General features: G+C 32.6%; 2 protein-coding genes across 2 annotated transcripts in view; both read left to right on the top strand.

Annotated features, from left to right (window-relative positions):
• LOC143074143 (VWFA and cache domain-containing protein 1-like) overlaps nucleotides 1-6,091 on the top strand; it is an 11,570-nt gene extending 5,479 nt beyond the window's left edge. Inside the window, exons 5-11 of the mRNA XM_076249690.1 lie at nucleotides 552-718; nucleotides 1,668-1,769; nucleotides 2,364-2,466; nucleotides 4,120-4,254; nucleotides 4,931-5,031; nucleotides 5,480-5,599; nucleotides 6,067-6,091. Coding sequence (XP_076105805.1) covers nucleotides 552-718; nucleotides 1,668-1,769; nucleotides 2,364-2,466; nucleotides 4,120-4,254; nucleotides 4,931-5,031; nucleotides 5,480-5,599; nucleotides 6,067-6,091 — 753 coding nt within the window. The remainder of the gene's footprint in view (nucleotides 1-551; nucleotides 719-1,667; nucleotides 1,770-2,363; nucleotides 2,467-4,119; nucleotides 4,255-4,930; nucleotides 5,032-5,479; nucleotides 5,600-6,066) is intronic.
• A 23,736-nt stretch (nucleotides 6,092-29,827) lies between these two features.
• Nucleotides 29,828-71,576, top strand: LOC143076403 (uncharacterized). Its single transcript, XM_076252153.1, has 5 exons — nucleotides 29,828-30,154; nucleotides 60,058-60,369; nucleotides 63,435-63,470; nucleotides 66,604-66,648; nucleotides 68,700-71,576. Exons 1-5 carry the CDS (start codon nucleotides 29,896-29,898, stop codon nucleotides 70,826-70,828), a joined length of 2,781 nt encoding a protein of 926 aa, XP_076108268.1. The 5' UTR covers nucleotides 29,828-29,895; the 3' UTR covers nucleotides 70,829-71,576.
• The last annotated feature ends 513 nt before the right edge of the window (nucleotides 71,577-72,089 follow it).

Genomic DNA, 72,089 nt, shown 5'->3' with positions numbered 1-72,089 from the left:
TTTAAGGTTGAATTAGAGCGTTTATAATTACCAAGTCAGTCAAAATATTTTACACTACCAATTGAATCGAATGAAGTAGATACTTCAGTGTTTAAAAAATGTAAAAATGATCTTACATCAAACTACCCCTGATGTTGGTAATGTTTGTATTTTCTATGTTGTAAAAGCATCGAAGCGCCTTTATTGATTTAAATTCACGGTGTTGTATACTGTTGGTTTAAAGATAATTATTTTGAAAATTGAAAAAAAAAAACGATTAAGAATATAGATTGAAAATTACAACTTTTCATAACAATCATTTTATGAGGTTTAATCCACCATTTTCTGCTTAAGAAAAATGTCTGTATCAAGTCAGGAATATGACAGTTGTTATCCATTCGTTTGATATTTATGAACTTTTGATTTTGCCAATTGATTATGGACCTTCCGTTTTGAATTTGCCTCAAAGTTTAGTATTTTTGTGATTTTACTTTTTACTTTTGCCTTCAACATGTTCAACGTGAAGGAAATTTTAAACATCAATATAACTAGTTTACATCTAATTTTGGTAGTCGACATTACGATCAGCTGTATGGGCTACATATGAAGCTGAGCAGTATTGGAAATCTCATCCTGCGAGATTTGTGTCATGGAGATACATCGGAACAAAAGCAGGAATGATAAGAATTTATCCTGGAGTTTCATTGCAGAAACCTTATGATCACGAAAAGAGAGCATGGTAAGAGATGGATTAGTTTTCCATTCATTAGTGACTTTACATGTAATTCATATAATAACATTTTGTAATGAAAAAGTTTCAGGCAATGAACATGATGTAATGGGCCTATCATCCTTTTTTTTTCTTATAACTTGGTTTTTACTGATATTTAAAAAATGAAAACTACTCGTTTTCAATTTAATACGTCCGAAGCGCTCATCTGGATTACCTTCATCAGGGACGGCCATAGTCGTATTGTCATATGCCAGGGTATAAATAACCTGCATTTAAACAGCTAAAGGTCACTATATGGCCTTCAACAATAAGCAAATCCTATTCATCATAGTAAGCTTTACACGTGGCAATTGTTTTCAAAGTAACTTATGGAAAAAAAAAATGTAAGTTTATTTTGTAGTTCCACACTTACATCAAGGGGAATACGTCAGGTATAAGAGGAAAACAACTGAACAACAGAAACACTGACGTGCAACAAAAAGAAACGCCAACATCCATATGAGTATCATCATATACCGCTGGTCTGTCGTTTTACGAAACACTGCATTTTTATCTCAATTTTCAATATAATTGGTAAAAGTTTCAGTACCAAAAAGGGAATATTTCCAATCGTGTATTTGACTAGGTTTTACTCTTGTCGGACCAAAAAAAAATATCTTCAACCGGACAATGAATTTTCGTAATCTTGTCTTATTGAATTTGGCTGATCTTCATTATTTTGCTATTCTTAAACTGGTTCGTTTTATGACCAGAAAAGACATTGCTTTTAATATGAATTACATGCATATCTCCGGGTACATTTTATTCATATGATTTCAAGGTTGTTTCTGATTGACAACTTTTATTGATTTTACACTGCAATCATATAAGTTAATTCAATTTATAAACACACATATTCAGTACTGCTGTAACATGCACCTTTTTTGCGCTATTAAATTTTGATATTTTATTGCAGTTCGACCACAGTAACTGCTGCTGTTGGTGCTGATTTCCCACTGGAATACTTTAACTGGTTGTTTAGTAGTGTTTATCCTACTTGTAATGACGTATCTTACTGGTATGTTTTTTGTTTCATCTATTTTCAGGCTAGCATCATAAGTGTAGCTAGTGCATTGCAATTATTAGTCAATCAGATAGAGTTAGATTATTTGATTTTTGATATTAAGTTTTTTTTATTGTTTCGATTCGGATTTTTTTTTATCAATTTTCATTATACAGTTTTGTGCCTTTCTGGATTGAGTTGCTTTCCATTGATCGAAAAATATTTTAAATAGATTAATGGCCAATACAAACAAAAGGATGATTATAAATCATTTTAGTTACCTCTGAACAGAAATGTGATATAGGTTTTTAAATACTTTCTTTTCAAAGAGGTTAAAACTAAATTTCACAAATGTTTAGATGGTTTTGAATGTCACAAATTAATTTTAAAAACATGAACTCAGAAAAAACGAATCTTTTACTTCTTGTGAGAATTTAAAAGCGAAGCCATCATCGCAAGCTTTATGTTCATAAGTAGTCTTGGAACATCGAAGGTACAGTTGTCCTCTGAATGTCTGCTTCAACTGATACTTATTTTTACCAATCTGCGTAAAAATAACACACTCTGTTTCTGGGCTTATATTTATCTTATACATTTTCTTTTTTCCAGGTGCATTATTGTTGACGACAGTGGGTTCATTGTAATGCATCCACGACTTAAAGAAACAACAATTGAATCTGGCTTCAAAGAACCAAAACATATTACTATTGAGGTTTGTCACAAAAGAGGGACGAAAGATACCAAAGGGACAGTCAAACTCATAAATCTAAAACAAACTGACAACGCCATGGCTAAAAATGAAAAGGACAAACAAACAACAGCACACACGACACAACATAAAAAACTAAAGAATAAACAACTCGAACCCCACAAAAAAACTAGGGGGGATCTCAGGTGCTCCGGAAGGGTAAGCAGATCCTGCTCCATATGTGGCACCCGTCGTGTTGCTTATGTGATATAATAACGTGTCGGTGCCTTAAACAAATCATATTTAAAAACTTTATTTTCACTATCAAAATTTTATATTTTCCTTTTTGTGCGTCTAACTCTTCTTAACAGACGTTTTTTTAACATGTTCTTCTAAAACAATTACCGAGTAAAAAAGAAGAAGTTACTTTCCCTCCCTTACTTCAAATATATCCAAACTTTAATTTGTTATTCCTAAAATGTGTATATTCTTGCTATCAATTAACGCCAAGAAAAACAGCATAATTCCTGTGTCATTTGATCGCACGTGGAAAATTGTCTCATTGACAGTCATCTTCTTTTATATATATACCTGACCCCTATGGAGTGCAAATATTTGTATATACCAGATGAAAGATGGGCTGCTTCTGAACAGAACATAACACTTGTTTAAATTTCTGGGTCTCTTTTCTGGGTTCATTATCATTAGAACAAGCATGTAAAATTTGAAATCCTGGATGGTAAAAACATCTGCAGTTATTTCATCACGAGCCTGGTGACAATAAAGGGCACATCAACATAGGCTCAAATTCGACTGGGGTAGCTTATCATAATTAAAACATGAATTTAATCTCATATTCAATTTGTCAATTTTTTAACAAATTCATTTATTGATATGTTAAAAGCACTTTTGATATTAAAAGGAATTCTGACTTCAGATATTTATAGTATAATTTTTTGACAGCTATGTACTCTGAATGATATCTAAGTAAAAACAAGACAAAAAAAAGAGTCAAATGCATAAATGCGAGTTATGTCATCGCTTTCATAAAGTTCATGTTACTTCTTCTGTCTATCTTTGTTTGTGCATATAATTGAAGTATTTTTCTTTGTGTTATGCTGTTTTGATCCATCATTGAAAGTATTTATCTGCATGCTCTGCAATTTCAATATCATTGTGAAATATATTGTTTTATACTTGTTCTCCTAATGCTGTTATTTTTTTAGGAACCAGGTATTGCAAAAATTCTTAAAAGGGAAGGTGTACTTAACTCGAAAGAGTGCCAAGATTTTTCCAAAAATACAAATTTAAGGTCCTTTCGGGTGAGTTTTAAGTATGTAAAAGATGATATAACTTCACCATAAAGTAATTATAAAAGATGATTATCAATGGGTAACATCTGTTTGTTTTACTTCTAGGTATAAAAATGTTTCATTTAATTTTTTATTAGCTTTACATATTCGAACATGGATTGTATGGTATTTTTATCGATATTTAGTTGAAACTTCGTCGAAAAAAATAAAAGTCACTTAAATAGATTGTGTGTAATGAGTTTAAAGATGCTTTTATTAGTTATGACGAGTGTACAATTATCTAATTATCTACTTCATTGGACAAATCCGGCCTTAACATATTCAATATCTTAATTTAAAACACGTTCTTTAACTTTTTTATTAGATGACAATGCCAGTTAACAAATTAGGAGGACTCGATTTCAAAGACACTGATGAAGCATTTGAAATACGACCTATTGCAGAAACTAATGTGTTTATCATAAGGAGACAGACAATACCATCTACCGACTGTAAATGTGTGAGTACAACTTATCTTCATTACAATATACGTATTTTATTCTTAACGCTTCAATAGATGTAAATAATTTTGATTCAGTTCTCTTGAGAGGTACTTCTATGAGAAATATCAAAGAGCTTGTAAATAATTGATAGTCTTCTACTGCTTAATAAGATAAGAATAATAATCACACATATGTTTCATATTGCATTTTAAACATGCTTTGTATTATTTCAAATCTTGAAAGGACGAACAGCCACAAAACACTCACTCGTGTGTTGACTGCTGATAGAAAATATGATGGTAAATTACATAGAGCTCTTTTAGAATTGTCTTAACTGAATTTGAAGTGTCAATAAAACGTATTGAGGGCGTAGTATGTGACGTTAATACTTGATGAGTGTTTTGTTATTTTTGTGAGTGTCTATAATGATTTGATATAAAGCAATGTTTAATTGTAAAGAAACACTATTCAATTACTAGTAATATAAATATCAATTCTATCTTTTTACGATAGTGCATTATCGATGAAAGTAATATAATAACAAATAACTGCTTTTTTACACTGACTTGCAGACACTAGTGAATTCTATTTTTTCAAATGACACATCGGGACTCATTTCCTTTGCTGTAATATTCTTATATGATACATTTAAACTTCTAATTCATCTATGAATTCTTTTGTGTTATCTTGCAGGACTCTACATCACCTGATATCGTAGAATGCAGTAACCAGTGTGAATGTTTATGCCACAGTCCAATAATTTATGATGTATGTTCTAACAAATATCATACAGGGTAAGTATGTGAACAACTAAAGTCTTTGCTAATTGTAGAAGGACTTACGGTGACCTTAAGTTGTTGTTCTATGCCATTTGGTCTCCTATTGAGAGCTGTCTCATTGTCAATCATACTACATCTTCTTTTAATATGATACGGACTTTCAATTTGAAATTAATGCCTCAATTATAATTTTATATTTGTTTTGAATGGCTGCTTCTCATTTAGGTACTGCTTTGGTTTCATTCTACCTTGAAATGGCAAATGTAAAGTTGAAAGTGTAAAGTCAGGAATATGTGACAGACGTTTTCTATTCATTTGATGTGTTTAAGCTTTTGATATTGCTATTTTTGAAAATGGGCTTAATAAACTCAGAATACGAAAATAATTAAATGTATAATTTGGATACTCAATGTATACAACCAAGTAAAACAATAGTTAAACAGATGTTATTTTGTTTCAATAGGTCTGCTAGTCCACCATGTAGTGCCCGATTACCAGATACATCGGGTGTAAGTCAACCAGATGATACACAAGGTCTTACCACATGCTATGTTCCGAAATGTCATCAAAAAGCAACAAAAACGTATGTGTTAAAAAATAAGATCGAAAAACTTTATGTCATGGATTGTTCGCCTTAGCTTTAAAAAAGTCAACAAATGACGGCTACAGTGTAGAAATTAATTTTCAATTCACATATAAAATTAACTATATTCATTTCATAGTGTTTAGCCTTAAGATATATAGATATCAAAAAAGTCCATTGGAATAGAATACAAATAAATAGTAAACGGAATAGCAAGATGGATTTTTTTTTTGTCCATACGGAGGAGTTAAAAAAAATTATAATAACTTGGTAACTTACTGGGTTCGTCAGAAAATATCGGAAATGAAGAAAACAAAAATTGAACGGCTTGGGATTGATCCACTTGCGTGTTGCGGGCACTTGCAGAAGGCTACCATCAACCATCAAAGGGACCAGTAAAGAAACGAAAAAAAAGATTTCCAAAGTTGTCAATTATGTCATTTTATATTGATTGTTTTTATTTATAGTTTGATGAGTGCTTTAAAATTATAATATAAACAATCTCGACAACATAATATCAATTTTGACGATTCATTGTGTTTTGCTTATATCAGTGTGTAATTTTGTACTTCAAGCCGAAATTTTTAACATCGTTAATTTACTTCCTCAATTATAATACGAAAGCTGATTCCAGAAGTGGTTCAATATTGGCAAAAATAATGGGAAGAAACTTTCATACAAATATACATAAGATTTTGTTCAAAATATTTCTTTACAGTATGAAAAGTATGACACAATATATATAATGTATAAAACTGTTTTTTTATCTAAACTTGTCGTTGTATTGAGACTAGGCAAATCTTACATCTTTGTGGCATTGAAAGTCATTTTCGCAAATAATTTATTTTTTTTTAATTGCAGACTCGTTATTATTCTTTCTATAACTATTTCCGTGAATCTCGAATTAAGGGTTCAACGAAAAAAAAAGTTTTCTATTGTCTAAAAGTCTAACACCACGAAATCAGGTATACGAAAAGTCTCATCTCAATTCTCGAAAACTAGTAAAAAAGGTCATAAATGAATCTACTTTTTTTTTGTTAAAGGAAGATATATTTGGGTTTTTTTTCAGGATAGTATTAAAAACGTCACACACCTTATTCATTTGACCTTATTTCGGAGACTGTTTCAGCGAACTAGAATGTAGTTGGTGTGAATATACCGACATCTTACAACAAATAGCTACGCCATGTTGTAGGCTTAAAGAGGAATGTACATTTGGTAAAACAAAATCTCAATACAGAAATACGTGTGGTATGTATAAAACCAATATGTACTTGAAATGAGTAACATGAGTGCAAGTTATGGGGAGCAATGTATGCATCTTATAACGGGTTTCCAGCGTGTTGGTTTGCATTCGTTTTTCCTTGTTTCTAGTTTTGTATGTAGTGTTTTGCTTAATAATTTTCGTCCGTTGCTTTTGGTTTTTGGTTTGCCCTGACGATGTCAGTTTCTTAACGATATATAAATTTCAACGCGCTCTAGAATGATTAGATATCGGAAGATGTTGCATGAGTGCCAATGACACAACTCTCCATCTGAATGATATTTATAAAAGTAAACCATTATGTTGTTTCTATTTTATCATGAACTGTTTCTCTATAATCCTTAGTAATCGGTTCATTTTCATATTTGTTTGTGCATTTGACACTTTGGAACAGTAAATAGGGAGATGTCGTATACTTACCAATGACAACTATTCACCGGAAATAAAATGATGTGTTTTTCATTTTTATAGTTGAACAGAACCACGAAATCAGTTATCCACGAAAATGCAAGTTTTCTACAATCCATGAAAATGTATATAATCAACAGTATATGTGCAATGAACAAACCGTGTACCACATATAAAATTAAACAATTTAAACAAATGATGAATATATAAAAAAAAAAATATGATAATCAACACAAAACGACCTTACCCTGAATTACAGATCTCTGACTTTAGAAAATCATATACAGTATAAACGAGCATCCGACCCTTATAACTGTAAAGATCACCTGCGACTCATCACATTGAAAATTTCAGCTTGCTTCGTAGCGATTTGTTATTTGATTTGTTAACTCTAATTCGTTTATTTATAAGGGACAAAATGTAGTTATATTATTTCACAACTTATTATATTCGTGCTATCTTTTCAATTTTCAAAAGTCGCGAAAACAAATCGAGCATGAATATCAATTAGGTAACAGAGCATAACAATCATTCTTTTTTAGTGGCGGCATCACCAACCACAACTGACAAGACGTAAGATGAAATTAATGCAGGTCAAATTGGCGGATTAATAGGTGGATCAATCGCATTTAGTATCCTTCTCACTCTCATAATGATTTGTGGAATTAAGTTTTTCAGGACTAGAAATCGGAAAATGCTAATCCGTATATAGAGGCTATTCCAGATTGTGAACTTAGACAATCCAGAGAAAAGGAGGAATGTAGTAGTACGGATTCACCACCACCGCCATACCAGATTCAACCGGCAATTAATCATAATTTTTATGTTGACTCATCTCCTGGACAAAAAGTTTGATATCCAAATAATCATAAAATATTTTTTAATAACATCCGTCTCCCGCTAGTTTCCACGTTATACAAACCCATATATTGAACACTATGTATATCCTTTGTTTCTGAATTAATTTTGTATAGTTTAAATCTCCTCATTATATATTTATATACATACACATATTATCATGTTTCCCTTTTTTAACCTATCTGAATAAATATACTAAAAAATAGGATAAGTATTGCATGCTTTTTACATTGAAGTTTTTAAAATAATTTGGTACACGTCACATCTAGAACAGATAATACATAGACCATCTTTTTATCTATAAAGAATTTACATAATGTGTTTTCTGCTTATTTTTTTATAGTAAATATATCCTAATTTAATATTTTAATGTATATGTTTGTATCATGTTTACATTCCTCTAATGAATGCACGTTTGTAAATTAAAAAAATCCGGAAAATGTTTATTAATATTAATTGCTTTTAACATTCGGTTTTGTATACACAATTTCAGTTTGGTGTTTGCCGAATGTTAGCTGACATGTAATAGTCCATTTTCATATTATACACTCCACAATTATTCAACAGGTTATCTACTCTGTGTTTCTGTGTTATATCAATTACCAGCAGTCAAAAACAGTAAAAATCAAAGATGTGTTCGGTGCAAGTTTGGGGCAAAAACTTTTTAGATGATAAAGTCATGTATAGAAAGCATTTGAATAGTTAGCTTTCCCTCAAAATGGTACCGATTTAAATCTTTAATGTATTCATTCACGATGATCTTGCTTGATCGAGTACCATAATGTTCTACAACAGTGAAGGTAATCTGTCGAAAAAAAAGTAATCTTGAGTCGAAAGTTGGTAATGTGAATCATGGCCTATTAAATTGCCGTTACATTCAGAACAGTATCAATACTTAAAATTTCATAGTAGATCACGCTCTTGATGAGTATGCATGTAACAGTGATGATGTAAAATCCCTTAAATAACAAACGATTTTGAAAAAAAAAGCTTCACTGATTATGTTTATCCTTTAAATTAGAAATTTGTATACACTCACTACACACATTATATGAGGTTTTGTCAAATCCCTTATTCCTTGTTCTCAAAATTCCAATAGGGAACATACTTTATATAATTGTATCAATAAACCATTTTTTAAGACGTTTCTGCCATTGGCCTTCTTCAGTTCCTTATTTCTCCGCTTTACTACATGGCTGACATTACATTGTTCAATCATTTAAAAGATGTTATAAAATCCCTTATTATTAAACCCTTAATAGCATAACTACGAAGACGGTTTTACCCATTTAAAAAAATCATTGGGAGGTTGATAATAACATTTTTCATATTACGTTTATAATACCACGAACAAAATGAATATGTACAGAAAGACGTCTCAATTTCCTTGATTAATTTGGAAAATATCTGTTTTTCATAATTGCTGCATTTCTTTTTTCTTACAATGTGCTCTTGGATGACACAGTTTAAATAACCTATCAAATGAAAAATGGAAAGCAGCATGTCTTATGGAATTGGTACTATATTTTCGAACGATACAAACGATGCAAACTGGCAGTATGGGCATGATCCTTATAACTTATATTATGTTAAGTAACAAGACGATAACCTATGTTTTTCCTATTAACACGTGCCATCATATTTCCTTTTCAGATCAGCAACATGAATAGGAATAAAAACGACAATGTATCCAATGAACACTAGCTCTCAAAAATATAAGTCTGACTGCGTATACAATATGCTTGGTTTTCGAATAATTATGAATCATTGATCGTTTTTGTATTATTGTAAGAACAACTTGTTTTTGCTGTTGACTTGTTAAGGGCTAACAAAACCATTCGTTCATCTTCAGTGGTAAACGTCATAATCAGTAATGATAGTGGGATCCATTTTTAGCTCTATACAAAGTGTTCTCTGCACTGTTCAACGAGCAATAAATCAAGGTTTTATCCACCATTGTCTACATTTATAAGAACATACCTGTACCGAGTCAGGAAAGAGGGGCGAAAGATACTAGAGGTAGATTAATGATGTATAAGATAGAAACAGCTGAAGAGGTATTTGACTTCAACATAAGCCCAAAATTATAAGTAAATAAGTATAAGGTTAACTTTGCTTCAGGGAGATGAAATCTTGGTTTCCTCAAAAACATAATTGAAATTTCGGAAGGTGTGTTGTAAATCATACCAGTAACAAAACTGAACATATGATACCTTTTTGGACTAATAGGTCACTTGCAGATGTATCGACCGAATGCTTAAAAAAATAAAAGATAATTTTTCCGACTTTTTTTATTGGAACGTAATAATGTAACATACATAATAAATTTTCATTATCAAATTACATTACATAAGTATCTATTGAAATTACAAGTCCCCCTATTTCAACCGCCCGACTTAAATATAAAAGACTTATAAGACCCCAGAACCAAGGGCTTTTTATTCATGAATGACACAGCATTATATATATTTTAGAGAACTAACATTATTTTCTATTTTGCGGTGCTTGTTAAATGATACAATTAAGAAAAGACACCATAGGTTTTCCTTGCAATCTTTGTGTTCATCAGTATATGTTAAAATGGGCCCCCAAGGAATTCCCTGGTTTTATAATCTCAATAACAGTTACATTTGTTATAAAAAAGAAACACTAATGGTTCAAAGACTTAACTACACGTTTTCTTATTACTTTTTCAAATAAATGATTTAAATAAAACCCATGTATTGTTTGTTTAAAATGAGAATGAATCAATCAAGAACACAGTTAAAAAGTGTGTAAAAAAGACAGTACCATAAAAAAATATATATATACCGTACACATGCCGTATAGCGGGTTATTTTTTGCAACGTGTAAGTTTTCGCTTATTTTCGTAAATAGAACAAATTCGGCAAACTATTTTCCGCCAATTTAAAGGTATACATTTTTTTTAATAGTTCTTTAATTTGAATAAGTTGTCCTATAGCCGTAGTGCAAAGTTAATTGTGTCTTAAACATGTTGTTAAAAGTGGTTTATTAATGGAAGAGGAACGAAAGATACAAGTGGGACAGTCAAACTCATAAACTCATAAATCGAAAATAAAATGACAACGCCTGGCAAAAAATGAAACAGACAAACAGGCAAACAAAAAAAACATGACACAACAAGGAAAAATAATAAATAAGCAGCATGCACCCACCATAAAATAGGGTGGATGTCAGGTCCTCCGGAAATGAAAGCAGATCCTGCTTCACATGTATCTCCCGTCGTGTTGCTTATGTGATAACAAATCTGGTAATTAGTCTTATTCGGTAGGTCACATTAATGAAATTTTGTATTTACGCCAGACGTCCATTTCGTATTAAAAAGACTCAACAGTTATGCTCGAATCGTAGAGAATTAAACAAGGCAAACAACATGTATTATTATGTATGTGTAAGTATAGCAGTCTTGGGGAACGATTAAGGGTAGTGTGTACAATTTTTTTTTTTTAAATTCTGTGAATTTCTATTTTTAGTTTGGAGGAAACAACAATACATGGATATTTGTATGTAAAACCATGTGTTTATAGTTAAATGAACAGAAAAGTTGTATTGTTAAACTATTTGTTTGAAAAAAGAAGATACATACTATTTGTATAATTAACTATTAAATGTATTTAAATGTCAACAACCAACCTTTGTGTAACATTTTTGACAAGTCAATCAAATTTACTTGACCAATCGTAATACGTTTAATCAAAATAAGCGCAGATGACTTTAAATGATATCAGTTAGTTTGATTTTGATGCTTTCATTTAACGTGTGTTCATTAGATTGATATAACCTGTTCGACTGTAAATGGAATTATGTAGACAGAAGTAATGTGCAGTTAATTGTTAAGAAGTGGTGAGTAAACCCGTTTTTTATGATGCTTTATGTAGAATAAATCGGTAAGTGATATGTTTTCAGGTGATATTAATTACGTAAACTGTCTTTTTTCACAATATCGTGTATTTACCACACATACTGCAAGTAAACTGATATGTGTTGATAGAATATATCATTTGGTAAACTATGGAAAACAATGAAATGTTAATGTGATTTTGTTCTTTTATGTAACAATGTGGTTTTAAATATATTGATTAAATATTCCAATTAAGCGATTTCACAGTCATAAGAGGTCATTAATATAAAGCAACTGTTAGTTAATTTCATTTTCAACTTATTTCATATACATTTTGTGTAATTTCAAAACAGTTTTAAGAGCAACAGCAATAAAAACATTTATTCTTAAACCAGTTGTTGGCCTAATACGAATTATGTTCTCCACGAATATTTTATGATGGTATGATATGATACTAAACTCGCTACCGGATGGATTGTACTTTATCTTTATATGACGAGGACACAATTTTCCAATCAGTTTAATTGAGGTTCTGGGGCTGGTATGTCAGAATCTGTTAAAGGTTCTTTGTTTATTTATATATCATTGTCCCTTTGCTGAGTTTCTTTTGGTACTTAGTCTAATATTGGACTCAGACTTCTATTGAAATGGGTTTACTGTGAGTATTGCTATGTGTTTCTGTATTCTGAATTTAATAAAGGTATACATGGTATAGGGGGTTGAAATTTCACAAAGCATGATGAATCCCTGGCCTTTGTCAGTCTTGTGTTTTATTTTTTTTATCTAAATTCATTGAAATGTTTAGTGTGATGTCCTATTTATGAACTAGTACACAATTTATTTTAGAAGCCAGCTGATGATCACCTCTGGGTAATGGATTTTCTCGCTGCGTTGACAACCAATTGGTGGCCTTCTGTTGTTTCATGCTTGGGTTGACATGTCTTTGAAATATTCCCCATTCCTTTTCTTAATTTTAGAAATAATGACAAACGTGAGGATGTCAATTTTCTAATTTGCAACTTCATTTTTCTCAGCGGTAGCATACCTCCATAATTTGCCCAATCGTATGGCATTTACATATCTCAGTTAGCATGACACGCTCATGTTGATTTACAATATGGCAACTTCACACACAAGGGTGTGAAACGTACTAGAAACTGCTCTGAAAGAGGTAAGATGAAGAATTACTGAAATCTTTACTACGTGTGACGGTCATTTACATTCCCTTGATTACTTGTGGAGCGAATGAATTTACCTAATGAAAACAACTATAACAATTTGGGTACTAAGTAATATCACATCACATAATATTTCGGTAAGAATAAAAAGGTTAAGATCGAATTATGTTCTGTAACTGAATATTTCCCAACCAATATACTAAAGATAGCACATGTTTTAAGTTATAACTATATAACTATAACCTATACCTCCAGCCGATGTAGAAAAGTAAACGCATAACAATACGCACATTAAAATAAAGTTCAAAAGAAGTCCGAGTCCGATGTCTAAAGATGTAACAAAATAACATAAAAAAAATGACAATAATACATAAATAACAACAGACTACTAGGGGTTTACTGACATGCCAGCTCCAGACCTCATTAAACTGATTGAAAGATTATGTCTTCATCATATGAATATCAGGAATAATCCCTCCCGTTAGGGGTTTAATATCATACTTTCATAAAATATATGAGAAGTACATAACACGTGTCATGCCAACTGTTTTTTAAATATATGAATTTCATATCATACGTAGCATTGCAACAATCTAAATGCAAATAATTTTTACTCTTTCCAACTGCTTTGATTGTTCTGTCATGCACCCATATCTCTTTTGCAATGGCATGTGTTTTTCCCCTATTTAGATTTTCGTTACTTGTCTTTGGTTGTAAGGGATGTGCCTATGGTTCATCTCTCCGTGAAAGTCACACATTGTCATTTTCATAGCGTCAATTTTAACCGTAAATTTTTGTGTTATAAAATTACTAAAATTAAGTTCTAAGAAATGCACCAAATATGATAGTTACACATGTACTTCACAATCCCTGGAAGAGAAAAATAGGTTAATATTTAAATGTATGATTCTTTTCTTTTAAATCATAACCAAATATATATATATTATTTTTTAATAGGTATTTCGAGAGAAAAATAATATACCCAAGAAAATATTATTTTTTCGATTTGCCTGGTTTTCTTATAGTTTAAGTTTGTAATCCGGATTTGATTTCTCTCAATCGATGTATGGCGTTTGAACAGCGGTTTACTTCTGTGTGTTTTTTTTTGATACACAATAGGTAAATTTATGTTAGGATTTGTCATCTAAAATACCTATTTAAACATTGTTCTGTACCTTACACTTTAATATCACGGTATCAATTATAAAACAAACCGTAGTTAATTAAAGAGATATATAACTATAGATTTGAAGATACGATTTAAATTATTCATTTACCTGACCATAGTTTTTCTTATTCACATGTATAAGTCATTGATTATTACACTAAGATAATCATATCATATATTATGCTTTTTAAAACTAATTGTATTAATTAGTTCGATAATTGTCATTCCTTTTGATTTAAATACGTCCTAGATAATCTAAGCTTGAACGTACATGGCGAAAAGATGTATTACACTTTATTCGCCTCTACAGAATTTTAGAAACATTGCTTAACACTCATCTTATGGACACCGTGTAATATTTATGCCACAGTCAGTTCGCATGTTTATTGTTAATACATATTTTGTAATAAAGTACCATTCATTTATTGTTTCTGTGCAAATTCAGTGTTGGTCATGATGACGTTTTCAGAATAATCATTTTGTATGAAAACATAATTATAAATTATAGGTGTTTCGTGTTAAACCTTTTGGTAGTTAAACTGACATTATCGTTGTTTTAATATCATCTACAGTTTTGATTAATATTTTTGTTAAAATTGTGAGACCTTCACCAGGAGTGTTGGCAAATATAATGTATAAAAAGGACCAGGATTAAAACTGTATACGCCAGACATGTGTTTTGTCTACATAAAATCATGATCAGTAATGATCGAAGCAAACAAGTTAAAACAGTCAAATAAAGAAAGATGCTGCAAAATTACAGACCCTTTCAGACCCAAGACATGGACCAATAAATACCGTACAGGCAATATAAATGACTTTGGAAACGTTATTTTCTTTCAACTTAGAGGAATAATTCTGTATCGCACGCAACCCTTTGAGACCATTCACAAGTTATGATATACTTTTTTGTTATAGCGTGTGACCGAATAAACATAAACCATAATATATTGAACACGATGCTATCGGGGCAACCTTTACTACGGGCTTTAAGTAAATAATTATTGATATCTATCGTGCATATCAAAGCGATCTAGTTAACAAAAGATGTAACAGACCGATACTTTTTTTTCATTGTTTTGATTTAATGTGATTTTAAAGTTCTTATGTTTCTCATACATCTGTTAAAGGTTAATTAAACTCATAAATTAGTATAAGGTGGAAGATTATTTTTGGCTATTAAAGAACTATGGTCTTTTGTCAAAAAGTATGACTACATATTAAACAATTTTATATTAAAGTACAATGGTCCTTTTGTAAAAATTGATAACTGGATATGCAATTATTCTATATTAAAGAACTATGGTCTTAATTCAAAATGATGACTGGATATTTAATAATGTAATATCATTCGTATTTAAAATCTTTATGTTTTATCATTGCGTTCAACACATGATTTTCTGAATTAGCTGGTTTACTTTTTATATAGACGGATTTGAAAATGACATACATAGCAGTGCTTAAAAGGGTATTAAATTTAATAGATATAGTATTTAATTTTTCTTATAATTAAAAAAAAACGGTTTATATCCCTATACAAAAGAGAAATATGCTTGTTTTCGAAATTAATATCATTCATAAAAGAGATCTCCGCTTTTTGACAATCGATGAGTATCCATACAAATTATATGTGTTAAAACGAAAAAGGGAAACAATAACAAAATTCATCTGAACAAAATCAGCAAACATCTTTCTATTAAATTCACATCAAATTATTAGCTACTTATTTAATGTTGTCTTTTTCTGAGGTTCGGGACAGATATACTAAAAACTATACATGTGTCGGCTCGACACGAAAGGCCCCCTCGAAAAAAATAGTCGGCCATTTGTAAGCATTTTTGTTTCGGAAAAAATCGAAAAAGCAGAAACAAATAAACTAATGTATAAACTCGATCAGTGACACAGTAACACGTCATAGCAGACTAGCAGACATACAATCAGCTAAATCTGTAGAGAAGTTTTGAAAAAATGTCGACTTAACTGCTATTTTAATAAAAAAAAAATTACGTAAGTTTGGCAAAACAGTGGAATGGAATCAAGCGTTAACCGCATCTGTAACACATTATAGAAGACTCAGATACTTACTTTCAATATGGAAATAGTCGATTAGAAATAAATGAAATTACAGAATGACAGAATAACGGAATGAATAAATAGTGCGATGAAGGAATGGCGGGATAACACATGATGTAATGACGTTCTGACGAAAGGATAGCCAATAGTAACATTTTTTGTAATGGCAAATTTTTGGCGGGGTCATAACAAACGGTTTAGTTGATAAAGGTAACAGTAGGATACTGCTGTTCGAAAGTCATAAAGCTATTGAGAAAAAAAATCTGTGTTACAATCTAAAAAAGATAATCGTTGTATCACACATTCTTCACTTGTTTGTTTAATGTAGACTCATGTTTAATATGTGAAATGGAAAACAAGTTCAGTATAATGTAGGTATACATAGATCACGTACCAGCTTTCGTGATTCTTAACGCACGTGGATCTAGTAAACATATGCCAAGTAAAAATTACCAAATGAATCACTAACGTTGTCATCATTTTGATCTTTATCGATAACAAAAGTAAATATAAAAATGATAGATAATTCTAATTATAGACGCGGAATGACCATTGTATTTTACAAGATGGTACTCCTGTTAAGGCCAGAAAGCCCATTTAAATTTTAGCCAACACAATACAAAAATTACTAATACCATTAACCATAATATTATACAATTTTACAATAAATATTTTATAAAAAGAAATGCTAGTTAAACTGGGAAATGTTGCGGAATCCAAACGTAATATGAGTATGTCCAATGAACTATTGCAGGTTCATTTGATGTACAAACTGTAAAAAAAAATAGTGATAATACTGCTTTAGAAGTGCACTTTTTAGAGATAAAGATGTTTTTATTTTTAAAATAATAACCGGTTTATACACCGATAAGGTATGTTTATTTATGTAGAGCACCAACTTTAGCAATCAATTATGTGCCTTCATAAAACAAATGAAATTTACAGTTAAGTACCAGATGATAAAACACAAAACAAAAAATAAAAGGGACAATCTTAAACAAGACAATCGATCCAGGGGTATATACATTTAATATTTAATATATATATATTCCTTTGCACTAGATCTTTAGAATGCATATCTCTTTAATGATTTCCGATGTTGGAGGTATGGTACGTGCAATTATAACAACGAAGAAACATACATTTATTGATACTAATTGATTCTTTTTAGGCAAACCAGCGCCAAACAATAGTTATAGATCATTAGCAAGACAATAGTACTTAATTTTGAGTTCCTTCCCACGGAAAGATTATAGTCAAGGTTTATAAATTCTATACAATTTGTTTAATTTTTAAATGCATACATATCATTATAAACATCGAAAAATGTCTTCTGTTCAATGATTTGTAAGGTTATAACCATGTCATTGAACTAACCACAAACGAATGATATCGTATAGTACCTTTAAACCGATTACATCTCGGCTTTTGTTAATCTTGTCATGGAAATAAATACAGACGGTTGTATTCGGTTATGTATAACAAAATACTCAGCTGTGGATTGTTTTTGTACTTCACAAATTATATGATATACTCATGTTAGATATATAAGATAAAAATAACATTCAAATGAAGCAAACAACAGACTAATAGAAATAAAAGGTGTAAATATCGACTGTCACGTCCTGATATGTTGTTTCTGTCAAGTTTCCTAATAACCAATAGTTTACCAAAGACTTGAAAATTTCAGAAGATTGCTACTAACAGTAGAAGGTATAATTCACATCTAGATGTTTTAAGACAAAGACGAGGAATTTAGCATTTATATTGAATACCTCATTTTTTTCTGTAAACCAAACCATGAATAAAGGCAGCAATAGTTTGCTTCTGTTCATAAATTATATATATAGCTGGAGAGAAAACAAATCCGGATTACGAACTAACACGTAACTCATCGACTTAAAGAGGAAAAAAACGGGACAACAAAATACTGAGCAACAAAAGCAAACGCCAACATACATAGATATGAACTTCTTCATACCAACTGCCATTGCGTCTCCAAATAAGCAATTGCTTGCTAAATTAATGGATTTTTAGACCAACACTAGAAAATCAGGACATCATACGAAAACCGGTGAAATTTGGTTATAAGCTTAGAATTTAAACAAAACAACTATGCTTTATACGCCACGCAAGATATAAGCGAATGATAATAATCACAAAAATGTAGGCTTGCATGCAGACTTCGACAAAACCACGACATTACATATTCGCAAGCGTTCAAGTGTTCCACCATCCACGAAAATTGTTACCCACGAAAAAAAAATCCAATACTCAATATGTGTGGTTCATTCATTTCAGTGCAATTAAAAGTAAAAATACTTGATAAACAAACTTACCTATGTTTAACATTTGAATGACTGTAATTGTATAAATTTAATTTGCTGTTGATGCATCAATTAATATCAAAACATTCTTGAATTTTTTTTTAAATATAATTTTTCAATGTTATAGTATTTATCTTCTAAAAAGTACTCATGCACATGCAATCCAAAAGTTGGCGACATTTGTTATATTTTTTTTATATAAAATCAAAATACGTGAATAATATTGGTTTGAGAATATTTGTTACTGTGTTCTTCAGAGTATGGCTTCAAACGAACCCCAAAACTTGTTAGAATGGCAGCTGCAATGTGTTTTAAAAAGAGCAAGTCTTCTTCAGTATTACGAGAGCTTCATCAAGCATGGTGAGTATATTAAATATAACTAGAACACACCCGCGAAATCGCGGGCATTCAGAGCGTAGTTTAAAGTATGTAAAGTGTTGTTGGAAGAATTTTGTAAAATATTGAATGACTGGAGAATTTCAGCAAAAGTATCATAAGTCATATAGGTTATTTGGGACAGGAAAATGCTTTTTTTTTTTTTATCCCTCCTCCTTTATTTCCAAAATTGCCAATTTTTGGTTTTCTATCAATTTCAATATGAACATAGTTTTCATTTAGTATGTTATGAACATTTAAGTAAGGAGCCTGTAATTCAGTGGTTGTCGTTTGTTTATGTGTTACATATTTGTTTTTCGTTCACTTTTTGAACATAAATAAGGCCGCTAGTTTTCTGGTTTGAATTGTTTTACATTGTCAGTTCGGGGCCTTTTGAAGCTGAGTATGCGGTATGGGCTTTGCTCGTTGTTGAAGGTCGTACGGTGACCTGTAGTTGTTAATTTCTGTGTCATATTGGTCTCTTGTGGAGAGTTGTTCACTTTTTGTACATAAATAAGGCCGCTAGTTTTCTGGTTTGAATTGTCAGTTCGGGGCTTTTTGAAGCTGAGTATGCGGTATGGGCTTTGCTCGTTGTTGAAGGTCGTACGGTGACCTGTAGTTGTTAATTTCTGTGTCATATTGGTCTCTTGTGGAGAGTTGTCTCAACATGGCAATCATATCACATCTTCTTTTTTTTGTAATCAATGAATTTTGTAAAAGATTTAATGACTGGAGAATTTCAGAAAAGGTATCAAAAGTTCACATGAATATTTTTAGCGCTTATCTGTATTTTATGAACATTCATTACTATATAAATATAGTGTATTTACTTTAAATTCTAAGTTTACTAATCGATCCATGGTGGTCATTGATATCACTGAGTATACAGACCCTCGGTATTTAATAAACTGTGTGACCGCCGTGGATAGTAAACTTGAAAACGATAGCAGATAGAATTCTGAAAATACACTTTATTCTTTGTATATGTATGTTCAAAGTATACAGAAAAACGCAAACCGGAAGTCTAATCCGACTTCAAATTTTGTCCAATGACGGGACAATATCCGGATGCCTTTTTTCTCGTTTTTCTCCCAAAATAACTCAATCTGAATAATCATATGAATGGATGACAAATGCGACTATGCACTGTACCTATAGGACACAGAGGCGTGTTGATTAATTTATTGTGGAAAGGAGAGAAGCGACACCAAAAATGAGGTCTTCTCGTTTAATAGTATAGATAGATTTTTTTGTAATATTTTACTTTCAGTATGACATTAACATGATGTAATCATACAATTTCAATTCGTGAAAAGGAGGGGGCAATTGATAAAATTATAATGCTGTCCACAGTTGAAGACGCGTAACTAAGAAGGGACCCGCCATTTTGAAGTGACTGCATCAACCAATGTTAAATACCTACCATATTATCGAAAAAAAGTGACACCTACCTCGAAATCTCCGTTTTAATGTGAGTTTAACCGAATTTAAATCGTAGAGGTAACGTTATAACCTACAGTTTGTAAGTTTTAATGCGTATGACGTCACATTAAGCTACAATCCAAAATCATTTATGAACTTTGTTTATGCTCTATCATATTATCTTAATGTCATGCATTAGAATCGGAATAACAGTACTGTTCTTGAAGAGTTGCTACCGTAAAACTGTATTTGCGACTGCCAAATCGACAATAAGAACATATGTCATGTATGTTGGACGGTTTTGATAATCATGTTTTACTGAAAGAACAGTTTTCAATAAAAAAAAAAACTAGAAACGACAAAATGCAATTAAACAAATATCAACACAAACTCACATAACATGGTGGAGTAACCCATTGATGTATGAGGATTTGCCGGTCGATTCGAGCCACTAGACACGAGGCCATTGGTAACATCTGAGAAGGTGTTATTGTATCATTCATTAGTGGATTTGTAAAAGTACCTTATGTTACCGGCATTATCAAACTTTTCGAATTGTGTTCCCAAGAGCATTACCATATAAAGGTTATTTACCAAAATAAGGAGCTAGTGCAGTACAAGTTGTACCGTTTTGTTATTATAAAAATGTCACCATTTAAAGACTTATAAGAAATACGTGTATTTAACTTGCAGAATTACCGCATGCTAAATAGACCAAGGTCTATTAAACTTTGTTTTAGGTGAGTGTGATGTACTGCAGTTGTCTAAAGCGGAAGATGTGAAATTTTATGACGTAATGGAGAAGGTTGGAATGGCAAAGAAAACGATACATGTTCGTCACTTCAAAAGCACGCTTCTTCAATGGGCGAAAGATCCAGGTAAGCCATGTTTTTCCTCTCAATATTATGCATAAGTTATTTTTCTTGAAAATAAAAGCGGTGGGGCTTAATTGGTGAATAAAAATTGAGCAATTGGAAAGAAACAAAATATTCTGTTTTTTTTTACCTTTTATACTGATTTGTGTTTAAATTATCGTAATTGTTCGTTTGTTTTTTCCAATGTTTTATAAGGTATACATAATAAAACATACTTGGACTGGAATTAAGAGCAAACATATTTAAAACAATCCCCCTACTGCCAATAAATTGACTTGTCAAATATCTCATAGTATGATATACAACTGATTAAGAATAGAGGCACAATTGCTGCCAATAAGAGGCAGACTTCCACTTGCAGGCTACATCTCAGGATTTGAATTAAAAACCACAGTGTCAACTGTGACAAAGTGCTTTTTTTCTAATAAAAGTATATTCCTAAAACCTACAACTAGAACTCATTGTATTTTAAAACTTTGAAAAGTAACATGAAGATAACACTTTGAATTATAAAAAAAGACTCGTGTCTTTCATCTGTATATTGTTTTCAGTTGTGTTTGTTCATAAATGTTCAGAACTTACATCAATTAAAACTTTTTTTGTAGTAAAATTAATTTAGAAGGTTATCTAAGCGTCCAATAAATATCCCAATATCATACTATATCAATATTGTCAACATTTAAACTTAAAGATTCAATTGCTTATCAAAGGGAGATAAATTAAAATATATTTTAATAGAACCCTACTATGTTGGGAAGTTAAAGAAGTTAAAGAACATAATACCATATATATTAAATGACGATATCATTATATATTTTTTATAAATACTGCTGATTCTGTTAAGCTTATAATATAGCGCATAGAATAAACTCAAAATAGAAACCAAGATTTTAATTGTGTACGCCAGACGAGCGATTCGTCTACAACAGACTTATATATATTTTTTTCTGTTATCATAATCTTTATTGAAGTTATTGATGATACTGAAATTTTTGTTTCCACTCCCATAAGCGCGGTTTACATCTACGAATGAATTGTTTTATCAGTTGGTGGTAAAAATGTTAGTTAAACTAGATAGTATGATTAAAGTATTAAAACTATTTAAACGTTAAAGGAGAAATGCCAAGTTTTTGAAAGTGGTGATTGGTGTAATATCCCAAACAGAATGTAACCAAATTCATAATAAAAGAATATAAAAAAAACTTTACTTATTGGGACACCTGATAATGTTTAGCCGGAAAGACACATATGTATTACCTTTTTCGTCTTGTGTCGGTCTCGGTCGCGTCATCTTGATCGTTCAGTCACACTTTGTTAATCCACAACTACTAAAACAAATCCCGTTACTGGATTGAAACACATCCTTAACTAGTTTGATTTTTCATCTAGAATTTAGTAAGGAATACCCGTGTAGAAAATGGTAGATTTAACCTGGTTTAATGGCTAGCTAAACCTCTCACTTGTACGACAATCGCAAAACGTCAGCACCTTCAAACTAAAGACCACTAAACTGAGGTTTACATTGAATATTCATATATATGTGTTGTACTCTACGATGACCTTTTTGAGAAAAAGGATGAGTAGTTAATTGGCAAAGCCCTGGCAGTCATTATTTTTTGGCTCAGATACAGATGACGTTGAACAAATATAAGTAGCAGCTACAACTTTTGAATACCGAATAAGTAGACATTATTTCCTCAAAACGCGGGAGAAAATTGGAAAATGCTGCTAAGGAGAGGAAATCTATAATTCCAAAATTGAAATCATCGTCTCGATTGACATAGATTCTGGTGCTGAGATGATCGTTGCAGTAAAACTCGAAATGTATATCTATTATTGAGGCGTACGTAGCTGTATCTGTGGTATTTTCATCTCTATTTTAATTGGATATATTTATAGGACCCAATAAGTGAATTGATATTATGCTGTAAAGTTCTATGGGTTATTTCATAATGTATAATGTGCTGTTAAAAATACTGCACAGTAACCAGAAAATTAAGATTTGTTAATGGAACGAAACTCATGAATATAACTGTATCGTGTGTATGTAAATCAAATGATCGAATTTCTCTGAAAAAAGTATCTGTAGTAACTCTTGACTCATATGAAAATATGAAAACATCCGGCAAGGAGAGGTGCACAGTTGTTCCCAGAGGAATGCTGACAATCGGTTTGCAATTCTACCATCAAATTCTGCAAATATGTTGTAAATGAAAACTCTACCATACTGATTACTTGTTCCATGGTGTAACATGGTTCACTCTCTGGTTGATTTTTTTAAATACATTTATAGCGTATGTACTTTAACCTATAATGGTTTAATTTTTGAATTGTTGTTTGGATGGAGAGTTGTCTCATTGGCACTCACACCACATCTTCCTATATCTATGGTACCTTTCTGTATGGAATCCTTGGAGGAAAGCATTGTACATTATTACTTTAAGACATACGCTCATATTTTGTATGTGGCATCTGTTATAAAGGATATAGAAAGTTTTGATAAAAAATGATTATATTAAAGTTCTTTTAAGTTAGTATGGTTGATGCCACTACGCGAGTAAATAGAAACACAGTATTTCTTTTATTCCTATTTAACTGTGGATCAATCTGATAGAACATTCAGTGGTAGATATACCCCTGAGCCGTCAATGTACCGTCGTAAACATAGATTTCTGGTATCTAATACAAACAAGGTCAGTCATCAGAATTGTTGTTCAACAGAATTTCAATTAGACCACGAAGGATTTATAATTTGTCAAGATCACATCTTTATAAAATATTGTTTTCGTAAATTGGATTACCCTAGGGTTCATTTATTTCTAATTGGAACAATATCGTTTGAAAATTTTTCGTGTTGGATTTAGTTATACAATGTGAAAAGAAAACTGTGAATAGAAGGTATTTAAATTGAAAACATAAAGTCATTGAACTTAAAGATTAAAGAATTAAAGATCGACAATGTTCATGTATTCAATCATATAGGGAAAAAAACTGGAAAAAAGGCCGTCTGCAATTAATTTAGATTCTGAAGGTGCAACGTTACAGAAACAAAAAAAGATTACAATTTTTATAGTGAAACCATTGATGGATGTTTGCAGCATCATAGCAAATCCACGAATGACGTTTTTTTTGCTGAGAATACAATTCACTCAGCTTACTGCTTTGTCAATGCTTTTGTTTTGTCATTATTGAAAGAAAATTTAATATGACATGTTATTACACTAGTGGTTGAATAACGCTTGCCGTAATTGCACGGTGGACAGTTTTAGACATTTGCAACAACTTTGCAAGATACAATAAATATATCCCTAATATTTAAGATGTTTTCTATTGATTATTTCACAAGATATAATAGCTAGGCTTTAGAAAAGGAATAACGGTCCTGTATTACAGCTTTGTAGCCGTACAACGCGAATTCTATTGTGGCAATACTTCAAGTGCAGTACTGGTATTCCGTAACTAAATATAAATTAAAAAAACATGTAATACTTGCCTTTGTCGAAATGTTACTATTACACTGAATGAATCAAGATATTTAGTTATACCTAAATGACATTTGCGTCCATAAATGGTAAAGCATGTCTACTGTACCACGGGTCGTTTGTCTTATTGTAAAAGGATTTTGATCTAATACAATGTTTATATCTTTTTAAAAGGACAATAGCTGTAAAATTCATGACCAGCGATTTTACTCTCATATTTGATTTATAATATGCAATAACGTATATCAAAATTATTACATGTCTAAACAAAAAAAGTTACGCATGGACTCGATGATATGTATCAGTTTTCGTGTGTATTCCTGTCTATACGCCATCTAGTTAACCATCGAGATGACCCCTGCAGACTGTTGACAGTTATATAACCCGATTTAGGTATCAACATAAATATAAATAGATAGCAATCACGTGAAATTGAATTTTTCAAAGTCTGTTTGATTTCATATTATAAGTTAAACAAATATGTTCAACATCGTTGTTACTTGTATAAGAAAGATTTTTTGCGAATCGAATCAGTCAACCAAATGCCGAAATGGCTTACCCTTGTTTCACTTTCAATGTTGACTTTAATAGCTGAACTCTCTTAGTTTATGCTTTATCCCTCCATAGCTAAGATTGAAGAACACATGAATACGGATTCAATAAGGGCGAATTATTCAAATGGAAGTGAATAATTTATCATTGATGTTTCTTAGCTTAATTTGACAGACAAAAATTGAACCAAACTGGCTGCTAAAAGTGAAGTATTAGTTCACTATTTCATTTTCATTAATGATTGAATCAAAAACAATCATATTTTTTTATATCTCTTAGCTTATGACCATTTAAGGTAGTTATAATTGAAATTAACACTTGGTAAACTCCCTGCACAAATATGAGGTTGCTTAGTGAACCATGAATTATTATCTTATAGCTATTTTATATCAAGAAACAAACTAATTTTGCGGTCAAATCTGTATTCATTTCAATACCCAAGCTATATTCTATTGACAAGTATTTTAGCTTTCAAAGGGATTGCAAAAAGGCATATTTATAGTTTAAACATAGCGTCGCTTAAAATTGACATTTTAATTTGTATTGTCAGGAAAGAATAAACATGTGCCTAGCTACATCAAGAAATCTGATGATTCTACAACGTCTCCAGAGCAAAGAAGCTCGAAGCCTGGTACAGTGTCCTGTTTAACGACTGGGAAGTCTTCCGATGTACCACAGTTGAAAAAATCCACACACGAGATCAAGACAAAAGAAAAACGAGAACTAAGAAGTTATGTAAGGCTTAACTTTTTTAATTTATAAAATATCAAAAGTTCCATTTTGAATCGAATCAAAATATAAAAGGATAATGTATTGCCATAGAAAATGCTTATCGGCAATACAAGCGGTTTTTTTTTATCCTGAAACTCAACACCCTAATATAGTTTTTGGGGTAAACATTGAATAATATGTACAAGACTATTCATTTTGTTTTAATCTCGTATTTAATATATAAGAATAAAGTTACTGAAAAAGGCTACTCACGCTCACAATTATACTAACTTTTAACACGCAGACACTTAGATCTGACCTTTAGTATGCATGCATGTATATGCATAAGGTTAGATTCATATATTTAAAATTGTTTACCGCAGTATAATTTAAAATATAAATGTTAATAAATCACGAAAATATTTTATGTAAGAGATCCAGAATCGTCCATAAGCATTTGCTCTTTTATTTTTGTACGCAAAATAATTGTTTTAAGATTAGTATTATTTTATTCTGAATTTTAGTACTAGGAATTTTTTTTCAACTTACATCTGCAGATTTTATACAATGTCCATGTAGTTCATATTCCTCTGTATAGTCCCAGTGTGCTCTATCAGGATAAGCTAACTGTATCAATTGAACAATTCAATAGGACATAGTGTGTGACCGTTCAGGTTTAAGATTTTGTAGGTGTAATAGCACCAAATCATAGTACGTCACATCCGGTTGCATACGAAAAAGGGTAAACAAAAATTTTCACTTGCATTTGATACTTGTAGGAAATCTATCCTACATTTCATTGCAGTAAAACAATCTGTATCATAGACATATATCTTGGATGTTTCAAAGCACCATTATTTTTTTATTTGGTGTTTCTATAGAATATTGTGGAAACTTGAGGTAACATGGTTACTAAAGCTTGAGCACAGGAAGAAAAAGGGTAAAAAATTGATTGGTTAACTTCCAATGATGGTTATTTTCTTATATGCAATGAAACATTATGTGAATTTTTTTCTATAGAACTGGACAGGATAAAACTTTACTCATACCAAGTATTTCTTTATTTGAAACAAATGTAAATTCTGCAAAAAAATATTTAAAGTGAAAATTTAACAAAGACTAACAGATGGAAATCAATGGTGGTATAACGCCTAATATGGGAAGGTGTGTTTGACCTTGTGTGTACTCTCATTTGTTAAAATTGAATGCTATGTAAGTGAAATATTACAAAAATGAAATATTCTGATTGAATTGAGTCTAAAAAACACATTTAATGAGAAAATTGTCTTGAAATAGGCTGTACCAAGATTATTAATAGACAGAACAAGCCACACTCAGGGTTTTTGGTGAGCTTTTTTCTGACTTTTTCTCCTTATTTCTTATATTTTGCTATAATAAAAAACTTTTTCTTAGTAATAATTTAAGGTGTAAGTAAATGATTTTTTTTAAGCATTTACATCAAATTATTCACTTAAAGGGAAGCATTTTATGTCCCTCTCTGGAACACGGCGTAAATTTGAATTTTACGTAAATACTTTTATAAACCTCCATTGAGTCAGAAAACTTTTATATGGATGGTTCAATCAGCTTGAATACTTCAATTACTCATTTATTATCACATTTATTTCCTTAATGAGTAAAAGTCACACCAAAACTGATGCGGCAAGATAAAATTAATAGTAATAAGTCAAGTGAAAATAATTGATACAACCACTCTTTGTTTTAGAAATCCGAGAGGAAAAAAGCCAATTCGAAAGAAGACACCACACAAAAACACACACAAAGTGTAGTCAAAGGTAATATTCATTTCAGATGTTTTTTCATGCATTACAGGTGGGAATGTACTTGAATTTTGATTTTCAGTGCGTTGTGGTTCAATGTAACGGTGCTTTGTTTCTTCAAAACTCTTATTGTCTGTGATATAGATATATGGTGACCCTTGGACGTATATTTTTCTGTGGTATAAACCCTTTCTAAAGTAGGGCGACCTCACACAAATTACTCGTGCTCTGGGCATGTTAAAAAGGCAAATTAAACTTACTTTCACACTATTTTAATTTATGATATGAACTCCTCTGAATGGCATACACATGTAATGTGACATTCTTATTTTTTATGCAATTGTAGAAACTGTGGGATCCATATTTTTTTCAGTATTCATTTCTTTTTTTCTTAAATTTTGTAAAAACTTATCGAAAATATTAGGTTTATAGTTAGGTACAGCAGAAGTAAGTTTCGTTTCTATAAAACTCATCAGTGGCGCTCGAATCATAACAGGTTAAAGGCCAACTAAAAAACAAAGTTGGAGAGAATTAGCATTGAACATTCCCAAGCGTTTTGAATAATTCAACATCTTATAAACACTTAATTTATAAAAAAAATAATGTGCATATTAATCATTTTTCATTTCAATACATACGTGTTTGGGAAGAAACGTCTATCAGCAGTTGTTTTGTCACATTGGTTGTAAAACAAATTAAAGATATCAGGTTTATAATGTGAACTACAGGGCCTACTACGGTCATAAAACTTTACTCGGTGCTTGGAGCGCAATAACGCCAAATCAAGTATTTTGATTGGTAAAATTCTGATTTTCTGAGTTCTTATGTTTATGACCGCGAGTTTCGTCTACATAAAACTCATCAGTGGCCCTTGAATCAAAATAGTTGGAAGACCAAATCAAAGGAGTATGTTCGATAAGGTCCTAAAATGGCCCCCTTTTTTAGCTTAAATTTCAAATTCGGATTTGTTTAACAATATCACGATAAATTATAGCTAATACATTGACTAGATAGGATATAAACCATTTTATTGAAAATTTCACGTTTCTGCGTTTCATTATGACGTCACAAGTTGTACTCATATTGATTTTTCACGAAAAAATCAATGAAAATGGGTAAATTTCCATAGATTATTGGACAGGAAACATAGAGCGCATACGTCGACAACAAAGATCTTTTAAAATAATGTTTGTGAAGACATTTCACATGTCTTATTTGAATATTAAGCTTGTCGACGCGTGCGCTCTATGTTTCCTGGTCCTTTATTTGGTTGAAATCCAGCTGATTTTGTCAAATTTCACAAAAATCCCTTATCTTGACCTTTTTGGGATGTAAAAATCAACGTGTTAGAATTAAACTTTGACAAAAACAGTTCTGTTTAACTTTCTCACATGTCTTTAAGGCAACTAAAAGCATTTATTGTCTTGTAACTATGAACTTTATAATTGGGGCCAAATGTGGCCCTTACCGAACTTACTCCTTTGAGGAGCTGTTTAAACCCGAAAAATACAAAATGATGTGTGCCAAATTCGGCTCAGGCATTTTATTACTTGGCACAGAAAAAGTTTAGTGCTATAAAAAGTTCTCCATTTTGTAAACAGTACATTTACAAAAAAGGTATGTATCAATTATATTTCATGTCAACACAAAAGTGCTGACTACTGCTGATAATGTTCACTAATGTTAGGTCGGTAGACAGTTAAAAGTGATTTAGTTTGTCATAAATAGAACACATTTCATGTGTACATGTCAAATGTTAATTACATTCCCTTAAATTAAGTTAGTTTCGGTTGTGAAATGGAGTATTGCTAATTAAAGACTGACATAGTAATCCAAATAAGTTGCAGGAGATGTCATTCTGTAATAATTGTTAAAATCAAATTTAATAATTTCAGACCAGGAAAATCACGGACTTACTGGTTACTATGATGAATTATTAGATAACACAGTACTTGACAAGATGGTTCTGGATAACTTGATTTCCAGGTGTATATTAATGATAGAGGACCGAGAGGAAATTGTCAAACCAACCACACAACGTGAACGTAACAAGGTTCTACTGGATATCTTGACTGAACGACCATACCCTACATTCCATTTGTTCAAGGATGTCTTACTGGAATCTGAACCATCCAATAGTTGTGTTCAAGAGCTTGTCACGAGAATGATGAGTACTGAAAGTAGGGACGAACACATTATTTGGCAAGGACATGAGATTGGTAAGTAGTTTCAGCTAAAGATTTGTTGAAAAAAGATGTGGAGTGTGCCATCAACTCTAACTTGTTATGTTCTTATGCATATTTGCGCACACACAATGCATCATTATCTTTCAATGTAAACTTTTCCTTATTTCTGACTGGATTCCAATGACACAAACTAAAGAGGGATCATGTGATGGACAGTAATAAATGTTGCACACTTCAAAAAATTAAAAGGTTGTCAGCGAGATCAAAGTTTACATCGAATCGTTATGGAAATACTGTTATATTTTCTATTTAAGAATAGATAAAAAGAAGTTAACCAAAGTTATTTAAGGAATGACTGTAATATTTTTTCTGTCTATGAAGAAATAACATAAAACATTTTTTAGGTTATTTCGAATGGACAGAAAAAAAATGTCAGCCATTCCTTATAATTCTAAATTAAATTTTTTTGGAGTAAATTTTGAAAAAAAAACGTTGGTGACGTAACGGTCACATGACAAAATTGTCTATGGGCTGATAGACAAAACACTTTCAGTCAATCAGAAGACGTGTTACGTCCAATATTACATTATATAGAAATGTTCCTTAGAAGGAAATTACCGTTTTGTTTATTACTTTGGATTGAATGAAGAAGCAACCATTTGTTATTGTAGCAAAACACATCCTTTTAGTGATTCTCCCAGAAGCCTTTATCTATAATCACTATATGAACTTTTCGTCACATGGTTTCAAGCGTATTTTATTTTAAGAATGACTTGATATTTCTCTGGTCGATTTATATATGAGTATTTGTACCAAGTAAACTATTTTTAAATATGGGGGAATCACATCCTGCTTTTCGATTGTTTGATTTTTCTAAAGGTCATTCATTCAATCTTATCTGATCCAACTATATTATACTGCTGCTATGTTAAATATCCCATATGTTATATATAAGCTAATAATCTGATCCAACTATATTATACTGCTGCTGTGTTAAATACCCCATATGTTATATTTAATACAATTACTCTGTCCATCAAAGAGTAACAAGAATGGACTAATGAAATATCGATTATCGACAAAAACATTTAAAAACGATGGTATTTTATAAATACACCCCTGATGTGTCGTATGAAATAATCTGTGAGGCGTACTATGAGATTATTTTTTCAGGCGAGTGATAACCCTTTAACGTTTTGTCACAGCGAATAAGTTAAGTGTTTTCTTTGTCTTTATTTAAATGCAAAACATGGTAGTTGTATAAGTTTTTGACGAGATACACAGTTCAAATAAAGTTTTAAGAAATAAAAAAAAGAAAGCTCTAGTAACGTTAGTATTGCATTTGTGTTGGTTCCAAGTGTAACGATTGGGAACTGTTTACACTAAATTCCATAATTCCATACTTCCCAATGACACGTCGTCCATAGATCTGATTTCTGGCGAATAAGTCATACAGATTTTCATTCATCTATAGACTACTGGAAGTATCTTGCAGTTGCTTTCTTATTTCGAGTGATAAAACATTTCAGCCACATTTAAGAGGATACCATATTTAGCAAATACGCAATTCAGTAGGTTATGTTGGCACAGAGGATCGAAAAGGACAATTGGATAGGAGAAAAAAAGTAAAATCACAAAAATACCGAACTCCGAGGAAAGTTCAAAACGGAAAGTCTCTAATCAAATGGCAAAATCAAAAGGTCAAACATATCAAACGATTGGATAACAACTGTTGTATTTCTGACTTGTACAGGCATTTTTAATGTAGAAAATGGTGAATTAAACCTGGTTTTATAGCTAGCTATAAATGTGTTTTACACGGTCTGAAGGACGCCATCACGAGTTGGTTGGCCGTTATGGAATAAACATTTCACAAATGATATCGGATATGTTCCTTACATCGTAACTACAATCCCCTTCCCTTTCATGAATGTGACCTACCGAATTAGACTATTTACCGGATTTGTAATCACATAAGCAACACGACGGGTGCCACATGTGGAGCAGGATCTGCTTACCATTCCGGAGCACCTGAGATCACCCCTAGTTTTTGGAGGGGTTCGTGTTGTTTATTCTTTAGTTTTCTATGTTGTGTCATGTGTACTATTGTTTTTCTGTTTGTCTTTTTCATTTTTAGCCATGGCGTTGTCAGTTAGTTTTAGATTTATGAGTTTGACTATCCCTTTGGTATCTGCGGTCCCTCTTTTGGATACAGCATTCAATGAATCTTCTCATTCAGATCAGATGTAATTGTGTACAAAGCAGTCAAACAGACGCCTTCCCCAATACCAGACTGTTAGAGAAGTTTAGGAGACTATGATTCTGTACTCGTAGACACCTCTCTATTTTGGAGACCGTTTGTCTATTGTGTGACTCATGTTTGTACATGCGAATTCATATTAAAGATATATTTGACTTTAAGATCACAGAGGTAGTGGCAATATCAACTGAATTGATAAGGACCATTTCAAAAAGTATGTCAATCTTTACGTAATTTGTAATAGTTGTCCACGTTATAAAAGCCTGACGATAACCAAAAACCGAAAGTTTAACAGAAGTTGGCAACTTATGAATATTTATCTAAAGATATATAGGAAAAATATTAATAAGAAAGACCAAATTTATGTTTGAGCTAAAGTTGTATATATTATTTATCTGGTACATAATAGTTTATTTTGAATTGTGATGTCGTTCGATGAATATTCAAACACATGTACAATTGATAATGTTGTATCAAAATGACTTCAACATTTAGCGCCGAATTATATTTTGATTTTATTAAAACATGTTGACATTGTTTGCAAAGATAGGAAATTGTCTCCATGGTCAACATTATAAGTGGTAACCATGACAATATCTGTCGTGATAAAATATCACTCTTGAAAAGTAGATTAGATATTAAAAACATGTAGGCTTATGATGTAAAAAAAAAAACATGGACGCACGTGTCATGACATATTGTAGAAACAACTATTGTTTATATGAAACCGAATTTTTCATAAAACAAGTGCATTCAATTTTATGTACTATTACATTTTGTAACGCAAACATTATGTTTTGCATATAGAATATACTTAGATTTATTCTAGTCATAATTCTGTCCGGGGAAAATCGTCGATCAGTTCTGCCTAGGCAAACAACCGATAAGTGTGCTCTGTTATGAATGACGTCAGTGGCGTTTCTTACAATGACGGACGAGGGAGCTGGAATCGGTTTTACAAAAAAAACCTTAAGATTAAGATTGATCGTAAGCCACAAACAATTCAGTATACTTACGATTAATCTTAGTCGTAAGTTCTTTTGTGAAACCGACTCCTGATTTTAGTCGTAGTTTTTTTGTGAAACCGACTCCTGCTGATTTTGTAAACGTCGATTAAAATGTCTGCGGAGGAAAAAATGTCTGTCCCTGCCAGACTAAATAATATGTTTTTCTTCACTTGTGTATAATAGTGATCAATAGATGAGACCATCAGCTTTTCCGTATGGCCTATGACGTCATCCCTTGACCCATCTGAGCCATCGGCTAGCGACCAGGGCTGATATGGGAGTCTCGGAATGATACCCGGGTCAGTATGGGAAAGGACACTTTTATAATCTGTTAACCGTATTAGTTAAACGTTTCCAGTTATGTGAATACTACAACCTCTGGTAATGAGTGATATCTGATCGATCGATGATGTGACAATTATGTGAATACTACAACCCCTGATAATGAGTGATACCTGATTGATCGATGATGTGACAGTTATGTGAATACTACAACCACTGGTAATGAGTGATACCTGATCGATCGATGATGTGACAGTTATGTGAATACTACAACCACTGGTAATGAGTGATACCTGATCGATCGATGATGTGACAGTTATGTGAATACTACAACCCCTGATAATGAGTGATACCTGATCGATCGATGATGTGACAGTTATGTGAATACTACAACCCCTGGTAATGAGTGATACCTGATGGATCGATGATGTGACAGTTATGTGAATACTACAACCCCTGCTAATGAGTGATACCTGATCGATCGATGATGTGACAGTTATGTGAATACTACAACCCCTGGTAATGAGTGATACCTGATCGATCGATGATGTGACAGTTATGTGAATACTACAACCCATTGTAATGAGTGATACCTGATCGATCGATGATGTGAAATAACTGTAATGCTTCTCTGCCATTTAAAACTTTTGATTGGTATGCGTCATTAAATCCGGAATTTTTTACTTCTTTTTTACGATTTTACCACTTATTTGATATGTTTTTGGACAAGTGGCATCACCACATCGAAATAACTGTACTGGTTTTGTTCTATGGAAACCAAAAGCAACCCTGTTGCAATAGTTTCATAAAGAATATATGAAATCTAGCGTAGGAATTCATGACCCATACCTAACACACTTTACAAAGAAAAAAAATATTTTGGTGTAAAAAATCGTCAGTAGGCGCAAAAACACCTATAAGGATTCATTTAACAACTTTCAAATTGTGTGTGTCCTGCCAGATATTCTGTATCTTGTTTGATTTTCATACGGATACTTGGAACCCGGGGTTTGTTTAACAGGGGCAAAAAGCCATAGAACCGGTATATAAATGGATAGGAATGAAAGAACTTACCTGTTTTCACATGTGGAGCAGGATCTGCTTACCTTTCTGTAGCACCTGAGATAGCCCTCACTTTGTGGCGGGGTTTGTGTTGCTCAGTCTTTACTTTTCTTTTTGTGTTTTGTAGACTGATGATTTTGTTTAAACAAGTTTGTTTTTTTTGCCTTGACTTTTACTATACATTTTTTATCCTCCTCAAAATCGCTATATGTATAATTCAGTCCAGTTAAGTTTGAACATCGTTTTGTATAATCATGTCAGTTTAGTTTGAAAATCGTTTTAGATTAAAAAGATACATACACTTACAGTTGTATTCAGTTTAATATTAAGGAAGTTCGCTACTCCTGTTATTGATATAGTGTCAGATACTCGGAGTACTCTTGTTTTATCCATGTAGTGCTGATAAATATTTTGCCCGGTAACCCTTTCTTTTCTTTTCATGATTTTATTACATATAGTTTAAAAAAGCCATATTTGAAAATCTTATAAAATCCATGTTTTTTCCAAAGTTTTTGAAAGAAAAATAATGCAAATGTTAAAGGTATAAACAATCTAGAGAGAATCATTTCCCGGAAATTTTTCAATGGCTTATATCTCGAAATAGTTATCAAAGGTACCAGGATTATAATTTAATACGCCAGACGCGCGTTTCGTCTACATAAGACTCATCAGTGACGCTCAGATCAAAATAGTTATAAAGCCAAACAAGTACAAAGTTGAAGAGCATTGAGAACCCCAAATTCCAAAAAATTGTGCCAAATACGGCTAAGGTAATCGATGCCTGGGATACGAAAATTCTTTTTTTTTTTGAAAAAAAAATCACAGTTTTGTAATCAGGATATGTATAAAAAAATTACCATATAATTGATATTCATGTCAACACCGAAGTGCTGACTATTGGGCTGTTGGTACCCTCGGTGACGAAACGTCCACCAGCAGTGGCATCGACCCAGTGGTGTAAATAGTTATCAAAGGTACCAGGATTATAATTTAATACGCCAGACGCGCGTTTCGTCTTCATAAGACTCATCAGTGACGCTCACTGAAAACAAGGTTACGGACAATTCATTTTTTTCTGCTTCTTTAGTTCCGTTATTTATATACTATTATTTATATAAGTCTTTTAAAGAGCTTGGTTTTTTTTAAACAAAGAAGCAAACATCCTCAAGGTAAAAGTTGTATTAGATATGTGTTTTGTCGATAGTGTGTTTACATACCATTTTTTTAGTTGACATAGTTGTTTGTTTTAATAGCAGTTAAGATGATAACACAATATTGACTGCTATACCCAATTTTGGACATTTTCACCTATTATTGTCTGTTTGCTTTGGTCACACATTATTGTCAATACAAGGAAATTTACGCGACTGTCATACAAGTGAGAGGTTTCGTTAGCTGTAATAACAGGTTCAATCCACCAGTTTCTACCTAGGGAAATGTCTGTACCAAATTAGGAATATAACAGTTGTTTTCCATTCGTTTGATTTTAATTTTGCAATTTATTAAGGGACTTTCCGTTTTGAGTTTTCCTTGGAGTTCGGTATTTTGTTATTTTACTTTTTACATACCTTATATCTTTTCTTTTCCAAATATGCAAGTTTAAAATATGTCAAGATTTGCTATATGTATCATGAGAATACCACAGACTTAAACATAGTTTATCATATGGTCTTGGTTACTTGCCACTCTCAAAGGATTAATACTTTTGTTTAAAATGCTGAATATCGTCCACCGTCGAAAATAAATTGAGAAGAGTGTCGTCAATTTAAAGTTGCTCTTTCATCCTATGGTAAAAAATTGTGTAAACGGGAGAAATCTGACAAAAAGTCACTTAATTCCTATTTGAATAGATGTCTCAATATTGTTGATATTGGCATATCACATTTCGAAAAATAATTTAGAAATACATAAAAGAATAAGTGATACTTCCATCTATAGGACTGAAAATAAAATTCAAGTAATCAGGAGGGTTTTGTGTTCGTACCGGCCGACAAAGCAGCCAACAATGTGGTGATACAATGCAAGACGTAAATCCCACACTGAAATTAAGAATTAAATTATACATTCAACGACATTCAAGGCCGTACGCTGCACAGAGAGTCATATAGTAAATAATCATGTCACAACCATAGTTCAGCTTAATGCCTCTCCTGAACATTTGAAGGTCCCCAATATATATTGGCTACCTAAACTACACAACAACAAAACAACCCATATAATTTCGTTTGATCTCGGCCTCTAGTCAGTGTTCTACTACTAGAATTTCAATGCCTTTAACGAATTCCTCATAAACTACTATCAAAGAACTGGTATGTATTTTTGTAATAAAACATATGAAAAAAGTGGAATTAACCATTTTGGAGTGTAAAAAAATATTTGGATGGTTTAGATAAACTATGTGCTTTTGATAGTCTTTTTGACTCGGTTGACAGTTTTGACTGTTCCACTCTTTACATTTCACTTCCACACAATCTTATCAAACACAAGTTTTCCTATTTAATCAACTGGTCGTTTGGTAAATCTAATTGCAAATGTTTCTGCTGCAACTCATGTAAAGCCTTTTTTCTCAAACGGAAAAGGTAAATGTCCTAGATATACTTACTGGATGTGTGATAAGATGATACAGCCACGAATTTTATCCGGGAAAACATTTATGTACGTTTCGGCAGTAAGGTTTATCGACAGATTGTAGGTATTCCTATAGGCACCAATTGTGCCCCTTTGACTTGTTCCTGTACTGATTTAGATAACAGTTTATGGCCAAACTCAGTAAAGATCCGTCGAAATTCCATTTAATTGATAAATCCAACAAAACTTACTGTTATCTTGATACTTTTCGTTAAATAATCAAGAATTCTCTAAGTATACTGCCGAAATTTACCCACAGCAATTTACTTTAAATAAATCAAATTTTAACAGTAATAAGTGTCATTTCCTAGATTCAGATATTTCTATTTTACACAAGCAAATTTACACAAAAATTTCCAACAAAGGGGATGATTTTTCTTTCCTTATTGTTATTTTTTTTCTTTTTGGGACGGTGATGGTCCTCTGTCAATGCACAATTATTCAATCTCGGACTATTAATGACGTCTTTTCCAAAATCCATTGGATGTTGGATATGAACTGATTGGTATTTTAATCTCAGAAACATGATGTTTTTGTTAGTTGTTATAGCATTGAACTACATATAGCTGTCAGTTACTGCGAGTACTCTCAGATCTGTACTTAGTGTGCTATTTTTTCTTAGGGATGAGGGATGGATAAATACCCTACCACGTCCGGTCTGTGTTTATGTCTGAGAGTTTTCTTCTTTGTATTGATCTGATGAGTTAAGCCTTTTTCAACTGATTTTGATAGTTTGTTATTATGTTGTGCTGTTACACCACTTTCCCATGTTAGGGTAGGGTTGAGTACTCACAAACATGCAAAACCCCGCCAACATGCAAAATCAGGAGCCGGTTGTTCAGTGATTGTCGTGGGTTCATGTCTGTCATATTTGTTTTTTCGTAGATTGTTTTGTTATAAATTAGGCCGTTAGTTTCTTCAAATTGAATTGTTTCATATTTTTCATGTCGGGGACATTTATAGCCGATTATACGATTTGGAATTTATCTTTGTTGAAGGCCGCACGGTTGCACATAATTGGTTACATCCATTTAATTTGAACTTTGGTGGATAGTTGGTCTCATTGGCATCATCTTTTTTTTTTATACAATACTAAACAATAATTGAAAAACGAGATTAAATTTCTCTCAATATGTGAGAGGGGAGCAGTTTTTTTTTTCTTCTTTAAACATGTTCATATAGATTAAGAGGTGTCTGTTGTAAATGTTTGAAACTACCCCGATGTCATGGAGGATATGTGCTCACGTTAGGTGATGGAGGTAGTGTTTTCGATCCCTGAAAGAAGAAAACCAGACTTGGTAATCACCTTGGAGGATATGTGCTCGCGTTCAGTGAGGGAGGTAGTATTTGGGTTCGATCCCTGACAGGAGCAAACCAGACTTGGTGATCGCCTTGGAGGAGATGTGCTCGCGTTCAGTGAGGGAGGTAGTATTTGGGTTCGATCCCTGACAGGAGCAAACCATACTTGGTCATCACATGACATTTGCTGCTTATTAGCTACGCACGTTCTACGTATTTACTAGCAATGGCTGAAAATTGTGCACGCATTGGGTGACATGTCTTTGATGCCCCTCATGGGGGTGTCCAAGTAATCACATAATCACAAATTATTTTGAGAGCCGTGGTGTAGTGGTTAGTGCATCGGACTACTAACACAAAGGTTCCTGGTTCGATTCCCGTTCGGGATGAAAATTTCAGGAACTCAATTGTCGGCTCTCCCTTGACACCATTCGCGAGTATGGTCTTGAGGAAATGATGATAGTCCGTCTGAAGGGGACGATAAATGGCTGACCCGTGTTTAGGGAGAGCCATATCTCTTGCACGTTAAAGACACCCTTGTAGATTTCGAAAAAGAGTAGGCTAATGCCGCTACAAGGCAGCACTCGCACCCGCAAAGTGGAAAGGGATTTATATAAGTTGCAAAACTTGTTTCCCAATCCACTATAAATAAATATGTTTAAACTAAACTAAACTAAACAAATTATTTGCCAATATAATCACATAATCATTATTCCTTTTTTTCAAACAAGATAATCCTAGATTATCAAATAATCATGACATTTTTGGTCTGGTAATCAAATAATCATCATAAAAACGGCCAAGTAATTACATAATCAAAAACCCCATGACGAGGCTCGTCTTTCTGAAGGCTCTTACCATGCTTACCATAGTTTACCACGGTTGCCTTATGAATTTTCACGTTTCAAATCCTGCCCAGCGTGTTGATCATGCAAAATCAATATTCATATTGATATCAAATTAACTCACATTCTCGTCCGGATTTGCATGAAATGTTTGCCACTGGACATAAAACACTTATACATCCATGCATCCATGTTATTTTCACCTTTAAATACTGATATTCTTATATTAACTGTTCTTGTTTTAATAATTTGAATATAATTCAACTGAACAATTTTGGCACACTGGTACTTTGAATCGAGTAACATCGGAATATGAAATCAAAAATGGGGGTCACCATTTTTTTGTTTTTTTGTAATTTGATAAGAAAACGTTAATTTTGGCGACAAATTTACATAGATAAATAGGGAAAATGCATTTTTGTTAATTTAGTTTTTAGATTTTTCCATGGATGGCTGTGTTTTTATATACGAAGAAAGACTAAAAACTAACATAATATCCAGGATTGAATACTGAATCCATGCATGTATAGAAACACATATGTCACCATCCTTGTTTTTTAGATACATTGCTTCAAAGTTGACCGATACGCTTAGAATTTGACAAAAAACGTGTGACGTTACTGAATACAGAATAACGTTAATTTTTTTTCAGAGGTATTGAACAAAATATGTAACGGGATCTAAACGGTGTTTGATATTTTATTTTCATTCCCCCTGTCGTAAATTTCCTAATAATTTAATAAAGCATTAGACCGATTTAATTTTATTTCGTCCTAACTGGGTGCACTTTTAGCTTTTCAAAACTGAATCTTCAACGTTACCCTACCAAACTACACAATGGTGATGTCACCAATGTATCCATGCATGAATAAAAAAGTGCTTCATAAATTTTATTTCGAAAACAGTGATGATGAAGTAAAATTTGAATTGTTTGATTGGCTGCTGCTTAACGTCCATGGGCAAATATTTCATGCATCTACAGGACGATACAATACAATTTAAAATAGTTGTGTCTAAACGAAACATTTGATGCAGCTATCAAAAAAGGTTAAACATTCTGTTTGTTGTAAAATTATGAAGAAAATCAACATCCTGATAAAATACACATTCTAAATAAAATATACTCTGTATGATGTAAACGTGTAGATTGTGTGCGTAGTTAGTCGGATAAACCTTGCAAACTGTATGCCAAATTTCACTTAAATAGACAAAGTTCAACATTCTGCAATTCGTGGAAAATTATTGAAAAAATGATTCTAAGAATATAAATGCACCCTCAATATAGGTAAGCTTAAATTTGGCGCAATATATTATCAAAAATGCCAAATTCAACAACCTGTCATAAAACAATCTGAAAAGATGCTCATCTTTAATATATGTATATACTAACACAAGGTACATAATTTAAAATGTTAAGTTTAAAAACTGTAGTCATACGAATCTGCCATATAAACCCTATATACAAAGTACGAACGGACACGGGTAAAACAATATACTCCCAGCATTTTTGCAAGGGAGCAAACTATATATTAACATGTATGATGATTTTCTATTTCATAAATTATTTGATGACAAAATATCTTTTTGAATAAGTAGTTCATAGTGGGATGGTTATTGGGAGATCTCAAATGTAGCAGCGTAAGGAAGCTAACATCTACGTCATTTGGTCTTTGATGGAAACTAGGATGGAAAGTTGTCTCATTGGCAACCATACCACATATCCTTATTTCATAATGGATTTCGTTTTCTTCTCAGATACAAGAAGTTTAGAGACTAACAAATACGTGCAAGGAGACTAAAATATGTTGCTGTTTTTTTTATAATCTGACATTTGTTGTGAACATGTGATGTTATAATTTGATTGATTTAATACTTGCAATACTAGATAAACTTATTAAATTTCCAATTCAAAGGACCAATACATCTTTACTAAAACCACAAATTAGCAGTTAAACAATACTCGTCTATCCTACATTAGTCACGTGTTATCTAGATGTCTTTGGTTTTGTGTGTCGTTAATTCGCCAGTTGCTGTTTTATTGTATATCCCACATTTCAATTTATGCACACACAGAAATAACAACCCTTTTAATTTACATAAACACATGTATACTTGTCCTTATAACACTGCGATAACTCTCTGGCTTTTCCCGAAGCCTATGTGAGCAATATGCCACTCTCCCTAAAGGCACTTTTGCTAATCGTCTGTGAGTCGTTTTGTCTCCCCACTTTGTGCAAAGGTGCGTTTTTTATCCGCTGTACCTGTACATCACGTCGAACTCAAAACACCAAAAACACACACACCCAAAGACCAAAGTGCAAATTAATATGAATCTAAAATAAGGGGGTGAACAGCTTTTTAGGTAGGTGGGAGGTGGGGAGAGGTGGGAGAAGCCGGGGCCGGAGGTTAGAAGACAAAAAATAGGTGGGAGAGAGGGGCGGGGGTGGGAGAAGGGTACCCCCCTGTCCACCCCCTCTAAAATCAACATGATTTAAAGATCTCGTTGGATATTTGTCCCCCGCGCGATGCGTTGTGGGGGACATTGAAATAATTAGGTATACCAGTGCACGATGTAGTGACGATATCGCTGATATTGTCAACTTCGTTCATGATTTTATACCTGCTAGCAACATTGTCTTACTTGTTGGCTACATCGTTAACATCGCCGACATCGTTCTTCTTGCTGTCTACATCGTCCCCTTTCCTGTCTACATCGTTGACATCGCCGACATCATGATGTTGACAACATCGTGACGACATCGTCTACATCGTCCCCCTTTCCTGTCGACATCGCCGACGTCGCCGACATCGTGATGTTGACAACATCGTGACGAGATCGTCTACATCGTCCCCCTTTCCTGTCTACATCGTTGACATCACCGACATTGTGATGTAAACAACATCGTCTACATCGCCCCCCTTTCCACGACATCGACGACATCGTGATATTGACAACATCGTGACGACATCATCTACATCGTTGACATCGCCGATATCGCGATGTTGACAACATCATGACGACATCGTTTACATCGTCCCCCTTTCCTGTCTACATCGTTGACATCGCCGACATTGTGATGTTGACAACATCGTCTACATCGTCCCCCTTTCCTGTCTACATCATTGACATCGCCGACATCGTGATGTTGACAACATCGTAACGACATCGTCTACATCGTTGAAATCGCCGATATCGCGATGTTGACAACATCATGACGACATCGTTTACATCGTCCCCCTTTCCTGTCTACATCGTTGACATCGCCGACATCGTGATGTTGACAACATCGTGACGACATCGTCTACCATTATTGATTACGTTGTAAAACAGTGTTTTGACATTGTCTTTTTCATGATGTCGGCAATGCCAACCATGTAGAGAAAAGAAGTTTATCAATTTCAAATAATGTATCTATATTACGCCTGTGTCAATGTTCTTAATAGTAAAACTTATTTGGACAGTTTTTTAATGTTTGCAAATCTCTATCCTCCTCCTTCTCCTCATCATCATCTTTGCGATGTTGATATTTTAGATTACGTAGTAAAACAATGTTTTGACATTGTCTTTTTCGCGATGTCGGCAATGCCAACCATGCAGAGAAAAGATGATGAAAGTATATCGACAAAGTAGGTAGTACAACTCATGTCGACATCGTTGTATTCAAAATTAACAATGTAAACACGAGTAATGTGTTAGCGATATCGGCAATGTCAACGATGTAGACCAGAGTATGAAACTATATCGACAACGTTGTACACTATCATGTTGATATTGTCTACTTTGCAATATCGTCAATGTCAACGATGTAGACAGAAGTATGAAACGATATCGACAACGTTGTATAACATCGTGTTGACATTGTCTACTTCGCAATATCGTCAATGTCAACGATGTAGACAAGAGTATGAAACGATATCGACAACGTTGTACAATATCGTGTCGACATTGTCTACTTCGCTATATCGTCAATGTCAACGATGTAGACAAGAGTATGAAACGATATCGACAAAGTTGTACAATATTGTGTCGACAATGTCTAATTTGCGATGTCGACAATATCGGTACTACTTGTACACTGGACATGAATGATACCAGGCGTCCGTCCGTTTGTCCGTCCGCGGTCTTTTTAGCTCTCTCACGAGTACAATTCTTGCCAGATTTTTATAAAACTTATATATTAGGTTTATATCAGCATTGTCGCTGACAAGTTTGAAAATCAGTTTTTATTTTTTTTTAAAGAGTTATGCCTCTTGGAAATATTAATTATATGGAAAATTGCATTTGTAAGCGCTCTCGCGTGTACAATTTTTGACAGATCTTTAAATAATTTATATCATTTATATTATATTTTTATATCAGCATTGCCTGGATAATTTCGATAGTCAGTGCGCCGATCAAATGTTTTTTAAAGATTTATGCCCCTATGAAATGTTAATTATATCGGAAAAATAAATCTAAGAACAATAAAATGTGTTTAAGTTATAATGGCCATTGATACATACAATATGTACAACGCGGGAAAAAAGGGTGCGATCGGAACTCTATTATTTTAATCTTTTTGCCGTTTGAATAAATAGGTTAATGACAATATCTTTTTTGTAACTTGTTTGCGTTCCAAGCGCTTTTCTGGATTTACCTCCATCGAAGCACCGATCATTCGTTTATTGTGGGGCCACAGGTTTTTACTGAATCGTTTGATTGTAAATTTCGAGAAAATAATTTATTTCAGAATGGAATTGAAAGAAAAAAATGTAACGGGATCTGAATGATTTAATTTCATTTCGTCCCAACCGAGTACACATTTAGTGTTGACATCCCATAGGTTTAAGCCTTACTTTGTTAACTTTCTCCTTATTCCGATGTTGCTGTCCTCTATAGACTATGCTTATACGATTACGATGCTAGTAGTTTATTCTAAACAAGCTTCCAAAACCATACCGGAATTCTTCTGTACAGTCCAATAAATTTTAAATACAGTTTACACTTGGAACATAGGGAAAGTTGTTCGGCCAAATAGCCAAGTTCAACTACCCCTTCTTTTTTCATTCCATGCAAACAAACCATTTTCTGACTGAGTTTATACGTCTGCCTGTACGGTTGTTCCTTTCCCTCCCAACCCCGCAAAATTCTATCGGTATTCTTTTCCAAATAAATTTCCTTTTTCTATTTTGCTAGCGACGTTTATCGGTGACCATTTAAAAACGAATGGGCTTCTTAGCGGAAATGCATTAATTGTGGTACAATTCCCCGTATTTTTCACAAATTGCGTTTCTATAATTTTGATTTCTACTTTCAAAACAAAATTTCACCGGGGAACGGCGTGCATCATTAATAAGGATGTATTGCAAAAAAAAAAAAAAAACAAGAATAAAAAGCTCAGTCTGTTATGAAGAATGCGAGGAAGACGACGAAGCAATCAATGTAGGGGTTAATGGGCAAACATGTTTAATGGCACTACATGGATAAAACCAAAGGATATTGAATATCTGGCAAAAATTCTTAAACAAGAGGTGCGAGCATCCTTAACTTAACGAATATCTGGCAAAAATTATAAAACAAGAGGAGCGAGCATCCTTAACTTAACGAATATCTGGCAAAAATTCTAAAACAAGAGGTGCGAGCATCCTTAACTTAACGAATATCTGGCAAAAATTCTAAAACAAAAGGTGCGAGCATCCTTAACTTAACGAATATCTGGCAAATATTCTAAAACAAGAGGAGCGAGCATCCTTCACTTAACGAATATCTGGCAAAAAATCTAAAACAAGAGGAGCGAGCATCCTTCACTTATCGAATATCTGGCAAAAAATCTAAAACAAGAGGAGCGAGCATCCTTCACTTAACGAATATCTGGCAAATATTCTAAAACAAGAGGAGCGAGCATCCTTCACTTAACGAATATCTGGCAAAAAATCTAAAACAAGAGGAGCGAGCATCCTTCACTTAACGAATATCTGGCAAAAAATCTAAAACAAGAGGAGCGAGCATCCTTCACTTAACGAATATCTGGCAAAAAATCTAAAACAAAAGGTGCGAGCATCCTTCACTTATCGAATATCTGGAAAACATTTTAAAACAAGAGGAGCGAGCATCCTTCACTTAACGAATATCTGGCAAAAATTCTAAAACAAGAGGAGCGAGCATCCTTCACTTAACGAATATCTGGTAAAAATTCTAAAACGCGAGGAGCGAGCATCCTTAACTTAACGAATATCTGGCAAAAATTCTAAAACAAGAGGAGCCAGCATCCTTCACTTAACGAATATCTGGCAAAAATTCTAAAACAAAAGGAGCGAGCATCCTTCACTTAACGAATATCTGGTAAAAATTCTAAAACAAGAGGAGCGAGCATCCTTCACTTAACGAATATCTGGTAAAAATTCTAAAACAAGAGGAGCGAGCATCCTTCACTTAACGAATATCTGGTAAAAATTCTAAAACAAGAGGAGCGAGCATCCTTCACTTAACGAATTTCTGACAAAAAATATAAAACAAGAGGAGCCAGCATCCTTCACTTAACGAATATCTGGTAAACATTCTAAAACAAGAGGAGCGAGCATCCTTAACTTAACGAATATCTGGCAAATATTCTAAAACAAGAGGAGCGAGCATCCTAGCTTAACTTAACGAATATCTGACAAAAATTCTAAAACAAGAGGTGCGAGCATTCTTCACTTAACGAATATCTGGTAAAAATTTTAAAACAAGAGGAGCGAGCATCCTTCACTTAACGAATATCTGGTAAAAATTCTAAAACAAGAGGAGCGAGCATCCTTCACTTAACGAATATCTGGTAAACATTCTAAAACAAGAGGAGCGAGCATCCTTAACTTAACGAATATCTGGCAAAAATTCTAAAACAAGAGGAGCGAGCATCCTTCACTTAACGAATATCTGGTAAAAATTCTAAAACAAGAGGAGCGAGCATCCTTCACTTAACGAATATCTGGTAAACATTCTAAAACAAGAGGAGCGAGCATCCTTAACTTAACGAATATCTGGCAAAAAATCTAAAACAAGAGGAGCGAGCATCCTTCACTTAACGAATATCTGGTAAAAATTCTAAAACAAGAGGAGCGAGCATCCTTCACTTAACGAATTTCTGACAAAAAATATAAAACAAGAAGAGCCAGCATCCTTCACTTAACGAATATCTGGTAAACATTCTAAAACAAGAGGAGCGAGCATCCTTAACTTAACGAATATCTGGTAAAAATTCTAAAACAAGAGGAGCGAGCATCCTTCACTTAACGAATTTCTGACAAAAAATATAAAACAAGAGGAGCCAGCATCCTTCACTTAACGAATATCTGGTAAACATTCTAAAACAAGAGGAGCGAGCATCCTTAACTTAACGAATATCTGGCAAATATTCTAAAACAAGAGGAGCGAGCATCCTAGCTTAACTTAACGAATATCTGACAAAAATTCTAAAACAAGAGGTGCGAGCATTCTTCACTTAACGAATATCTGGTAAAAATTTTAAAACAAGAGGAGCGAGCATCCTTCACTTAACGAATATCTGGTAAAAATTCTAAAACAAGAGGAGCGAGCATCCTTCACTTAACGAATATCTGGTAAACATTCTAAAACAAGAGGAGCGAGCATCCTTAACTTAACGAATATCTGGCAAAAATTCTAAAACAAGAGGAGCGAGCATCCTTCACTTAACGAATATCTGGTAAAAATTCTAAAACAAGAGGAGCGAGCATCCTTCACTTAACGAATATCTGGTAAACATTCTAAAACAAGAGGAGCGAGCATCCTTAACTTAACGAATATCTGGCAAAAATTCTAAAACAAGAGGAGCGAGCATCCTTCACTTAACGAATATCTGGTAAAAATTCTAAAACAAGAGGAGCGAGCATCCTTCACTTAACGAATATCTGGTAAACATTCTAAAACAAGAGGAGCGAGCATCCTTAACTTAACGAATATCTGGCAAAAATTCTAAAACAAGAGGAGCGAGCATCCTAGCTTAACTTAACGAATATCTGACAAAAATTCTAAAACAAGAGGTGCGAGCATTCTTCACTTAACGAATATCTGGTAAAAATTCTAAAACAAGAGGAGCGAGCATCCTTAACTTAACGAATATCTGACAAAAATTCTAAAACAAGAGGTGCGAGCATTCTTCACTTAACGAATATCTGACAAAAATTCTAAAACAAAAGGTGCGAGCATCCTTAACTTAACGAATATCTGACAAAAATTCTAAAACAAGAGGAGCAAGCATCCTTAACTTAACGAATATCTGGCAAATATTCTAAAACAAGAGGAGCGAGCATCCTAGCTTAACTTAACGAATATCTGGCAAAAATTCTAAAACAAAAGGTGCGAGCATCCTTAACTTAACGAATATCTGACAAAAATTCTAAAACAAGAAGAGCGAGCATCCTTCACTTAACGAATATCTGGCAAAAAATCTAAAACAAGAGGTGCGAGCATCCTTCACTTATCGAATATCTGGCAAAAATTCTATTTAAGAAGATCGAGCATCCTAAACTTAACGAATATCTGGCAAAAATTCTAAAACAAGAGGTGCGAGCATCCTTAACTTAACGAATATCTGGCAAAAATTCTAAACAAGAGGTGCGAGCATCCTTAACCCCTACTTTTCTTTCCAGAATTTTATCACATATATTTTTTAATGTTATCTTTGAAAATCTTGTAAAATCCTTGTTATTTTTTCATCGTTTTTGAAAGAAAAAAAGGTGCTAATGTTAAATGCATGCAAAATCTAAAGAGAACTATTTCCCGCCAAATTTTCAATGGCTTATATATCTCGAAAACAAGCACACGGAACCTTCATTTTTTTCTTTTTCATTTGGTTTCTTTATTTATATAGTTATCAATTTATAACATTCTATAAAAAAGTTTGATATTTTGAAACAGAGTAGCGAACATCCTTAACAATGCTTTTCTGCAAAATATTTATTACGGTTTTCACCTGCAGAAAATGTTTAAGCATAGGCTACGTTTCACTCCCCTGCGTCTATTCATCCCTTGGTAGAAAAGGCGGGATACATTAAACATGGCGTGGAACTTCCTTTGTACTGGGTTTATACATATAAACATATTGCTAAAATGGTAAAATTTTAATTTCACAGTATGGCATGTATATTATGTATGAATTATTTTATTACCAAGTAAATCCCAACATGCTTTATAATGAGTTTATATTGAAACCTTGAGGATACACAAGTCACTTATTTAAACTCTTTAAATTTGTATCGTATAAATGATATTAAAGGGCTTATTAAAAAAAATGGAGGGGGGGGGGGGGTGCTGTTTTGGAATGGTGTGAGGCGATATGAACACAAAAGCAGTTACATTCTACATATTTAATTGGCCACATCATAACAAGAGAATGCCATGCTACGTCAGCAATCGGTTTATTAGTACATTTCTGTTGTGCAGGTCTATCTAAATTAATTTTGACTCAATTCTGATATGGACCTATTATATTGTTACAGATGCTAGCTTATATTTATCATACCTTGTTTCCTCAATGAACACAATTTTTACAAAAGAAAACAATTCTTGCAATAGCAAAAAAAAACAACTCTTACCTGCCAACTACTGAACCAATTCCAACCAAATTTAAGCTGAATGATGCTTAGGGTATCTAAAATAAAGTTTTGTTTTATTTTCTATTTCGTCAAATAACATGGCCGCCATGGCTAAAAATAGAATATAGGGGTAAAATGCAGTGTTTGGCTTATATCTCAAATGACGTGGGTTAAAGTGTTCACTAGGGGAAGTTCTATCAGCCCTGAAATTTTCAGTTGAATCTGATAACCCATTGTTGGGTTGCTGCCACTGAATTGGTAATTTAAAGGAAATTTTGCAGTTTTTGGTTATTATCTTGAATATTATTCATGATAAAGATAAACTGTGAACAGCAAAAATGTGCAGCAAGGTAAGATCTACAAATACAGTACACACAGAGAGGATGTAATATCATACTCCCAACAATGATTCTGGTGTAACACAGTGTCACACTGTGAAACACAGATTTGTCTCCCAAAAAACACCAAGTAATTACTCCCATTTGGGAGGATTTTATGACCTGTTGATTGCAGGTTAAAGTAATAAAAATGCATGGTCTGACAGTGACATATAATAACAGGTCAATTATGCTCTCACTTCCTATTTAGTTTTATTTCTGAAAGCTACAAAAAACATTAATGAAATGATTTTTTTAAAATTTCATACAAATATGTATTTTTAGATTGGAAAATTATTTACATTCTTTCATAATCTCATAATTAAGAATGGCAACGTGATAGTTACAATAAGTTGTATTTATAGTCAGTTTATACATATAATATTAATATATAAATGGTTTAAAAAATAATAGTAACGATACAAAATGAAATAATGAATAAAATAAAATAATGTAGATAAATTTAATACATATATATTATATTTTTGTAATCTTCCTGTATTTCTTATAACTTAAATTTAGAAAAAAGACAGAATAAGTTCAATTAAAATATATGTCTTTATTTTCTATTAATTATACTTCACTTGCAGTATCAGGTGATGTTTTGTTTGGTTTGATTATGTTTCTTAAGTAGGTATAAAAACCAAAACTGTCTGACAGAACAAATGCTGAATATAAATTTAAAAAATAAAATGTGCAGGATTCTTTAATAAAATCAGATTATAATATCATGAATATGTCTCTGATTAAATTTAACAAATCTCACACTTTTCTTCAATATTGCAACTGTCATTTAATGACAGGAAACACAAGAAATGTTTATTGTAGTCATCAACTACTGGCACACTTCAAAGGTAATTATAGCAATACAAATCATGGTGTTGGGAGAAACCTCACCAAGGTAATAAACAATTAAGGAGATTTAGGGAGGAATTACTCCAAGTTTCTCCCAATTTCCTCCCAAGATTTGAAGAGTGTTGCTGGAGTTTCCTGGTGTGACACCAAGTTTTTACACAGTGTAGGGAGTATGAGATTACATCCTCTCTGTGTGTACTGTAAGTTCATATGATCAAAATTGTCAATTGACCCCTCAATGAGTTATTGCCCTTTAGTGACAATTTTACACAATTTGTTTAACATGTTTTCTAACATTAAAAAATCTTCTCTGAAACCACTGAACCAATTCCAACCAAACTTAAACTGACTGATTAAGGGTATCTAGAATAAACATGATAAAGTTTGTGTTTTATTTTCTGTTTCGTAAAAAAACATGGCTGCCATGGTTAAAAAACGGAACGTAGGGGTGAAATGCAATTTTTGGCTTATATCTCAAAAACCAAAGCATTTAGAGCTAATATGATGAGAGGTAACAATGTTTATTAGGCCAAGCTTTGTCAGCTCTTAAATTTTCAGATAAATCCAACAACACATTGTTGGATTGCTGCCACTTAATTGGTAATTTTAAGGAAATTTTGCAGATTTTGGTTATTATCTTAAATATTATTACTGATAAAGTTATACTGTAAACAGCAAAAATGCTCAGCAAAGTAAGATCTACAAATAAGTTTGATGACCAGGACTATGGCTAAAATGAAACATAGGGGTAAAACGCATTTCTTTGATTTTGAGGAAAATATGACAGATACAAAGAACATTACAATGGAAGTTTTAAGCCATTCATTAATATACATTGAAAAGCAAAAATAATCATTGATGAAAGATTTAAGCAAAAAAATTACAGGTGAGCGATTCAGGCTCTTGAGAGCCTCTTGTTTATCATGTTTATCAATGTTTATAGTTGGTTTGGAATACTTCTTCAAGTTGGTATGCAAAATATATTTATGAAGATTCTTTGATTGGAAATTAAACGCATATAATAATTACAATAATAAATTTCTACTAAGAAAATAATTTGTGATCAAAACTATTTATAATAATAATTTTCTACTAAGAAATGATTTGTGATCAAAACTATTTATAATAATAATTTTTTACTCAGAAAACAATTTGTTTTAAAATCTATTTGATGAAATTATTCATTTTTAAGATTTAAAGCATTAACACATTTTTTATTGGAGAAGGGGGGGGGGGGAGGTATCTTCTAACCTTGACCTCATTTTTATGGTTCAATTGTCAATGTTAAGTTTTTATACGCCCCTTTACGGGACGTATTATGGTATAAATCTGTTCGTCTGTCCGTCCGTTCGTCTGTCCGTCCGTCGTCAACATGTCGGACATTAACTCAAAAACACTTTAACTAATTTGCATAAAACTTTGGTGAATTGTTTATATCTATTGACGTGAGCTCCCTTTCGTTTTTTATCAATTTTAGATTTTACATTTCCGAGTTATGGGGTTTTATTCATTAAAAAAAGGGGGATTTTCCAGTTTTCGGACAAGAACTGAAGAATGCTTTCACCAACTTGCTAGAAATTGTGGTGAATTGTCTATATCTATTGACATGAACTCCCTTTTGATTTTTATAAATTTTAGATTTTACGTTTCTGAGTTACATGGTTTTATTCATAAAAAATGGTGATTTTCCAGTTTTCGCACAAAAAAATCTAAAATGCTTTCAACAGTTCTTATGAAACTTTGGTGAATTGTTTATATCTATTGATGTAGGCTCCCTTTAGAATTTTATAAATTTTACATTTTACTTTTCTGAGGTTTGGCATGTTTGGAGTTTTATTCATTAAAAAAGGGGGGATTTTCCAGTTTTCGGACAATAACTCAAAAATACTTTCAGCAAATCTCATGAAACTTTGGTAAATTGTTTATATCTATTGATGTAAGCTCCCTTTTGATTTTCATAAATTTATAATATGACATTGAGAACAAATTTAACTTTATTTGTTTTGTAGTCTGACAACAGATTTACTAAGTATTGCGCAACAGCACAGTGTATTGCAGAACAGCAATAAATCAATTTATATAACCAATTTCAAGTTCTTTGACTACATTTATTCAGAAACCTATGATATGTCAAATATTTAATTACAATCCAAATTCAAGCTTGAATATTGTGTCCATTTTTGCCCCTACTGTTCGGGGTTGGAACTCTGCAGGCGTATCCAGCTGCGCTCAGTATTTTTGAGTTATTGTCCGAAAACTGGAAAATCCCCCCTTTTTTAATGAATAAAACTTCAAACATGCCAAACCTCAGAAAAGTAAAATGTAAAATTTATAAAATTCTAAAGGGAGCCTACATTAATAGATATAAACAATTCACCAAAGTTTCATAAGAACTGTTGAAAGCATTTTAGATTTTTTTGTGCGAAAACTGGAAAATCAACATTTTTTATAAATGAAACCCTGTAACTCAGAAACGTAAAATCTGAAATTTATAAAAATCGAAAGGTAGTTCATGTCAATAGATATAAACAATTCACCACAATTTTTAGCAAGTTGGTGAAAGCATTCTTCAGTTCTTGTCCAAAAACTGGAAAATCCCCCTTTTTTTAATGAATAAAACCCTGTAACTCAGAAACGTAAAATCTAAAATTGATAAAAAACAAAAGGGAGCTCACGTCAATAGATATAAACAATTCACCAAAGTTTTATGCAAATTAGTTAAAGTGTTTTTGAGTTAATGTTCGACATGTTGACGACGGACGGACAGACGAACAGATGTATACCATAAAACGGGCGTATAAAAACTTAACATTGACAATTGAACCATAAAAATGAGGTCAAGGTTAGAAGATACCTCCCCCCCCCCGCCCCCTTCTCCAAAAAAAAATGTGTTAATGCTTTAAATCTTAAAAATGAATAATTTCATCAAATAGATTTTAAAACAAATTGTTTTCTGAGTAGAAAATTATTATTATAAATAGTTTTGATCACAAATTATTTTCTTAGTAGAAATTTATTATTGTAATTATTATATGCGTTTGATTACCAATCAAATGATCTTCATAAATATATTTTGCATACCAACTTAAAGAAGCATTCCAAACCAACTATAAACATTGATAAACATAATAAACAAGAGGCTCTCAAGAGCCTGAATCTCTCACCTGTAATTGTTTTGCTTAAATCTTTCATCAATGATTATTTTTGCTTTTCAATGTATATTAATGAATGGCTTAAAACTTCCATTGTAATGTTCTTTGTATCTGTCATATTTTCCTCAAAATCAAAGAAATGTGTTTTACCCCTATGTTTCATTTTAGCCATAGTCCTGATAGTGGCTACGTTTCTTGACGTACAAGAAAATAAAATAAAAAATGTATACTAGATACTCTAAACTCATTCAGCCCAAGTTTGGCTGAAATTGAATCATCAGTTTCAAAGTAGAAGACTTTTGAAAGTAAGCAAACTAAATGAACAACGCCAATAGCAATATACGACGAAAAAAATTTATATTTTTGTGGTTGTATAAAAATCTATGACAATGAGGGGAAGGTCAGATAAATTGTAACAAACAGACATATATACACCTTACAGTTCTGCTATACACATGTACACCAAGTATAGCTGACCTTTTACTATTAGTATCTGAAAAACAGACCAAAACACAATAAACTGCTTCACTGAGCGCAGCTGGATACGCCTGCAGAGTTCCAACCCCGAACAGTAGGGCAAAAATGTACATGTGTATAGCAGAACTGTAAGGTGTATATATGTCTGTTTGTTACAATTTATCTGACCTTCCCCTCATTGTCATAGATTTTTATACGACCGCAAAAATTGATTTTTTTTTCGTCGTATATTGCTATTGGCGTCGTCGTCGTCCGAATACTTTTAGTTTTCGCACTCTAACTTATGTAAAAGTGAATAGAAATCTATGAAATTTTGACACAAGGTTTAAGACCACGAAAGGAAGGTTGGGATTGATTTTGGGAGTTTTGGTTTCAACATTTTAGGAATTAGGGGCCAAAAAAGGGCCCAAATAAGCACTATTCTTGGTTTTTGCACAATAACTTTAGTTAAAGTAAATAGAAATCAATGAAATTTAAACACAAGGTTTATGACCACAAAAGGAAGGTTGGTATTGATTTTGTGTGCATTTTGACTATGATATTTTAGTCCCACACATTGCGGTGAACATGGAAATATTAGGCGCCAGTCTGTCCTTGTGTCCGTCCATGCATGTGTTCTTCCATGCGGTCTTGTTAGGTACAATTCTTGCCAGATTTTTATAAAACTTATACTAGAGGTTAATAACAGCAATATCTCTGACCAGTTCTATAATGATGAACGATCAACTTTTTATGCCCCACCTACGATAGTAGAGGGGCATTATGTTTTCTGGTCTGTGGGTCCGTCTGTCCTTCCGTCCGTCCTTCTGTCCGTCTGTCCTTCCGTCCGTTCGTTCAGGTTAAAGATTTTGGTCAAGGTAGTTTTTGATGAAGTTGAAGTCCAATCAACTTCAAACTTAGTACTCATGTTCCCTATGATATGATCTTTCTAATTTAATTGCCAAATTAGACTTTTGACCCCAATTTCACGGTCCACTGAACATAGAAAATAATAGTGCAAGTTTCAGGTTAAAGTTTTTGGTCAAGGAAGTTTTTGATGAAGTTGAAGTCCAATCAACTTCAAACTTAGTACACATGTTCCCTTTGATATGATCTTTCTAATTTAATTGCCAAATTAGACTTTTGACCCAAATTTCACGGTCCACTGAACATAGAAAATAATAGTGCAAGTTTCAGGTTAAAGTTTTTGGTCAAGGAAGTTTTTGATGAAGTTGAAGTCCAATCAACTTCAAACTTAGTACACATGTTCCCTTTGATATGATCTTTCTAATTTAATTGCCAAATTAGACTTTTGACCCAAATTTCACAGTCCACTGAACATAGAAAATGATAATGCGAGTGGGGCATCCGTGTACTATGGACACATTCTTGTTTTTAAAAGAGTTATGCCCTAGGAAATATTAAATTTATGAAAAATTGCCTAGTTAGTGCTCTAACAGTTATAATTCTTGCCAGCTTTATCATGTTTTTAAAAACTTATACTATTCGTTAATATCAGCATTATCTCGGACAAGTTCTATAATCAGAGCTCCAGATAAGCTGCGTATTTGCGTGATCACGCAATACAAATAATAAAAAACCCAATGCAATTGCCCATTGCAGGGTTCAATAACCCAATTTATTCAAAGGAAAACCCAATTATATATACCAAAACCATGAGTGCTCAACCCTTTGATGGCTACCGTTTGCGTTATTTACCCTTATCAGTTTACAGTCGTTGCGTAAATCTATTTTTATAATATTTATAATTGGAAATGTCCATTCGTTCTAAAAATAGATCCCTGCATCAAGCAGCTAAAATGGGTCCCTGTTGGAGTTTTCCCTTGCTCAATAGGTACACGTGTTTTTGAAAACATTTCGATCTTCTCGACGTTTATCCAATTAGCGTGTGTTATTTAGTCATATTTTTTTCGCATTCCTCGGGATTTATCATAACATACATTGAATTAAAACAATAGTGAATGTCCGGTAAAAATATTGAATAGAAGCATGTTTTCTGATTCTTTTGAAAAGCTGAGGGAAAGTTATGATGATAACAAGACTCAGCCAGTGTTTTAGGAAGCGTTCATCGAACGCACGGGCGTGTGTGCGTACCTTAACGAGAACATTGCTAATTCACGGGGTTTCATCAAAAACGAAATCAGTTGGAAAAAGTGAAATGGCCAAATCAATTATGACACGATATACATGTAGCATCAGAAACTAGAATTTCTAATAAAAGACAACTAAACCCAGATTTATGTAAATTGAATAAAACAAAAACATTCAAGTATAATCATGATAATCAGAGTTTTTATACTATTTTTTTTTCATTTTACGGTTAATAAATGAATACACACACAGGCTCTGGTCTCACAATTTATTATATAAAGGTGTAAGACAAGTGCCTGTGAATACACATATCCATTTTGTGAGAAAATACAAAAATGGCCTAAGGTTTGAAACGGGACACAAATTAATCCTACAATTGCTCCTCAGTGAAAAAAACAAATAAAACAGCCAGCAAATAACCCTAACCTTTACCCTAAACCAAATGAAACAGCTAAACCAAGAAAGAAACATATTTAAGATGGAAAAAAATCTGGAGTTGATATTGCCTAAATATTAATATTGTGTTGATGAAAAAACCCAATACATTAAGGAGCTTGGTGGTGAACAACCCAATTTGGTATCAACTTGATGGGTGAATTGGAATTAACAATGCAATTAAAAAACTTTATCACCCAATTATATAAGAAAATTGTGGGTAAAAACCCCAATTTGTGAATTCTTATCTGGAGCTCTGTATAATGGTGGACGATCGACTATTTTTAAAAGAATTATGCATATGTTAATTCTTGCCAGCTTTGTAGCTTAACTGAGTGAGCTCTTCTTATCACTTGGCGTTTCTCGTCCGTCGTCGTCCGCCATTAACTTTTATAAGAAAATTTTCCCCTGCAACTACTGAGCCAAATTGGGTTGAGCCAAATTTAACCAAATTTGGCCATATTCATCATTATTGGGGTATCTAGTGTAACAATATGTCCGATGACCCCGCCTGCCAACCAACATGGCCAACATGCCCAAAAATAGAATATAAGGGGTAAAATGCAAGTTTTGTCTCTTATTTTAAAAACCATTATAAAGAGAGAAAATCTGACAAGAACAAAAATGTTTAGAGTGTTGAGCTCTACCAATTGTCCGTACATGTCAAAACTGTCAAATGACTTATAGGAGTTATTGCCCTTAAATGACATATTTAACCATTTTTTTTTCATTTTTGCCTACTATTTTGAAAACTATGATAGATACAGAGAATCTTTAAAATGATCAGCAAGACAGGTTCTACTAATAGATCAACATGGTCAGAAAATGGTCGAAATCTTCAATTGACTCTTTATTTAAGACACCATCCAGTTTGCAGTAAAAATTTCTGATAGGTCATTTTTCCCATGAAAGCTGATCCACCCAATATAAAAAGAAACACTACATCGGATAGGTCTTAACTTATAGATCTGATAGGTCATGTAGGTAGTTTTTCATGATGTTTTTTTTCTGATACGTATATAAAAAAATATTCCCATCGATCCCCACCTGTCAGAAATTAAGTGGAATGGCCCAATTATAATAGACAGATAGAAATTTAGCTAGGCAAAAATGATAGTAAAACATCATCTACAATGAAGATAATATGGAGGCAATGGTCAGAAGACTCCTTATTGGAGTTATTGACCTTTAAGACAGTGTTCACCTTTTTTTTTGCTTTTGCCATATAATATGATAGAAAATTATAATAGATAAAGATACACTTCAAATCACAAAAATGATCAGCAAGTCAAGATCTACTTACAAGTCAAATTTTGCCGATATAATTTAGTAGACTGTCACTCTTTATCTATAGGAGTGATTGCCCTTAAATGATGATTTTTGTTATCCTGGTTTGTGTTTGAGCAAAAACTAAAGAAGATAGAGAGAAACTAAATAGGCTAAATTATCAGCAATACAAGATCAACAAAACAGATTTTTGTCAGGAATTCTCTTCCTGTCTTCAATGTTTTAGAGTACTGTCCTTTGTTGAATATGCACATACACCAAGGTGAGCGACACAGCATAAAGAGCCACTAGCTATAGTTATATAAATTGTACTATAGGTTATAGCAGCAATATCTTGGACAAGTTCTTTAATGGTAGCTGATCTAATTTTTTTTTTAAGTTATGCCCCTTGTAAATATTACATTTATAGAAAAATGGCCTTGCTAGTGCTCTCATACGTACAATTCTTGCCAGATTTTTTTATAAAACTTATACTATAGGTTAATATCAGCATTATTTTGGACAAGTACTATAATGGTTGAAGATCACCTTTTTTAAAAGAGTTATGCCCCTTGAAAATATAAAATATGTGCCAAGCGGGGCACATTCGAACTCGCTGTTCTTTAATTTTATCTTATTATCTAATATCTGTCTACTATTTGGAAAATTATCATGACTGTAATATAGCTAGGTAGAAATTGCAAACAGCAAAAATAATTTAAAAAAAAAGTTATTGCCCTTCAAATTTAATTTTTGTCTTATTTGGAATTTTTTGCCTTTTATCTTGAAAACTATTATAGATGAGTAGAAAAGGCCTATACAAAAGAATTATATGTCTGAAAACATTGGTTGACTCCTTATTAGAATTATTGCCCTTAAATGAAGATTGTTGACATATTTACCAGGTTTTGTCCATAATCTTGAAAAAAAAACCAGCAGAGTAGATACTGTGAACAGCAAAAATGATCAGATATTCAAGGTAAAAAAAAAATCATACATGACCATAGCTATTAGAAAATTGCTTATATATATATAGAAGTTTTTGCCTTTTAACATGTTTAACCACAATTTTTTTTAGAATTTCAGTATTTGCCTCTTATCTTGAAAACTATAAGCATAATAAGAGATAAATAGAAACTTGTATCCTAAAAAATGATCGTTATATATACATGATATATGAGAATGCCAATATGACAGAAACCATTGGCTGACCCCTTATAAAAGACAATTTTTTACTAACTTTTAAGTTCTTGACATTTATTTCAATTTTGGAATCGATTGTATATAAACTAAAAAGAAAAAAGAAATATCAGCAGTACAAGGTCAACAAGAACATGAAGAAAGTGATTTAGTCATTCATTAAATTGTAGTCTACAATGTTGGAGAAAGGTTCATGTTTCTCATAGCTCCAGTTGAGTGACACAGACTCTTTAGAGCCTCCAGTTTGCCATGGCATTGTCAAACTCTCAGACTTATGAGGATTGAATCATGTGAATATCCCCTTGCTATATTTCGCCTTTTAATCTTAAAAATACCACCGGTATTCATTGTCTAACGTATCTAATTTTATATATATATATACATAATGTTATTATACCCCTGCTTTAAAAAAGGGGGGATATACTGTTTTATTATATCCCCGCTTTAAAAAGGGGGGTTACTGTTTTACCTCTGTCAGTCTGTCCTTCCGTCAGTCCGTCAGTCCGTCAGTCAGTCCATCCGTCCCATGAATATTTTTCGTCACATTTTTCTCAGGAACTACAATACAAGGATTTCTGAAATTTGGTTTCGGGGTTTGTCTAAGTCAGCTATACTGTGTGATGCGTTTACAGATTGATCACTTGACAACTTCCTGTTTACCGAACACTTGTATGATTTTACACATAATAGCCAAGTTGAAAATTTTCGTCACATTTTTCTCAGGAACTACAATACAAGGATTTCTGAAATTTGGTTTCAGGATTTATATAAGTCAGCTATACCGTGTGATGCGTTTTCAGAATCATCACTTGACAACTTCCTGTTTACCGAACACTTGCATATTTTTACACTATTAATATTATCCACTTGCGGCGGGGGTATCATCAGTGAGCAGTAGCTCGCAGTTTCACTTGTTCTATTTATGACGTATTATGCCCTCTTGGTACACTCTCGGTTGGTTATTCTGTGTTTTGGAATAATACCAATATTTTAACAACAAAAAAATACTCCTACAATTGATATTTAATGTTGTAACTTTAACAAAATAGCCATTCACAGTTGGACAAAAAGTTATGTGTGTGGAAGAGGAAGAGAATATTTTCAGTCATGTCTTTCTTATATTTCAGTGTTAAATATACACAAAGTTAAACTACAAAAGAATTACATGATGTTTGTCCATGGTGTTGACTCCAAAACAGACATAGCTGACCACCTGTATCAGTCTGATGTTTTAAGTACTGAAGAAAAAGAGGAAATTTGTAATTCTTCACTCACTCAACAGGAAAGTAATAGACTTTTATACAACAAATTGATTCGCAAAGGTGGAGATGCATACACACACCTTCTTGAAGCTGTAAGACACGGAAAATACCAGGATGTTGCTTCAGAAATGGAGAAGACAGAATTGTCAGATCAAGAAATACAATTGTGTCAAATTGGTAATTATAGAAGATCCTGATTTACTTAGATGATTCCAATATATATCATAAATTTTACATTATAATTACACTTGAATATTTTCTTATACATCAGAGCATATTGAGTATCTTTTCAGAGCATTTTACGATAATATTGAGAGGCGAAATTTAAGGGGGAAGCGACCAGTCCCTAACTTTGTGGTTGATTATTTAGGGAATCACTGAATCATGACTGGAGTTGGCTCCCCTCTCAGGCAGCCAGTGCCGCTCCCATTATATTAATCTTGACACATAATATGCTAAAAAAAAGTATACAATTCAAGGAAAAAAAGACTCGTTTTCATCAGTATATGTTTAACTGTAAAAGGAATGATCTAATGTTGGAAATAAACATATTGCTAAATCAGAAAAGAGAGAGGAAATATTAAAAAAATGTTTTTTAATTATTGTCAAGCCTGTGACTTCTGTTGCAGAAAGCTCGAGATAGAGATAGTGATCTGGCGGTGGTGGTGTTAGCTAACTTCTTAAACGCTTAATATTTCAGAAAGTAGAAGACCTGGATCCTTCCTACTTTGTATATAGATGCCTTATATGTTACGAAGTTTCCGTCTGTCATATGTCTGTTGTCCTTGACCTCATTTTCATGGTTCAGTGACTACATTGTACTTAAAAAAAAAATTTGATTTTTTAGTATTCTTAATTTCTCTCTTAATATGAGTAATAGGATAACTATATTTGGTATGTGCGTTCCTTGCAAGGTCCTCATGCCGGTCAACAGTTTTCACTTGACCTCGACTTCATTTCATGGATCAGTGAACAAGGTTAAGTTTTCGTGGTCAAGTCCATTTCTCAGATACTATAAGCAATAGGTCTACTATATTTGGTGTATGGAATGATCGTAAGGTGTACATGTCCAACTGGCAGGTGTCATCTGACATTGACCTCATTTTCATGGTTCAGTGGTTATAGTTAGGTTTTTGTGTTTTGGTCTGTTTTTCTTAAACTGTATGCAATAGGTCTACTATATTTGGTGTATGGAATGATTGTAAGGTGTTCATGTCCAACTGGCAGGTGTCATATGACCTTGACCTCATTTTCATGGTTCAGTGGTTAAAGATAAGTTTTTGTGTTTTGGTCTGTTTTTCTAATACTGTATACAATAGATCAACTATATCATGTATATTTGGTGTATGAAAATATTTTACGATGTACATGTCAGTTTGGCATGTTTTATTTGACCTCGATCTCATTTAAAGTTTCATTGCTGAATGTTAAGTTTTTATTTTTTAGTCTGTTTTTCTTGTACTTTAAGCAATAGGTCAACTATATATGGTGTATGGAATGATTGTAAGGTGTATATATGTCTGTCTGGAAATTATCATCAGACCATAACCTCATTGTCATGGTTCATTGGTCAATCTTAAGTTTTCCTGGTTAAGTTTGTTTCTTAGATACTGTATGCAATAGGTCAACTCTTTAAAGCATTTAATGATTGTAAGGTGTACATATCTGTCTGGCAGGGTACATCTGACCTTGACCTCATTTTCATGGTTCATTGATCAATGTTTTCCTGGATAAGTTTGTTTCTTAGATACCATGTGCGATAGGTCAACTATATTTAAGCATATTTGGTGTATGGAATGATTGCAAGGTAAACATGTATTTCCAGTTTGGTTTATCTGAACTTGACCTCATTTTTTGGATCTTATTAAGTTTATCATGTTGAGCTTTATATTTAGGACTATCAACATAAAATCAATGGTTAACATGGTTAAGAAGGCGAGACTTTTCAGCATGTGCACTCTTGTATTTAAAATTTTCTGGAAAGTCTGTTTAAAATCAAGGACAAATAATTGTATTGAATTTGAAAGGACAAGTTATGTTTTTGTTATGATATACTGTCCGTCTGTCCTTCCATCCATTCCATCCGTCAGTCTGTCCGTCCATTCGTCCCATGAATATTTTTCGTCGCATCTTTCTCAGGAACTACATTACAAGGATTTCTGAAATTTGGTTTAGGGTTTATATGATTCAGCTATACCGTGTGATGCGTTTTCAGATACATCACTCAACAACTTCCTGTTTACCTTATACTTCGGGGCATGGCCGCGTGGGTATCATTAGTGAGCAGGTCTTTTTTTCCAAGAAAAGATAGTCTGTGACCCCCTTATTCTATTTGATATTTTGAAGGTATTTTGAAAAGCATGCAATCACCTCATTGAATTTTTAAAAAATCTTGATTGATGTTTCCTCAATAAAAAGAATTAAGTTGCCCCAATATTCCACTGATAAAATAACTGTGATTTCGTATATTTCAATGTATTTTAACGAAAAAATATGGTCCCTAACAATTTTTCTCTTTTAAAAAGAAGTTGATCGAGTCTTATCTTTTCAAAATATTAGTATTACTTTCTTTCTCTTCCTATTACTTTTTGTAAATCGAGAGTGAAAATTTTGATTTTGAGCTAAATAAATTTTGAACTTTCTTTAGAAAATGATCATAATTGGCTTTAGTTTATGTTTCATCCATTTAATGCATTAAAAACGCCATATTCATTCCAAATCTCTTGTCAAACATTGTTTATTTTCGTATTTTTCATTGCTTTTGGCGGCCATTTAATATTTTAGTGTAAACTACTGATCGGAACCGGACCAGATATGACTAAAATCCGCATTTTACGGAACCACACATATATTTTATTTGGCTCAAGAGGAAAAATAATAATTCTGGAAGTATAAATGAATATAGAATACATAAACTGAAAATAATGTTATCATGGTTATAGTTAAATTGTATTCTCAGTCATGAATTCAACAATTAATATAGACACAAAGAATAGGCTGGAATAGAATATTTTATTCACCAAATAAGGGCCTATTGCATACAAGCAATATAATACATTTTGTAATAAACAATAACGTATATAATATAAAGGAAATATTTTTGATAAAAAAATGACTTGCGATATAAATGTTATTTTTTCTTTACCTTTATGACAAAACGATGTTGTACAATGTTGGGTTTCAGTTATAAGTTATAGAAATATTTAGACTATTGAACATCTAGGCAGTTTGTCTTGTTTCAGGAATGAAGAAACTCAAAGACAGACATGAGAAAAAAGGTAACAATATAATAAAGTTCACTGTACTTCATTCATTGTACTTCAAGCAAGACTGAAAGATGTATATTTTTTCAAATTTGTTTATTGTCTTATCTATATATATAGCAGTTTTACCCTTAGTGTGATTATCTACAGCTATTTTTAGTCCCCTACTGACGAAGTCGAAGGGGACTTAAGGTTTGCACTCTATCAGTCTGTCTGTCTGTATTTCTCTGTCTGTCTGTTGGTATGTTTGTCTGTCTGTCTGCCCATCCGTCTGTCCGTCCCTCTTTCAGTCAAATCAGTTTTCCACACTTTTTTCATAGTGCTTGAAGATATTGATTTGATAATTGATATATAGTTTTGTTCAGGTCTGATGATTTTGTGCAGAGAAATAATGGTCCTTGGAAAAAATTCACTTAAATAATCAGTTTTTTGTCTGATCTTGACAGAGTCAAAAAGCGAGACATAGGTATGCTGTTTTCGCTGACGGCGAGTCAGCGGCTTCAACAATGTATTAGTTTGTGATTAGGTCTAGTTTATGGTGAACAACTAGTGTAAGGTCAATAATATTTGGTATACAGTTGTATTATCATTGGCACATTTTATTGCCATGGACATTAATAGGCCCTGCCCCCTTATTTATGGTCTATTGACTTTGAAACTTTTGCTTAGTTTACATGTATTAGTTTGTGATTAGGTCAGTGTATGGGGAACCACTAGTGGAAGGTCAATGCTATTTGGTATACAGTTGTATAAGCATTGGCATAGATCATAATAATTCATTGCAATGGAGATTATTTGGCCTTGCCCCCTCAGTCATGGTCTATTGACTTTGAAACTTTTACTTATAAAATATAAGATGTGGTGTGATTGCCTATGACACGGAAATTATCAATAATAGGTCATCACAAGGCCTTCAACAATGAGCAAAGCCCATACCGCATAATCAGCTATAAAGGGCCTTGAAATGACAAATGTAAAACAATTCAAACGAGATTATTAACGGCCTAATTTATGTATAAAAAATTGAATGAAATAACAAATATATGTAACACTGCATTAAACAACAACCACTGAATAGTTTACATGTATTGGTTTGTGATTAGGTCAGTTCAAAGGGAACCATTAGTGGTAGGCCAATGTTAATTGGTATACAGTTGAATCAGCATTCGCACATCTCATTTCTAATGAGAATATTTGGCCCCGCTCCCTCATGCATGGTCTATTGACTTTTAAACTTTTGCTAAGTTTACATGTATTAGTTTGTAATTAGATTAGTTTAAGATGAACCGCTACTGTAAAGTCAATGATATTTAGTATGCAAATTTATTGGCACTTGCAAGTCTTGTTTCCATGGAGACTTTAAAGCCCCACCCTCTCATCATGGTTCCATGACTTTGAAACTTTTACATAGATATAGGAAGATGTGGTGTGAGTGCCAATGAGACAACAATTTATAAAAGTAAACCATTATAGGTCATTGTAGGGCCTTCAACATGGAGCCTTGGCTCACATAAAACAACAAGCTTTAAAGGGCCCCAAAATGTAAAACCATACAAACGGGAAAACCAATGGTTTATATAAAAAAAGAGTATGGTTTGCAAGTTTATGTTTTGTGTTTAGTTTTTTTTTAAAGGGAAGGACGTATAAGTCAATGGTATAAATTTGGTATGCAGTTGTATTAGCATTGGAACATCTTAAATCTATGGAGATTGTTTAGCCATGTACCTTCAGTCATGGTTTCGTTGACTTTGAATATTTGCACAACGTAAATTATAACGTACTGCTATGTTAATTTTAACATTTGCATTATCAAAATTACAAATAGGCAAGACATATCTCTGTGTTAACAGTTTATTTTCTTTTGGTCATGCCTGAAGATATTGACTTGACATTTGTTATATAGTGTACACCATGACAACTTATAGATGAAGTTAGCATTTTGTTTCAGTACAATGAATTTTAACCGGTAGGGAACTATGTATTGCCATAACATTCTTGACATATATGCAGTTATCTTAGACATTACTTTGGACTGTCAACAAATTATTCAGTAATGATTGATTTAGCAGGCGAGACATTTCAGTGCACTCTTTTTAGTATTCGGCCATGTATTTTTGGTGTAAGGAAAAACTTATTCATAATTTTTAATAGGAAAAAAAGAATATGTAGTAAGATTGCCAATGAGAAAACTATCCACCAGAGACAAAATGACGTAAAAGTTAGCAAATATAGGTCACCATACAGCCTTCAACAATGAGCAAAATCCATACCTCAAAGTAAGCTATTAAAGGCACTGAAATAACAAATGTGAAACAATTCTAACAAGACAGCTACCAGCCTGATTTATGTATGAAATATGATACACAGCAAAAAATGACAATCAGTGAATTACAGGCTCCTGTCTTGGGGCATGAACATACATAATGTGGTGAGGTTAAACATGTGTACCGGTGTCAAACCCTCTCCTAACTTGGGACAGTGATGTAACAGTACAACAAAAGAACAAACTATAAAAATCAGTTAAAAGGGCTTATATCTTATATTTCTATTAACTCACCAGATCGATACAAAACACAAAAGATAATAAGTTCAAATCTGAGAGTACCATGTTCATAATTTGTTGTTTTTATTTATTTAGATATGCTGATGGTTCCGAATGATGTCATTCCTAAACATATACTAGGTAAGTTTATTGATGTAGGACATTGGAACTTCACTTAATCCTATAATAAGGCATCTTCAGTACATATAATTGGAAAATACATATGTTTTGATTGATAAGGGCAAGTATTGAGGATACAATCGGTTTATTCTTTTCATGTTGTCAGGCACTCATATTTAAAGTCATATGAAAAGTCATTTTTGGAAAAAAAATGAAAAAAAAATAGACGTCACATTTCGAAGTTTATATTGAATAACGATAATTAACTGAATTACAGGCTCCTGACTTGGGGCATGAACATACATAATGTGGCAAGGTTAAACATGTGTACTGGTGTCAAACCCTCCCCTAACTTGGGACAGTGATTTAACAGTACAACAAAAGCTTACCAGATAGATACAAAGCAAAAAAGACAACAAGTTCAAAAGATAATAATGTTCAATCTGAGAGTACCATGTTCATAATTTGTTGTTTATATATTTTTAGATATTCTGATGGATCATGATGAAGTTATTCCTAAACATATACTTGGTAAGTTTATTGAAGTAGAACATTGAAACTTTACTTAATTCTACAACACAGCATCTTCAGTACATATAACTGGAAAATACATGCATGCGCTTTATACTTTTCACTTTGTCTGTTCGTCTATATATATATAATTATTCCAAAAGTATTGCCCAAGATAGATAAAATTTGTTCAATTGTTGTACATTATATGTAGACAGTTCTATATTATAAATACAAAATTTTGAGAAACATCTTTCAAGCTACCATTTCATTGATAAACAAGTATACTGTGCTATTCTAAATTGGTTCTGAGTGTCAAAATTATCTGTTGGCTGCCATTTTCAGTGTTTTAATTTGCTTCTTAAGTATGACTTGAAATTCTGCATTAATTTCTGGTGTTACGGTCAATTCATTTGTTGGCCTCAATTTTCAAGAATGCTACCAAAATATGTAAACATTCAAAGTTCTTGGAATTAAAAAAAGGGCCTCGGTGGATAAGTGGTCTAAGTAGTTCAAGTATACTGTATTACTAGCCTGTCAACACTGAGGTTGTAAGTTTTAACCTTAAACGTGGCAGATGTGCTGGACTCAAATCTAACATGTCTAAATTGACTAGGATTGTCAGTTTTCCTGTTGAAGGTCAATTTTTTCTCTCTGAGCACTCCAGTTTCCTCCAATAATAAAACCTGACCACCACGAAATATCCAAAAGTGCTGAAAGAGGAGTTAAGCTACTGATCAATTATCAAATAATTTAAAAAAAATATAAAAAAGAAGATGTATGATTGCCAATGAGACAACTCTCCACAAGAGACCAAATGACACACAAATGCAAAGCCCATACTGCATAGTCAGCTATAAAAGGCCCCGAAATGACAATGTAAAACAATTCAAACGAGAAAACTAACGGCATAGTTTATGTACAAAAAAATTAACGAAAAACAAATATGTAACACAGCAACAAACAACAACCACTGAATAACATGCTCCTGACTCGGGACAGGCACATACAAACAGAATGTGGCAGGGTTAAACATGTTAGCGGGATCCCAACCCTACCCCTAACCTGGGACAGTGTTGTAATAGTACAACATAAGAATGAACTTTAAAAAACTTTTGAAAAAGGCTTAACTCATCAGATGGATCAAAATACAAATACAAGTGGACGAGGCTGGGTACTTGTACATCCAAACATCAAAAAGAGTTTTTTAAAAGACATCAAGTATCGATCTGAGAGTACTGACAGCTAGTTCAAAGCCACTAACCACTAACAAAAAAAGACAATTATAATATTAAATAAAGATAGAATATGATGTCATTAATTGATATTTGGGGCCAACAAAACTTTTGCTTTCCTTCCAAATTTCAAACTATCTGTTGGCCGCCATTTCACAATGGAATGATTTTTAGATTAATACAACAGAAATGTTGTTAGCACTCAATTTTAAGGGTTGCTTGTAACATGAAATTAAACGTAAAAGAAAATGATTCGCTTTTTTTGGTATCAGTATTCATCTTTTGTATCTATGACACAAAAAAATGTACAAGCGGTGAAAGTTTTCTAGTTTGTATTTATCAACTTCTTTTATACTATTTGTATTTTCACTAAAAGATAGAATTCAAATTATTTGCATGTCACAGTTCATTTTCAGGTCATTTAAGAGATCTGAAACTCTGACTCTGAAAATAAGTGCTTTGGAATAATAAACTAGACAGTAGACTCTTAATAATTTTATTACCAAAACTATAAACAAACATAGTACATGTAGCGTGAACACATAGAAGATACTACAAAGCATGAAAAATGACACAACAATGATCAATAATAACATATTTGTTACAATAGAGTTTTTTACTTAAGGGTAATACCACCACTGATATTCCCCTATTAGTCTTTGTTTAGCTGGCATTTAACAGTATGATTTATGCAAAGAAATTTTACCATTTAACTTTAAATTAATTTCAAACCACATTTCCTTGCATAGAAGAAACATACTTTATTGTTATTACACCTTGAAATTTGAACTTTAAATATATATAGTTTATTTATTGAATTTCATATATATTTTACAGAGCAGTTCGAAAACCGCTTGGAACAGTGGAAAAAGGATGATCAACAGTTTGTTAGTACTGAAGCAGAGAAACATGTAATGCAAAAAGTTTTAGCACAAAGTTCAGTAACTCTGGTTGGAAATTCTGGCACTGGAAAAAGTTTTCTTTCTAAGCACATTGCCCTAATAATGCAGAAACATGGCTATACTGTAATTCCATGTAGTAAACCTGAAGATATTGGAAAATGGTTTAAACATGGGCGGAAAACATTGTTTGTCTTTGATGATGTCTGTGGCAGATATACTCTTAATCAACAAATTTACACTGACTGGAAACAAAGACTTGATCATATAATATCTCTTCTGGAAGACAAATGTTGTAAAATTATATCTACATGTAGATTGGAGGTTTACAAAGATGAACTATTTAGTCATCTTTCTATTTTCAAAATGTGTAACGTCGATTTAAGTTCACAAGAATTCAGACTTAGTGCTGCTGAAAAATATGCTTTAGCTGAAGTGTACTTTAAGGAAAATACTGATGAAGTAAAGAAATTGTCAGAAAAATATGACTTTTTCCCACTTTTATGTAGCTTATATCATAGACAGAACCTCCAAAAGAATGTAAGCATTACCTCTTTTTTTAGCAATCCTTTTGAAGTTTTCGAAGATCAAGTTGTACAAATGTACAGAGAAAGTGATGCTGGTAAGATGCAGTATTGTAGCTTAGTCCTTTGTGTGATGTTTAACAACTCATTAACAGAAGAAAACTTTTCACCAAAAGATAAGAAGATAGGAGCAATCATAGAAGATTTAACAGAAGAATGTGAACTGAATAAAGGAACATCCATCAAACGTTTAAAGAAATCTCTTGAAACACTTGAAGGAACATATGTGTTCAAGGACGATAGTACATGTACATACAAAATAATCCATGATAAGTTGTTTGATTTCCTTGCCAAATACTTCGGGGAGAAGATGATACAGATTTTCATTGATCATGCTAATACTGGTTTTATTAGAGAAAGATTTCTTTGGCAAATAACAGATAACATGGGCACAGAAATAGAGTTTGTAATAAGAATACCTGATACCTATATAGCTAGATATATAGAAAGATTGGTGAAAGACTGGGAGAATGGTAATGTAAACAATGTATTTGTCAACAGAAACATGAAATCTACTTTATTTACTGAAAACTTGGTAACACATTTAAACCAACTTGATCTACCAAAGCAACAAGAACTTGTTTCTACTAAAGATATTTACAGTAAAGATATAGCACTAAGTGGAAGTTGTTATATCGGCAGTATTGAACTTGTCAAATGGTTGATCAGTAGGAATAGTGATGTTAATTATTGTAGAGAGGATGGAGGGTTTCCTTTATTATGGGCAAGTCAGGAAGGACATGTTGATGTTGTTAAAGAACTGTTACAACATTCAGCTGATGTCAATAAATGTGACAATGATGATACATCACCTCTGTTAATAGCAAGTCAGGAAGGACATGTTGATGTTGTTAAAGAACTGTTACAACATTCAGCTGATGTCAATAAATGTAACAAGAATGATGCATCACCTCTGAATATAGCAAGTCAGAAAGGACATGCTAATGTTGTTAAAGAACTGTTACAGCATTCAGCTGATGTCAATAAGTGTGACAATAATGATGTATCACCTCTGTATATAGCAAGTCAGAATGGTCAGGTTAATGTTGTTAAAGAACTGTTACAACATTCAGCTGATGTCAATAAATGTAACAAGAATGATGCATCACCTCTGAATATAGCAAGTCAGGAAGGACATATTGATGTTGTTAAAGAACTGTTACAACATTCAGCTGATGTCAATAAGTGTACCAATAATGATGTATCACCTCTGTATACAGCAAGTCATAATGGACATGTTAATGTTGTTAAAGAACTGTTAAAGCATTCAGCTGATGTCAATAAGTGTACCAATAATGATGTATCACCTCTGTCTATAGCAAGTCATAATGGACATGTTAATGTTGTTAAAGAACTGTTACAGCATTCAGCTGATGTCAATAAGTGTGATATTAAAGGTAAAAATCCTCTGAATGTAGCACAGGAGCAAGGACATATAGAAATAGAATCATTGTTAAAAGAAAAAGGAGCAAATCAACATTGATGTCAAACTTGTTTTTCTGAACAATTGGTAAGATTTTACTGAAAATACTGTTAAATCAGATAATTAAGGTAACTAACTCTTGGCTTGTTTTTCAATTAACATGATTAAAAAAATACGGCAAATTATTGGGAAGTGAAAGCATTTAAAGATATACCAGCAGTATGCAAGATAGGTGTACACCCTCTAAAAACCGAGATTGATGGGTATGCCAAAAAACAATTATATAGATAAATCACAAAGGTTATATTGAAAAAATATGAAGACAAAAAACATTGTATATATGTATATGTGAATGTCCTCATTATAATCTGTTGAAAAAATAGTTCTATAATATCATTTGTAAAATTGTCAAAATATCAAAATCAAATGCCAATTTCAATTTGTCTATTTATTCAAGAAAACCTAGAGGTATTAAAAATTATTGGAATGTACATGATGTTTATCTATTTATATTAATGAATGTCTTGAAATCAGAAAACTCTTAATTTTGTATATTTATATGTAACCCATTAAGAATATGTGCCTGTTAATATTATATATTCATGATATAATCTGTTTTATTACTGCATGTTTGCACACATGCTTATGGCTCTGGATTGGCTGTGACTTAAGATCTTAACATTTAGTTGATTATATTCATATTTGTATATGATTGTCAACAACATGTTTGTCAATTATGAAAAATTATCGTATTAAACTACTCTAAATTTCATCAGCTATTTAATTGGAATAAAGATATCTTATCTTATCTTAATATCTTGTACATAAAAAAGCAGATGGTTTACAATGTCTTTTTTACTTCTGAGTTTATATCTCCATGATTATAAGTACTAGGATCAATAGTGCTGAAAGTGGCGTTAAACACCAATCAAATCAAATCATATCTCCATGATTATAAGTACTAGGATCAATAGTGCTGAAAGTGGAGTTAAACACCAATCAAATCAAATCATATCTCCATGATTATAAGTACTAGGATCAATAGTGCTGAAAGTGGCGTTAAACACCAATCAAATCAAATCATATCTCCATGATTATAAGTACTAGGATCAAAAGTGCTGAAAGTGGCGTTAAACACCAATCAAATCAAATCATATCTCCATGATTATAAGTACTAGGATCAATAGTGCTGAAAGTGGCGTTAAACACCAATCAAATCAAATCATATCTCCATGATTATAAGTACTAGGATCAATAGTGCTGAAAGTGGCGTTAAACACCAATCAAATCAAATCATATCTCCATGACTATAAGTACTAGG

This window comes from Mytilus galloprovincialis, chromosome 5, assembly GCF_965363235.1.
Source record: "Mytilus galloprovincialis chromosome 5, xbMytGall1.hap1.1, whole genome shotgun sequence".
Classification (NCBI taxonomy): domain Eukaryota; kingdom Metazoa; phylum Mollusca; class Bivalvia; order Mytilida; family Mytilidae; genus Mytilus; species Mytilus galloprovincialis.
This window is presented reverse-complemented; position numbering and strand designations above follow the sequence as displayed.

What these genes read in the sequence shown, in the direction of transcription:
- LOC143076403 (XM_076252153.1), top strand. Translation starts at nt 29,896, where the DNA reads ATGGTTCTGGATAACTTGATTTCCAGGTGTATATTAATGATAGAGGAC. An exon ending in AATACAATTGTGTCAAATTG is followed by an intron (nt 60,370 to 63,434) that starts GTAATTATAGAA and finishes GTCTTGTTTCAG; the next exon opens with GAATGAAGAAACTCAAAGAC. An exon ending in TATTCCTAAACATATACTTG is followed by an intron (nt 66,649 to 68,699) that starts GTAAGTTTATTG and finishes TATATTTTACAG; the next exon opens with AGCAGTTCGAAAACCGCTTG.